Source organism: Copidosoma floridanum, unplaced genomic scaffold (assembly GCF_036245765.1).
Source record: "Copidosoma floridanum isolate Cflo_tuat_1 unplaced genomic scaffold, Cflo_Japanese_pri ptg000030l, whole genome shotgun sequence".
In the NCBI taxonomy this organism is placed as follows: Eukaryota; Metazoa; Arthropoda; class Insecta; order Hymenoptera; family Encyrtidae; genus Copidosoma; species Copidosoma floridanum.
In genome coordinates, this window is record NW_028321907.1 from 33,520,341 (window position 1) to 33,592,429 (window position 72,089).

Genomic DNA, 72,089 nt, shown 5'->3' on the forward strand with positions numbered 1-72,089 from the left:
ATACGTACTTATGAAGATCCTGAATGGTTAATATCTTTTTTGTAATAAATTTTTTACTCTGAAATCGAAAACAAAAGCAAAAAAAAGTTTTATATTATTTCTAAAAACTTTTATACATATTAACCTTGTAACTGTAATTTGAGGAAAAAAAATTATCTTTCTAAACTGTAAAATAAGAATTTTTATTCAAACAAACTATTATAAAAAATAAGTTTTAATTTTTAATTTTTATGATATTTAGTTTATATAAAACTAGATTGTAAATTATTACAATGTATAAGTTACGAGTGTCATTTACAGTAACGTAATAAGTGGCAAATAATAATACAGAATATGTTACTCCTCGAATAAATTGATCAACCTTTAAACATACCGTATTATTTTTAATATATTTTAAAGCGACACGATTCATAAACGTGCATACAAACAAACGCATTTAATAACATAAATATATACATCTACATACGTATGTACACATGCGCGTTACACACACATATGCGTGTCGAGTATGCATAATAATGTATTATACTCGACGCTCGGCACGCGAGCTAATGTGGGTACATCTAATGTTCTCGTCAATAGTACGTTAATAACACCATACTTGTGGCACATTGCTTGTACTGCAAGAGTGGAGCGCCTGGCGTCCCACTCTGAGTCGTCTCTCGTCCCAACGTACGTGGTAGCTCAGCCGCGTTACCTGAAGGACAGAGGGCGTTCCACTAATTTCTCAGTGCGGATAACCAACCGCTCATTACAACTCGTTAGTCAAGAAAATGTGGGTATGTAGTTGGGGACACGACCACTGAGAAGAAAGCAGTTGTGGCTGCCCGTGCCCTTCAGGGCTGTCTTTCCTGGCTTACATTTGTAGCCAAAAATTCTTTGACGGCACCAGGTGGGATGGTGGAATGGCCACTTAACTGTGAAGTGTTGGAGCAGGTTGTGCTCTAGCTAGATACGTCTCCTGGTATTCCAGCAGAGACGTTATCGGTTAGAATAAATTTTTGTTGGTGGCACTGGTCAATCCTGGAGATTCAGGCTGAATGTAGACCTAGGTCACTTGCCCATTAGAGAAAAGTGGCGTCGGTAACCGGGATACCCAGTGGCACGACTATCATCTACATTCTAGATGCAGCTTGATGAACTGCCGACAGACGACTACAAAAATTGTTGAGACGCTCCGGCCTATTATAAACACACTTATTTAATTCTGTTGCAGGTAGCCTCGATTTTATGTTGACGCCACCTAGCAGATTCTACTGAACTAAAGTGAAAAACTGGCGTATTTTTGCAAAACTGTGAGCTTATAAATTGCTATTGTTATTAAATTTTTCAAGATAAAAACTATACTAAAACCATCTCAGAAGTGTCAAGAATCGGTATGCAAAACTTCAGCAAAATCGGTTCAGTAGTTTTCGTGGTTAGCGATTACAACAGTTTTAGCGACTTTGCTTCATGTATTAGTAAGATAGCGATCTGGTGCTTTTACTATCCACTGTCAACAACGCTCCTTCGCTTCTTGTTTTTGATTTTGATTTTATTTTTGTTTAATTAATTCTACTATTAGTTTAACTATTTTTAGAAACATCTTTTTTTTATACACTTTACAATTCGTTGAACCTTAGTACAGTTCCTGTAACTGCGTCAATTTATTTTCTGGTATGTTTATGTGCTTGCACGCGCATGCCGTTGGTCCTTCTCACGGGCTATTATTGACATACAGGTGATATGGTGATGTGAATAAATACACAGTGGTGTAAATGTGATCTAGTGATTCGTTTAGCAAAAGAAGGTAAAGTGAAGTAAAATCGTTGTGCACACGTGCGTAGTGCACGAAAGCATGACGAGCTCTGAGCTGGCGCTTTAAGTTTGATGGACGAGCGAGAAAGCAAGGCAGCCGCAGGCTGCGGGCCGTGGGCGCTGCTGTCTCAGTCACACATACAGTCAGAGTGCTTCCTATTGACAACACGTAAAGTATACATTAAAAACAAATATATAGATGAACATAACTAAATTTTGTCGATTTCATAATACAACACTCCTTCTACTTGAGTGTCTTCGATATGCGCTCGGTTACATTTAACTATAATCGCAGTGTTTCAAAAACGTTGCGGCTAAGCACATTTATTAAAGTATCGGCATATTGATGACGCGTGATAACATATTTAGTATCTATTGTATTTTCTCGCAATTTTTCACATATATTGATACCGGACATTGATGTGTTTTGACCGATAGTTAAATTCTTGGTTTCTTGTTAATCTAATTGCGCTTTGATTATCGACATGCAAGGTAGTCAGATTTTTACATTTATGACCGATGTCCTACAATAGTTTTCTTAGCCATACCACCTCCTTAGTTACCTTGTACCGTTTTTGCTATTCATCCAAAACGAGATACCGAAATCGCGGGTACCTCTTTAGTATTTCAAAATACGCTTTGCCGCGTTTCAAAGAGTTTCATCAAAGCTACCAAGATACTTACTATCAACTGCGACGGAATACGCTATATCCGTTCGCGACACTACGGCCAAAAACAAGAGTGATCCAACTATTTCGTGGTACACAATATTCGGCTGGATTAGTTTGTCAGGCTTAACAAGACGAGCGTGTGGGTCAGCTGGTGTTTCAGCTGAATTGGTATCAGTCATTTTAAATTTTTGCAAAAGTCTTTCGATATGCAGCCCTTGGCTTATGAAAATCGAATCAATGTTTTAGGTTATTTCCATACCTACAAAGTAACGCAATTCGCTCGTGGTTGTATTAAATTTATTTTTAAAAGTATTAATAATTTTATTTAAAATATTCTGTCTTTCTGCAAATAGCAAGCCGTCATCTACATAGAAAGCAAGATAGATTTTATTTTTTTTCAAACATCCTAGTGTAAATGCATTTATCCGCATTGTTTTGTATAATAACTATGCTTTTTACAAATCCATCAAACTTTTCGTTCCAGCATCTACCCAATTGCTTTCAACCGTAAATGGCTTTATTGAATTTCAACACTGAGTTTTTGCTTTTGACTTGCAAGCCGTCTGGAACTTTCATATAAGTAGTTTCTCACAGTTTGCTGTTTAAGTACGCTGTGCTTACGTCAAACTGAATAGATCTTAAGTTGTCACGCGCGGTGATCATGAGAAGAGTTCTCACGGATACGAAACGCTCTACAGGTAAAAGATTTCTTTATAGTCTATGCCGGCTTTTTGCAAAAAACCATGTGCGCATATGCGCGAACCTTATATTTTGGGTAAGTTTTATTGTTGAGAGCTTTAATTTTAAATATCCATTTATAGCCTACGGCTTTGCGTCCTTCAAGAAACTGTTTCACCTACTAAGTTTTATTCTTTTCGTGAGCTCCAAACTCATCGCGGATAGTGCATTTCCATAGGTTGGCATCTTCGCAAGCTAAAGTTCCTTTATAACTTGTTGGCTTATTATACGTAATGACGCATGTTTGATATCTCGATGGATGCAGTTGCAAAGCAGCACGAGGACGTAAGTGGTACAATGCTTGATTATCATCCCGCCCTTGCACTTGGTCATCAATAGATTCGTCCGTTAGTGACTCGTCGATTTCGGATGACCACGCAGAATTACGGTCGTCGTTTTCGCTCGCAGTGGAGTCGTGACTCTTCTCCTCTGCCTCGTTGACTACTGGATGCTCGGCGGAGCTCTCGTCGTTGCAAATAACAAATTCGATTGTGTCACCGGATGGATTTGTGGGCTTATTTTTATCAAGCCTAACGTTCCTCAAGATTGTGACTCGCCTGGTGTCAGAATAAACGAGCCTGTAATTAGATGAGTCGTTCTCGTTACCGATGAGGATCATTTTCGGACTTACAGTCTCATTTTTTCGAGAAGCGCTGGGAACAAGCGCTTAAGCCTCACATCCAAATATGCGTAGGTGTGAATTGTTTGGCTTTTTGTCAGTCCACATCTCGTACGGAGTGACAGAATCGGAACGGATACCTACTGTTCTATTTAGAACGTATATGGCGGTATTCGTCGCTTCGTCTTTTCTTTTAACTATTAGGCCAAAGACCGCATTATTTTTAATCATTTTCTCGATATAATTTCGATTTACGTGATCAAGGCGCTCGTGCCACGTTTTTAATGAGGCGGAGGAGACGAGATTAACCTCGCAAATGGTGTATGTCTTTATAAAAAGACGAATGAAATTTTCATTTAATTTTATTCCATGTATCATCAAAACGTCGTGCACTTAATATCTGCAAAGTCCTAGCTAAACACAACAGAAAAATCGTTCGACGTCAAAACTCCTGTGGACAACAAATTTCTATGAAACAGAGAATAAACAACACCTCATTGATAGACCCGTCTAAACATTCACCGCTTACTAAGCGTTTTATGCGAATTTTCCCGAAGCCCAACACTTTTATCATTCGTCGCTGAGGTAAATAAACTCGCCACTCTACGACAACAAATATACCGCAACGCGCTGCTATCGAGCAGCCAGTGCTCTGTTTTATTTTTTTTTGACGAAACCAGTCGGAATCGCACGCGAGCATGCTTCTATCGGAACTTCGAGATTTTTCGCTCGCCACAAACACACTGTTTTGAGCGCTGTTGCTATTGGAAGCATTATTCAACTCTTTTTCGGCTTTCTTCTTACGTTTTTTTGCAAAGCTATATCACGCTATATGACCGGTTTTTTTTACAACAATTACAAACCGTATTGTTTTTATCCTCAATCGAGCTGCTCCCTGTTGAACGTTGGTTTTCGCTGCCTGGAATGGCATTACTTGACGAGATACTTGTCGTAGAAAAAGCGCTGGAGATGTCATCTGCAGTCCACATACGAGCTTCTTCTCGTAAAAGCTTTTCTTGCAAATTCGTCACCATTTGATTAGCCTCCTCTACGTTGTCCCACGCCAAAATAAAAGCGTTGAACTTGGACGGTAGGGTCTTCAAAATCTTTGCGATGATGATGATGCTCAAAATCTCGTGTCCAATATCTTTGAGTTAATTGGCCATATTTTCGACTTTTGTGATGTGCCATGCAGTTGAGTTGCTTGGAGCCATGCGATACTCGTAAAATCTTGTCATGAGTGCTAATTTGTTAGAAGCACTTTTTTGCTCATAAATGCTGGATAGCTTCTTCCACATTTCGTTAGAACTCAAACACGTCACTAAGTATTCTAGCTGCATATAATCGACTGACGATGACAAAATAAACGTAGCCTTGGCGTCGCGTTTCACCCAGTCCTTTATTTTATCTTGGTCCGTTTCAGGCTTGACTTCTGTGCCCTCGACGATATGCAACAAATCCTGTGCAATAAAAATTGCCTTCGTCTGAAACTTCCAAAGTTGAAAGTTCTGGCCGTTGAATTTCGAGATGTTTTTGATGTCGATTGTTTCAGTCATCTTGGGGTAGGCGTCGAGACTCGCACAGCACTATAGTTGCACACACACAAAAAAACGTTTTATCTCACGACAAAGAAAAAAAAATGTTATCAATCATAAGAGACGTTACGGCCCGTAAGCTATTAAAGTACAGGTCATATGGTGATGTGGATAAATACACAGTGGTGTAAATGTGATCTCACAACTCGTTTATTAAAAGAAGGTAAAGTGAAATAAGATCGTTGTGTACACGTGTGTAGTGCACGAAAGCGTGACAAAATCTGAGCTGGCAAATCGAGCTCGATAGACAAGCGAGAAAACCAGACAGCCGCAGTCATACATACAGTCAGAGCGCCACCTATCGACAATATGCAAAGCATATATCAAAAATAAATATGTAGATGAATTTAATTAAATATTCTCGCCTTAATAACACAACATCTATGCATAATGCCTGGCCTATAAAGGATCCTGAGTCTTTAGACTTAACAACAATTATTTATTTACTCATTTATATAACTTCGTTCCAATAAATTTCTGACTGTAACCATTAAAAACGACAATTAAAAGTATCTTCCACAGTATTTACTAAGGAAAATCAACATACATTTGAAATATATTTGTGTATCTAGCACTGTGGGGCTAGGATACTTTGTGCAACAACCACCCATCATCTATAACATGTCTGAATGTTTGAAGGACAGACATAGAGTCGAAGACAGGTAACATTATATCATATTCATCAGACTTAACATTTTTTCTCATTATTCCTTGGTCATCAAATAAACTCAGTGGGAAAGGAGATAGTTTTAAAGAAAATACAAGTCATGTCAATTCTTTGTTGTCATCATTAACTATTGCAGATATTTTCCGAAATAAAAGACTTGTGTTCACTGTAAATTTAAAATTAGACGAATGAGCAGTAGTTCTCACTGCACTTAGTGTTTCGACTGTGTATTTCCGCGATAATGATGCATCATTCAATTTCATATCAAGTATGGTACTCATGCTTTCTGATTCTTTCTCTACTGCCACGTAGAAATTTATAGCAACATCTCCGATTATAGGTGTACTTGAAGATGTTAAGTCTCTTGTAAACTCAAAAAGCTTATAATAATTGAACCACAAAAATATTTGATTAACATTCACGGAATCCCGCACTTTTCGACTTGTATTCAAATCTACGTGTTGTTCGCTAGTTGAGGATGAGATTTTATTTTCTAGACACTCTATGGATTCAAAAGCTAAAGCATGGCTGCTGAATAGTGAGCTACAATACCCCTGCCATATCTTAAATCAGTTCTAAAAAATCGATTCAGTGCACTCAATGGCTATATCCAACCAAATACCACACCAAGGCTTTCCTGATCTTCTAATGGTAAAATTACCATTTTTAGTGTATAATTAAAATCCAACGTCAGGTAATTTATACTCCAACTAATGTGAGTCCTACATTCAAATTTGAGCACACTTAGTGTAGGAAAAACGACCTGTTCCGTGAAAAAGAGGTAACATTTTTTGATACTTTGCAGATAAAGTTTCCAATTACCCAGACGTTCTATTTCTACAAATTGCAAGGCCGTTTTTATGCACTTAAAATATTGAATCTATAATTTGGAAGTGGGCCCATGTGCTTCTAATTCATTTACTGATTCTGTAAGTTAATCTGTAAGACGTACTATGGTAGAGTCTGCGTTGCAAGAAGCAAGCATTGGAATATTCTGGTCCTCTGTTGATGAGTTGAAGCCTCTGGGTGTTATTACGTCTTTGCAAGATTTAGCGTCCGTCAATGGACTGGAGAAAAATGCAAAAAACTTATGGATATTTTTTTTCAAATAGTCTGATGTCTGTACATCTCGGGAAATGTAAGCTTCAATCGCTGTGAATAATCGAATGAGGGCATGCAGTGCTATAGCGATAGCGTAACCGCTAAACATTTTTTGTATTGATTGTGCTGCGTAAATACTCGATTATCGATCCTCCAACCCTGACCCAGATATAGTATGATCTATTGCTCCGAAATACAATATTATACAGTGAAATCTGTCCAACTTGACTTACACGGTCTTAAAAGAATCGTTCTGCCCTTCAGCCATTATACAGCGCGCTTCGTAGTATAACGGTCGATCGCAGATAACAAAACATGTACTTTCATTTAATTTTTTGCATTCTTCTACAGGAAATACAAAGGCTGTGTTCATTATTATCAAATTAGAAGGCGGTTGATGTATAAAAGGTTAAAAAATTATCCTGTATATTTCATATTAAATGTCAGGTAATAAAATTTCCATAAAGTCTTCCCAACTTGGTATATAAGGAACTTGCAGTACCTTGCTTCATAAGTACGTACTGTATAATGGTGGAGTTTAAGGGGGATCACCAAGAATCAGTTGCCACAGAAATAAAAACACAAATTTATCTAGGACTTGTTTATTAAACTTTCTAAATGGTTTCATAGGTATGACATTTTGTGAAGATAAAACATTCGCTTTAGTAAGAACACTCAGTTTTTTGGATCCACCTTCGTACTTGACCGGCGATACTGGCGTGTAGATAGCGATACTCCTAATAAATTAGAAGTATAGTGCTCATCAAGTATCCGAACGTTGTAGTGTGTGATATCGCATACAAACTGTACAAAAGTATCCTGAACTATTTTAGTCCATGGATCCAGTGCTGTACTTGATTCATATAATTGGATTAAATTGTAAGAAGAGCATACACTGAATTTAGAAAGCAAATTGATTATTAGTTTTGATCCAGTTTTTCTCAGTATGAACGTACCGATAGCCAGCAGCAGTATTGATGTAAATAATTAAGGGCGAATTGTTGATAAAATAGTATGTGGAAGCATGTTTCTAATAAGTAACGATTAACTAAAGGCATCTTCCCCAAACAATACTTGTGACAAAAATAATTGAAATGACTCGGGAGTGTCAGAGTTAACATTATCTAATAATGTTTCTGCTGGTGGATAAGATCTATTGTGATTGCTAATTGACAAAGCATCCACATGCAAAAGTTGAGCAGCCATACATAAAATAACTGCTTTCTTCGATTTACTGATTTTTCCATTGTTACTTATAAAATGATTGCAAATAGTAGTAAAGTCACATAATTTGTAGTATATAGTGGGCTGTTTTCCAACACCCTGCTGGAAAAAAATTTTAGGACCGTATTTTTTACAAGCGTTTTAAAAATAGTTGATCTACTATCAGCTAATTTTAATATATTATTTATTTTGTTGATTCCAAACTTACATTTTCCACTTCTTTCAATGTAACAATCAACTTTGTCGAATTGCTACTTCATCTGCGCTACGTAAGAGCAAACCGATTTTCTCGGAGACTGTAATTCAGTAAAAAATTTTTTCGGCATTTATCGTGATAAAAATAGTAGATATTCCGAATACGAGAACGTTATTCAAATCTTTTTAAAATTTCTTTGTCATTACTGTTAAGTAAACAGCAGAGGCAAAAAGAAATAAGGAGATGATATATATAAGCTTTGATATATTTATTACAGACAAAGTAATAATGAGCTTACAGCTCTATATCTCGGGACGGATTAACTAGCAGAGCGTCACAGTAGCAGCCAGCCCTGCAGGGCTTGCAACGCCAAGGCGTTGTCAGCACACACACCGCACATTAGGTGCTAGATATACTCGAGACCAGAGAGACATACACTAACAATTGCGATTATCACTATTCTTACAAATATCTATAAAATAATGTAGAGAATGTTCTTCTTTAACCACGCCAACTTGACTTCTTTTGCACCTGATGATTTAGCAATCTCCATCTGATGTAACAATGATAAAAAAATACTAAATTAGCTTTGACAGTGAAACACCTTTAATACGATGCAAATGCCAAAAATACACATTCCAAACGACATTAAGAGTTTTGAAAAGATGCCAATTTGGTTTAGGAATCGAATGGAGTAAGCGGCTGCCATGGCCGGTACAACATTCAACAGCTGTACATGTGTAAAGGCACATACACATATTTGTATATGTTTCTAAATTTGAGCCCGGAAAACTATATCACGAGATAAAGCTCATCAAAAGCTCTCGAAAAGCTTTTTACAAAATTTGGATTCGATGGATAATTAACGAGATATTGGGATTATGCCTCTACCACGTGACCTCAGTATATATATGACTAATATGGAGAAGAAATAACACAGATCTTATATGGGAGGAATCTTGTTTTTATTTTTTTTTCGCACTTAAAAAGATATTGAGCTTAAAAAAATTGTTAATTCCATGTTACTGACATTGTAAGAGTTACGTAGTTATTTTTTTCTTTCAGTGAATTAGTTCATGAAGGTTGAAACAGCGTTTTGAACGTATACGAAGTGCCGTTTAACCCTACTTTGAGCTGTTTGTTTACCTCTGAGAACATCAGCAGCAGTAGCGCAGCAGCAGCAACAGATGAAGCAAACAGCTCAAAGTAGGGTTAAACGGCACTCCGTATACGTTCGAAACGCTGTTTCAACCTTCATGAACTAATTCACCAAAGGAAAAAAATAACTACGTAACTCTTATAATGTCAGTAACATGGAATTAACAACCTTTTTAAGCTCAATATCTTTTTAAGTGCGAAAAAAAATTAAAACAAGATTCCTCCCCTAAGACCTGTGTTAATTCTCCTCTATATTAGTCATATATATACTGAGGTCACGTGGTAGAGGCATAGTCCCAATTGGTGATTTAATAATCGATCAAATCCTCCAATCACAGAGCACTTAGCCTCAGGAGGCGGGGCCTAAGCATTGAGCATTGTAGAGGGGTGACTACGCATAGCTAAAATCTTGTACGGAGAAGGTGGTAATAGGTATGCCAGGAGACAAGGTTACCGACTGCAGAGATTTGATCAGTTACCGTACCAGCGCAAAATTCAAATAGCAAGGCCGAAGTATTTTAACCGAAGATCTGATTTTTGAGAAATGATTACGCACGTCCACTATGCTTTTTCAGTTCATATTTTTTTCTCAGTAAATTTCACAGAGAAACAATTCAATTCACATTTTTTTGAAGATGCATCGCCTGATTATTAGTTGGTCAAATTTAATGCATTTTGTCAAACTTTATCGTCTAAAAAAGGATTAATATTTAATTCATACAAAGCTCTATCGTCTGAAAAATTACAAGTCAATTTAGAAACGCAAGAAAATCTCACGCGTTAAGCGCGATTGCTCAGTGCGAATGATTATGCTTGTTTTTCAATCTGCGTGTCAATAGACTTTAAACCTCTTAGTCACTGGAGTACTACGTGACAAATAAATGAAAAAAAGTTTAAAAATACCGTGCATCGAGCTTGTTTATTCATCGCAAAGCTCTTACGTTAATCATATTATTATCTTAGATGACAACATAATTATTCCTAATTTCTCCAACGTCCTCAGCATTAAAAGTTAAAGTAGGTGGTAAGGTTTAGCATGGTAAGCGTGTTTGATAAGCAGAAGCCCCAATTTTTATTTTTGTTTACTTTTTTTTTTAATCTATGAAGCAACATCTACTAAATTTTGAAACTACTTTGAGATAAAAATAAAATTTTAAAAAAAGAGAAGCGCATCTCATGCATTTACTTGGTCTAAGTAATTCATTTCGTCAAACTTTATAGTTTCATTTACTTCAATTAAAAAAAATTAATAAACGAAATCACGATTAAAAGCGTCAAGTGCGTTTATGCAGCACACCTCTCTGACGTGTAAGATTTTACTAAAAAAGGATCAGTATTTAATCCATACGAAGCTTTATCGTCTGAAAAATTACAAGTAAATTTAGAAACGCAAGAAAATCTCACGCGTTAAGCGCGATTGCTCAGTGCGAATGATTATGCCTGCTTTTCAATCTGCGTGTCGATAGGTCTTGAACCTCTTGGTCACTGGAGTACCACATGACGAATAAATGAAAAAAAGTCTAATAATACCGTGAATCGAGCTTGTTTAATTATCGCAAAGCTCTTACATTAATCGCATTATTATCTAAGATATTATATTATTTTCTTTAACGTCCTCAGCATTAAAAGTTGAAGTATGTGGTGCGGTCTAGCATGGAAAGCATGTTTGATAAGCAGAAGCCCCAATTTTTACTTTTGTTTACTTTGAAAAAAAAAGATCTTTTATTTTCTATGGAAGAGCAGGTTTTCAATTAATTATTACATCAATATTCGTTGTCAAGAAGTTAGTTATGCTTGTATTTTGTGGAATCGAATGAAAACCATGGTTTAGCTACATTGGTAAGATGAAAAACTGGATTTTTATATCTTCTGGTCGAATCCGTCGGGTGTCAATTTTTTTTTATTTGGTATACGTAGTGCCTGTATTCGAGTTTCCCTTTAAGCGGGCGTTCATGTTGGTGCAGGTCAGACTGACTTGCTTACAAAAAATAACATTCTTAAGAATCCGCTAGGCTCATTAGGGCATTGTTTTCCGTGAAAAATCGTCCTCTTATTTATCATTTCGTGCAAGAAGGTTGCCTTGGTCTGTTGTGTCCATTTGTGAGTGTCGTGATGAATCGTGCTGTGCAAAACTACGCAATCGCGGACTACACGCAGATGGTTCATTTTTTTTATCTTGCTGGAGAAAATCTTGAAGAAGCTGCTCGCCAACACCGTGCTCGTTGGCCTCTCCGTCGTCATCCGAATCCAGAAACGATTGGTGCTTGTCACCGTCGTTTTATGGATACGAGCTACGTTTTACCATTTCGCGGGAATGCTGGTCACCCACGTGAGGTTTTAGTGCCAGAAATGGAAGAGTTGATTGAGGACATGTTTGAAAATGACCCTCGAACATCAGTTCGCGCTGTCGGACGCCAGCTAAATGTTACCCCTAGCAGATTCCACGCTGTAATAGCGGATACCAGGAAGCACCCGTACCACTATCGGCACGTGCAAGAGTTGCTGCTTCGTGATTACCAGGGCCGTGTAAATTTTTGTGGCAGTTTTTTGGCCCAAGCACGTACTGATGCTCATTTTGTTTGTTCGATCTTGTGGACTGATGAGTGTACATTCACTAGGAATGGCATGCTCAATCAACATAACTATCATTTCTGGGCTCATGAAAATCTTCACCTCACGCGGGCGACGAGTTTCCAGTACGATGGAGCATAAATGTTTGGGGTGGAATCATTGGAAATATCGTCGTAAGTACTTTAAAATTTTTTTTTCCGTCAAAAATTTGTTTGTAGAGTGTAAAAGAAATTTTACTTCTGCGGATTGGTGTTTTTTTAATTGCAACTTAAAATATTTTAAAGCTAATTTTTCATGATTTCGTGGTAATGTTATATTAACAAATAAAAAATACCATTAAAACTGTTTTACTTAATTATTTTTTTAGAAGTAAGAAATCTGATTAGAATTAATTTACGTTTTGATATTGACTCTCCGATTCATTTTATTTGTAGATTGGTCCCGTATTTTTGCCTCCTCGGCTGAACGGTGCAGCGTATCTCGATTTTTTACAAAATCAGTTGCCTGGGCTTTTAGAGGACGTCTCACTTGCGACACGACTGAGACTCATCTACCAGCATGATGGAGCCCCAGCCCATTTTACACGTAATATCATGGGTTACCTGAACGACACCTTCCCGGAGAGGTGGATAGGTCAAGGAGGTCCAATAGCGTAGCCAGCCCGTTCCCCCGACCTGAACCCGCTGGACTTTTTTCTGTGGGACTGCGTTGAGGAATCAGTGTACAAAACTGAACCTGTAGACGCTGAGGATTGCAGACAGAGAATAGTCCAGGCATTCGATGAGATGCGAGAGAGAGGAATGGCCCAAAGATCTGTCAACAATATTGTTCGAAGAGCTAATTAAGCTGTCGAAAACAACGGAGGACACATCGAAAAGTTGTTGCAAAGGTATAACAAAATTCGAAATGTTATTGTAACTATTTTGCAGTCCATTAATATGACTTTTTACAACCTGTTGCAGCTTTTAGAGTAGATAAAAAAAAAGGCTGTCAAAGAGTCCTGTAGAACCAGCAATGGAATTAATTTTTTTTTTTAAACACGCCAGATATATTTAATAATATACTGCCAGTCCAAAGCCTGGAAGAAGTGTGACGGGAGAACAATCTTATAAGAATAACAGTTACCAAGAGGTTCGAGAATTATCGACACGCAGATTAAAACACAAGCATAATCATTTGCGCTGAGCAATCACGCTTAACGCGTGAGATTTTCTTACGTTTCTAAATTTACTTGTAATTTTTCAGACGATAGAGCTTTGTATGGATTAAATACTAATCCTTTTTTAGACAATAAAGTTTGACAAAATGCATAAAATTTGACCAACTAATAGCGTGGAATGGGCTTCTTCTTTTTTTACACTTTTTTTTATCTTAAAGTAGTTTCAAAATTTTGTAAATTTTTTTCCATAGATAAAAAAAAAAAAAAGGAAACAAAAAAAACGTGGGGCTTCTGCTAGTCAATTACTCTCACCATGTTTGACCTTTCCGCCTACTTGAACTTTTAGTGCTTATGACGTTGGAGGGCACAAGAATAGTTATGTTTTAATATTAGATAATCAAAGCTCTAGATTAAGAAGATTTTTGATAATTAAACTAGCTCGATGCACGGTATTTTTTAGCTTTTTTTCATTTATTCGTAATGTGGTACTCCAGTGACCAAGAGGCTGAAGACTTATCGACACGCAGATTGAAAAACAAGCATAATCATTCATGCTAAGCAATCGCGCTTAACGCGTGAGACTTTCTCGCGTTTCTAAATTTACTTGTAATTTTTCAGACGATAGAGCTTTGTATGGATTAAATAATGATCCTTTTTTAGTAAAATCTTTCACGTTAGAGAGGTGTGCCGCATAAACGCACTTAACGTGTTCAATCGTGTTTTCATTTATTATTTTTTATTTTTTTAATTTTCGTTAATCAGACTTAAAAGTTTAATGAAATAAAAAAATTTGAGCAAGTAAATGCGTGAAATGAGCTTCTTCTACAGTATACAAAAAATTAAAATTTAATCTTCAAGTAGTTCAACGTTAAAAGATCAAGAGTTTTACTGAGTATTCGAGCTCAACGCATGAGACCCTCTCACATTCTGGTTTTTTTCATCAGGCGATGCATGTTCAAAAAAATTTGAATTGAATTGTTTCTCTGTGAAATTTACTGAGAAAAAAATATGCACTGAATAAGCGTAGTGGACGTGCATAATCATTTCTTAAAAATCAGATCCCTGGTTAAAATATTTCGGCCTTGCTATTTGAATTTTGCGCTGGTACGGTAACTGATTAAATCTCTGCAGTCGGTAACCTTGTCTCCTGGCATACCTATTACCACCTTCGCCGTAAAAGAGTTTAGCTATGCGTAGTCACCCCTTCACAATGCTTAGGCCCCGCCTCCTGAGGCTAAGTGCTCTGTGATTGGAGGAATTGATCGATTATTAAATTACCAATATCTCGTTAATTAGCCATTAAATCCAAATTTTGTAAAAAGCTTTTCGAGAGCTTTTGATGAGCTTCATCTCGTGGTATAGTTTTCCGGGCTCAAAATCAGAACGCCCTGTATATATAGACGAGCGCGCGGTGGCTCAGTCGGCTAGGTCGTTGATTGGCACGCGCTAGACCGTGGTTCAATTCTCAGCCAGTGCGACTTTTCGGGCAAGTACCTCTGTGATTTTTTACATGTGCTTTTCCACCCCGCAATGCTCCTCGAGGAGGGTTTAGGTAACCTTCTCGCAGAAAAATTGCCTAAGTTCCCCTCCTACCCCCCTCTCAGTAATGGGAGGCCTTCCATCCTTCTTCCCTTCCTTCTTCCAAGTGCTCAGTACCAATAGTAGTGCCCTTATCAAATGAGCTGGACGTAGAGCACTCTAATATTAAAAAAAAAATATACATGTATATATATTTATATTTATAGCTTCATATTCACCCTATTTACCACCTGGTGGTACCTACCATGGCTAGGGACACTGCTGATACTTGCCCGTGCTCTCTGTCTCACTCACTCTGGCACCAGGTGCCTAAAAATACTTTTTAAATTTTTATCTTGAAATTTTCAGTGCTATTAAGTACACATGAAACATATAATCGATATAAAATCTTTCACTCTACATGCTGGAATTTTTATTTTTCTAGTATCTTTTATATAACTGAAGAGATAAACGTAAAATGAACCTTACGATTTCTTTTATTTTATTGACGCTAATGGTTCACGGTTTAAAAATATGCATATTGTATTATTCGAGTATGATTTACAACATATCGAAAAAGCCTTCATGGAACGAAACTTTCTAATTCAGGAGTAGTTTGACTGGCCTAAAATAATTATTGAGATGTTTTCAAGCCCAAAATAATAAGAACAGTCCTCAAGCTATAGTGCTTTGAGGCATCAATCAAGCCCAAATTCAATGCAATCTGAAGCAAGTTAAGAGAGAAAAATTACATTTCGTTTTAGTGTTTCAGTATGCACAATTTGAAATATAATTTTTTTCAAAAAATAATGAATTAAATTACCTGAAATTTGGATAGGATTTCTAAAATTATGTACAATCACTGGTCCTCTCACGATTTAAAAAAATTCATAATAGAAAATGTAAGGTTACTTAACATGTGCAGGTGTCATTCAAATTTTTGAACTCAATAGCAAAACTATACGAAGAGCCACGTTTGCCTTTTCATTTTAGAGGCCATGCAAAAATATCAGGTGATTTGATGTATTTTGAATAATGGTGAAAGAGACGCCCCAGCAGGCACGGAAACACAATATGAATTGTAATTGAATTCTTTTTTTTTAATTCTTAAAGAATTCATTAGAATGAATTCAATATGTATTCAATATGTGATCATATGTCTTCAAAAAAATTTTTAATGAATTCTTTTTAAATATAATTTTACGTCGTTAAGTACACGTTAAGAATTCATAAATTCATCAACTTATGTCATGTGAGATGGGCCCAACAACAATTCTTTAAGAATTCATTAGTCTTCACGTAAAAAATCTTCTTTATCGACTGCCTGAAATTATCGCACATATATATATCAGCCTGATATCTTAATTCGTTCCCAGCGAAATTCAAATGATTTATTTATTTAATTACAAATAATAACCTGAACGTCAAAATAAATTGATGTCACTTTGTTACGAGGTTAATCCTGACACAACTTTCATTTATCTACAACTACGATATATGGTTATGATTATTACTCGTATTTTATTATAATTAATAAAAAGAGTTTAAATTTTGCGGGAAACGGGCTAATGTATGTATGTGTGTACATTGGGTGTGTTTTTTTAAGTAGTCGGTCGGTCGGTAAATTTGTTTATGAGTCCATTTAGATGTTTATAATTGAAAACTCTCGGTGCCGATCACCAGGACATCGTCATCAGCACCCTCGTATACCTGGACTCGTTTATAAGTCTATTTAAATATTTATAACTAAAAGCTCTCAGTGCCGATCACCAGGACATCTTCATCACCACCCTCGTGTACCTAGACTCGTTTCTGGCTGTATTTAAGAGTTTATAACTAATGAAAACATTGAATTTCAGCTGGAATCCTAAAATCATCAAAAGAGTATACTAAACAAAAATGTAGTCATCATGTCAAGACTTGGCTTCAACATACATCTGACAGGCTTAAACAAAAAAATAAGAAGACAACCGCCGCAGAGCTGGCTCTGAACCTGTTATTTTAAGTTCAGGACATTACTTTGTTTTGATGTTTAATGCTTTCAAAAAGTATTTTCATTGTAGTTACTTGGAAGTTTTACTATCGTTCTAAAACGAAACCCGTTTTTACACATATATTTCAAATTTTATTTACATATATTTCAAATCTGTTCTTTAAATTATCATACAGATTTTTGAAACCTCACATTTAACTGAGTATAATTATAAAAAACAACATAATATTTATTATTATTTTTTACTCAATCAAGAAGTCCTTAAAAAATGTTAATTGAAGTACATTAAAATAGTTTCAAAATTTAACATTTACATAATAAATTCATTACTTTTTGTCAGTCACTGCTTGTTTCAATACAAAAGATCGAAGCTAGTCTATTTTAAATAGTCAGTCGATGCTAAGAGTAATTTATATCAGTATGTAAAATACGATGTAACTTTTTTGTAGTAATTATTGTCAGAGCCTAGACCATCGTATTTTCTTGAGACGTACCTAAGCACCCTAAAAATTATTACTGGGTTAATTGATTTAAGAGATTGCATTGTTACTAACATGTGTTTCATAATCATTAAGGAAAATTTTTTTTTGTATCCCATTTTGATCCCACGGTACTTAAAAATTAAACTTGAATAAAAAATTATTTCGTTAACAAGTCTGTTTTCTTCTGTACACACTTACTCACTCCAGCTTTGGATATACATTAATATCTGAAAAATGTCTGCAGACAAGTGGAATCGAAGCCAGGTAGCTAGAGCCCGCGTGTGACACAAACACGCTTCACCACTCGGCTATCGAGGATTCGGAAATTCCCTAACATTAAACGCCTACTTTAACTATTTACAAAAGCTATAATCCTTTGTTATTTTAATTTCCTCTTATGATTAAAAAATTGTGTAAAAAATCTCTCTGCTCTTCTCGCTTATGGACAACGCTATCTTATAACTTTTTATTACACGCGCACTTATCTCCACATATTATAGCAACGTCGTACGATCTGGATTATAAATTATTGTAAGTACATGATCTTATAATGCAAATTATGAAATAAAGTCTTCGGACGTGTAATAAAAATTATTTTTAACACAAATAAATAACAAATTGAGATTGCAAAAAAAATCGTATAATCATAGCGAGCTTCCATATTTAGGACAAGCTTCGGAGCTTCACCATAAACATGATTAACTTTCAAACTTAAGACTCCCAGTGCTTTCGTAGCACAGGTGGCTCGCACGCGTGTCTATCGTTTCGTTTTTGCATTCTCGGGTTCGAATCTCAGTATGGAAGATGACTTTTTTTTTTTTGTTTCAGTGGTCTTACTGGTTATTCTGTATTTTTCACCCGACAAACTCTTTTATCATTATTACTTATGCAGATGCTTAAATTTAAATTAAATATTAAATACCTTAAAAATTTTTATTTTCATTGTCCAATAAACTCCAGATTGTATTTTCGTATCTTATACATACTTCTTCATTTAACTTTTATTCAATTCATATAAATAAGTTTTTTGCTACTTCGAGAAAAAAATAATAAATGGGATGTCGTATAAAAATTTTTCTTATAACTTAATAATAATTCTTCAGATTTATTTTGAATTTTAGCGATAGCTTATTCCGTGTCGTTTTAGTTGCTAAAAAGTAAAGCAGTGTTAAAAAACAATGAAAAATTCATGCACAAACGAAAAAAGTCTCAAAATGATATCTAATTTAAGTTTTATTTATTTTTTGTAGCAACAGGCGAAAATCAATTAAGTAGTGTACCATAATAAACTTTTACTACCTTATTAAATATTTAATTTTTACTTACGTGTCTACCTAATTAATAGTAATAGAAGACTTCAAGTAAAAAAAGTTAATAAATAAATAACAAGGCCTTCAAAGTGATTTTTAAAAAATCAGATCACATGGACAAAGAGTCGAGTCTAAGAATTCAAAAACGAAACGACGAAATTGCATGCGGGCCATCTGCGTTAAGGGGAAGCTGTGTAAGCTACAGTCAAAAGTCACTTATATTCATTACAAAGCTCCAAAGGTTGTCCTTAACATCGCTGGGGCTCGTTGGAATTATTATATTTATGTTGCAATCTCAACTTGGGATGTGTTCGTATTGATAATAATTTCGATTACACGTGCAAAAACTTTAAATAATAATTTTCATCGTCACAAGAAAACTCTGTGAAATTACATCACCGTAACTGCAACCTTTCTCCAGTACACTCCTTAAATTTTTTTGCGCCCTAACAAGAATTAAATAAAATTATATGAAATTACGTACTTCACGATGACAGATGAGTAGAAAGATTTATTAATTTTACTCATCATAAGCTGTAGGCCAAGCTCCAGAGGTGGTCGATGAACATATAAGACTTCCAAACTACCATGACACAATGTCTCGATAGCTCACACGGTTAAGGCTTATACCTATGGAGAGGTTATTTTGCAATGCTGGGTTCGATCCTTATTGTCACCATCATTTTTTTTTTTTTTTTTTTTTTTTTTAAGTAATGGATTATTCTGTTTCAATTTCTTAGTATAACTTTTATTTAAATTCATGTAAGTTATCAACTCTTTGTGTCAAATACATCAAAATAAGTAATTTTTCAATGCTGTGTTACGTGAGATTGAGAAGCTGGTAAGAAGGTGCGTCACAAAAAGAACTTAACTCGTTGGTCAATTATTTATTAGCTTCTTGAAGGCAAAGGCATGTGTGTGTCTCGCGTGGTGTTCCCTACTTATCGCCCGGCCTCTGGCCTGAAAGACGCTTGAGTAGCTTTACAGCAAGTAGCTTGACTTTTAGAATTTTTAAATATGGTGTAGTGATTTGAACAGGAGATAAGTAGGGAATACCGTGCGAGACACACACATGCCTTTGCCTTCAAGAAGCTAATAAATAATTGACCAACGAGTTAAGTTCTTTTTGTGACGCACCTCCTTACCAGCTTCTCAATCTCACGTCACACAGCATTGAAAAATTATTTATTTTGATGTATTCGACACAAAGACTTGACAACTTACATAAATTTAAATAAAAGTTATACTCAGAAATTGAAACAGAATAATCCACCCAATCAAAAGGATCCATATGGAAATCCATATGGATTTTCCATATGGAAATCCATATGGCATTTTGGAACGAAATCCATATGGATTTCCATATGGATTCATCCAAAAAAATTTCCATATGGATTAATCCATATGGATTTTCATATAGACGTGTGCGTTTGTTATCACTGCATTAAGCATAAGCGGAAAATGTATATAGCACTAATAATATTCCGCATTTATTGGAATGAAGATTTCCATATTGATGGATCCATATGGAACAATCCATATGGATTTTTATCTGGAATTTTTATTTTGTCATAATAGCAGTGTAAGAATAGAATACACAATAAGAGTAATTATACGAATAGATTTTTATATAGATTTATCTATTTGGATTTCCATATGGATTTTTATACAGACAGAACCATTTGCTATACCTGCATTCAGCATAAGTGTAAAATGCATGTGGCACTAATAATATTTAGAAAACATTTAAATAAAGATTTCTATATGGATAGATCAATATGGAACAATCCATATGGATTTTATAACTGAAATTTTTATATTGCCAGAATATCATTGTAACAATAAAATATACGATAAGAGTAATTATCCATATGGATTTTTATATAGACTGATCCATGTGGATTTCCATATGGATTTCTATATGGATAGATCCATTTGGAACAATCCATATGGATTTTGTATCTGGAATTTTTATTTTGTCATTATAGCAGTGTATTAATAGAATATACACTAATAGTAATTACCCGAATAGATTTTTATATAGATTTTTCTTTATGGATTTTCATATGGATTTCCATATAGATGGATCCATAAGGAACAATCCATATGGATTTTATATCTGGAATTTTTACCTTGTCATAACAGCAGTGTAAGAATAGAATATACAACAAGAGTAATTATCCGAATAGATTTTCATATAGATTTATCTATATGTATTTCCATATGGGTTTCCATATGGATGGATCCATATGGAACAATCCATATGAATTTTATATCTGGAATTTTTATTTTGTCAGAATAGCAGTGTAAGAATAGAATATACAATAAGAGTAATTATCGGTATGGAATTTTATATAGACTTAACCATATGGATTTCCATATGGATTAATCCATATGGATTTTCATATAGATGAATCCATTTGTCATATCTGCATTCAGCACAAATTTAAAATGCATGTAGTACTAATGATATTTCGCATTAATTTAAATGAGGATTTTTAAATGGATAACTTGGCGACTGTGGGCGACCCGCGGTGGCCCAAACTCGCCTGAAATCAACAAAATAGCGTTCTTCGGCCTAGCTGAGCGAGTTCGGGCCACCACGGATTGCCCGCTGTCGCCTAATTTCGGATCCTCCAACATACCTTACATTTGACAGTATGAGTTAAGATTGCTGATTTCCTTTTTTATGATGATCGTCAAGCGTCAATGTGGAATTTCCTACATTTATGTTTCACATATATGACACGTGTTAAAATAAGATTTTTTTCGTACAAGACTAGTCGTACGTCATATTTTAAGCTTAGACATAATGATTTGAAGAGACAATTTTTTTTTTAATATACTACAGGAATTTTTTAGGATTAAAATAGTTTTCTGAGATTCTGCTGTATGAGAAATAAAATCCGGTACTTACTACGACCCAAAAGATGTTGGGGTAATGTTATCGAAAAAGCTTATAAAAGGTGCAGATGTTCTACATTAGGGTCTATATAAATTAATATTTAACAAGACAAATCATGTTTAACAAAGTTTAATTTCAAGAATTATTATTTTTGTTGTACTTCCTCCATTACATCACAGTGTTAATTTTAAAGAAGCATACATAATTATACTTACACCTGAGGACGAAAGATTCATCATACATTTATTTTGAAATATTTCAAATTAAGTCATACGAACTTGTTTCTTGGGTTTCTTTTGTTGATTAAGAGTCAAGTTCACAACTGTGATTTTTAAACGTATGTTATCCAAATCATTTCAAACGGACAATGGAAAACACTCACAATATGATTGAAACAGTGATGTTTGTTGAATCACTATCCTGAAGTGACAGACTTCTTCTTAATTTTTTTCTGAAACCAAAAAAAATTTTTTTTTATCGGCAAAGTTTTTATTCTCATTGCATTTTATACAGAAAGTTCGAAATCAAGTGGCGCGGTAGATCTACATGTCAGTTTGTGTAGCAGACGAGCCTGTTTACCGCGCTATTTATGTACGTCTAAATTCGTCTTCCAAATTTCCTAAATCAATAAAAAAATACTTAACACTGCTACACACCTGATATTTCGTAATAATTCGACATTTTTAACGTTAAACTATGATTTACACAAAAAATCTGGACAAGAACTATCGTTAAACATCGTTTTTACAAGGTTTGTCAATGCAAAATGGTGATTTTATTATTTTCCAGTTTTCTTCCAGTCCGAAAAATTCAGACTCTTAATTTAGTCGCAAGTCAGTATGGATATCACATAGAGATATAAGAATATAGCAAGTCAATACAACGCAAGAATATTGCACAAATACATTATTTCAGTCATAATTTACTTTAAAAATGTAATAGTGTATGAAAATAAGGTAATAACTGTGAGTACCAGTAGGCAGGAGAAGCAAGAAAGCCACAAGAAATATACTACATAAATATGATCCTGAGTACACGGTGGTCTAGCGCACTAGTCACGACATTAGTAATCCGTTAGTCTGGGTTTAATCTTGATTAGAACGAAACTTTTTAATCGACCAAGTGATTTTAATAAGCAAAAGATTATGACGTTTTGTATTAAATTAAAGAAAACGAGTAAACTTAATTAAAAAATTGTAAATTTAAACATGACATCATCTACGTAAGCGCCAAAATTTGAAAATAACCGTTATTTTTCGTTCATGAGGAAAAATTTGAAATATGTTTTAATATGTACATTTACATTTTCAATATGTTCATTTACATTTAAATTTTACATTTTTACCCGTACTTTTTCACGAAAGATCCCAATTAAGTAATGGACATTGCTTGCTTACCTCCTTCTTGATCTGGTAATTTATTTCTTCGGTTATAAACTTATTCATATTTTTGATGGCCTCCGCTTTTTTAGCTTCTGTCAAAGACGGTTTATGCGTTGCAAACCAGGTTAAGCACTCTGAAACAATTTTTTACAACTGTTAAGTACTGTAGTATGTAATTTTTTTAAATTCATAGTTATTATTCGTGCGAAGCGTGCACTTTATCCACATAAAATTAATGCAAAAACCAACGAAAGTACAAATGCCTCAATCAGGGTTTATCACTATCAAAGTTAAAGACCGGCTTTCTTCGCATCGTATGTGAATAGACCATTATTAATAGGCCATTATTAATACTTACAATGAAAATTTTGAGAAATGTGAATACAACATTTCAAATGTTACGATAATGTCTAGCCAACGTACTTACGGGCAGTAATTTTTTTCCACACACTTGTAATCATAAAATTTTTATTTTGAAAAGAATTAACTGATTGTTGCATGATTGTTGGTCTTTGTCTTCCACACAGATATTACTTTCTCCTATCACGCATCTAGCACTCCACAGGTAAAATAATTGAATAATTGAAATGTTTTTATATACATATTACTATTATTTTCATAAGTTACACTAATACTTGAATTTTTGTTAATAACAGCGACTGACATTTTCTCTACTGCTTTAGTTACTATATTTTAATAATGATAAAATAATTTCTTACGATCGCTCCATACAGTTAATTGTAATTTAAGTCTTTGAATTATTGCTTTTTACTATTACAGAGAAATTAATAGAAACAATCTTGTATGCATTATATATGAATTACCTTTTAAACAATTCACAGTATCATCAGGAATAACTTCTCTTCGACTTCCACTACTAGTCCCGCACTCTCGTGTTTTTGTCAGACATAGGCAATTACTCTTGGTGTATATTCTATTAATACACTGCTATAATGACAAAATAAAAATTCCAGATACAAAATCCATGTGGATTGTTCCATATGGATCCATCCAAATAAAAATCTATATGGAAATCCACATGGATAAGTCTATATAAAAATCCATATGGATAATTACTCTTATCGTGTATTTTATTGTTACAATGATATTCTGGCAATATAAAAATTCCAGTTATAAAATCCATATGGATTGATTTATATGGATCTATCCATATAGAAATCTTCATTTAAATGTTTTCTAAATATTATTAGTGCCACATGCATTTTACACTTATGCTGAATGCAGGTATAGCAAATGGTTCTGTCTGTATAAAAATCCATATGGAAATCCATATAGATAAATCTATATGAAACTCTATTCGGATAATTACTCTTATTGTGTATTCTATTCTTACACTGCTATAATGACAAAATAAAAATTCCAGATAAAAATCCATATGGATTGTTCCATATGGATCCATCCATATGGAAATCTTCAATCCAATAAATGCGGAATATCATTAGTGCTATATGCATTTTACGCTTATGCTTAATGCAGTGATGACAAACGCATACGTCTATGTGAAAATCCATATGGATTACTCCACATGGAAATTTAATTGGATGAATCCATATGGAAATCCATATGGATTTTGTTCCAAAACGCCATATGGATTTCCTTATGGAAAATCCATATGGATTTCCATATGGATCCTTTTGATTGGGCATTACTTGAAAAAAAAAAAAAAAAAATGATGGTGACAATGAGGATCGAACCCAGCATTGCAAAATAACCTCTCCATAGGTATAAGCCTCAACTTTTTTTTTTTTTTTAAAGAACGTTTTATTCAAACACAGATACAATGGTAAGTAAAATAAAAAGCGTAGAATATGACGTACAAAGAAACGCTTTACAAGGTTGGTTCTTATATACTTATTGGCATAAGTTTATGCTCTACAAGTATTTCTTAGAGTGTTATTAGCTTAATATTTACACTATTACATAGTATGATTTTCTTTATTACATTTAGCTTTTTACTCAAAGGTCAAAAAATTCCAGTTGTAAGTGAAAAAATACCTTAACATTAAATTGCACTAGGCAGCTTTTTCGGATTGTGTGAGAAATAGTAACTAAAAATAAAAATAATGAAAGATTTTTTTTAAATTTTTTTTTTATTTTTTTTTTTTTTATTATGTACATATGTATTTACAGAGTTTCCTCCAAACAAGCAAGCACCACACTACGTGAGCTCTGATTATGGATTATGAATCCACCAGTATGCTTTGTTTTTAAAAGTCTTTTCCTTGCTATCTGCATCAGACAGTGCGGTGCTGTACTTGATTGGGGGAGTGTGATCGATATCCCTAGGGATTTTTTTGTTTCTTTGGTGTCTAGACCAATGATATATTATCGGTATATTGCTGTTGTTTTGTATCAATCTTTGCTTATCTAATAATAGGAACGTTTCTGGCGAGACTATTCCATTAGCTTTGCCTTTTTCTAATAGGTTTATGTCTAAGTTAATTAGTGATTCGGAAATAATAGTATTATTTGCAACTTTTTTTGCATTAACGAAATAATTTCTACATAACTTTAACATATGTATGTCTATCCGAGGTATCCTGGACAAGTTATAGATGACTTTATTACTAAAATATTTTTGATAATTATGTACTGGATTCCTGTATGTATTTAGACAGGCTCTCAAACATTTTCTTTCGAATGACCTAATTCTTTCCTTTGTGGAGGCACTTCGATTAAACCAAACTGGGATTGCATATGTGATTATTGGCCTGATTAATAGACAATAACATATGACCTTGGCTCTTTTATTTAGGTGTTTATTGTAAAATAGATTTCCTAAAGATTGGAACGCAAGGTTAGCTTTGTGTAATTGTGTGATGGGGTGTTCATGTAACCTTAACAAGTAGTCAATTTGAACCCCCAAGTATTTTACCGATTTATTGTGAGGTATGTCTGTTTTTTGACCATTATCCCCTCTTATTTGAATCTTAAAATCTTTCCAGTCCCGTCTTTCAGATCTACTGAGTCTACTGTGGTCGAGTCTGATTAAGATCGATTCACACTCAGGTGCACTTATTTTTAGGAACCATTTTTTGTAATAACTATTTACATTATTAACGAGGTTTTCTAGTTTATCTTTTGCCTCAGACGGCTTTTTTGCATTTGTATATAATATTAGATCGTCAGCAAAGAATACTGCATGTTTTTCCAGGTTTTGGTTTAACTCAAATAATTTGGCTAGTCCACTAATATATATGTTGAATAGTATTGGGGCGTTGACAGTGCCCTGCTGGAGACCCTCGAATAGGTCTAATGTATGGGATTTCTTACCGTTCATGTTAACAGTGAAGAGGCTTCTATTTTGGAAAGAACTGAAAAGAATTTTGACTATGTGATCAGGAAATTTTTTTTGTGACAGCTTAAATAATAGGCCTTTTACCCAGATGGTGTCAAAGGCTTTCTCTATATCTACAAGGCAAGCTGCTACCATGTTATGGTCGTTTAGGTGTTTGCAAGTGTCTTTTAAAACTTTGTGGAGAGCGTGTACAGTGGAGTGATTGTGTTTGAAGCCGAATTGTTCGTCTGGGATTATACGCTCTGTTCTACAATGTTCGTGTATTTGCTGATTAATTAACGCTTCAAATATTTTGCTGATACCGGTAAGAAGGTAAATGGGTCGGTAGCTTTTTGGCTCTTTTGGATTTTTATCTTTTTTAAGGATCGGGACTATCTTGGCTCTTTTCCATGAATTTGGGTAGTACGAATTGTTAACGATATTATTAAATATAATTGTGTAGTTTATTATTGTTTCTTTGTTTATATGTTTGAGTACAATATTGGGGATTCCGTCTATTCCAGATGACGTCTTGTTATTCAGATTTTTGAAATGAGCTTCGGTTATGTTAAAGAATATTTTTTGATCGTGGTTATTAGGATAGTTTGATAGGTTAGTATCATTAAATGTTGTTATTGATTCGTTATTTTCGTGTATCCTTTCGACTTTATTTTTGATTTCTCTGTATTTATTATTAACAATTTGAGTCAACCTGTCGTTTAAATCTTCCGGTTTTCTTTTACTTTCTTGTTGATAATTGCTAGCTAGCGCGTTCAGAATGTCTATTTCATTCTTTAGTATATATTTATTATCGTTTGTTTTTTCAAATTTGTTTATATCTGAGGGGGACCTAGCAATGTGCTGTATTTCTTCGTTATTTACATGTAATGTTTCGATTTTGTTAATATTATTATTCCTGAAAATTTTGTTTATTTGCGGGAAGAAAGAGCCCGAATCCTTATAGTTAATGAGTTTGGCCTTATCAGCCCAAAATTTGTTATAATTTATGGAGTATTGCTTTTTAATCTCATATTTTAGAAGGTTGATATATTTTTTTGTGATTCTTACTTCGTTAGTGATTAGATAATTATTTACGTTATGTTTTTTGTATAATTTTTTAAGGTGTGAAACTAGTAAGTTTTTTTTCCCTAATAATTTGTTTATCAGGTGGTTATTGTATTTTTGCATACTATTATTAGGTTCAAAATTAGGAACAATTTTATCAATCACGTTTGTAATTTCAAGGTTAATAGAGTGTAAGTAATTATCTATTTCATTGTTGGTGAGGTTTTTGTTATTTGATATTATTATTTTGTTTTTTTCTAGTTCTTTTGTGAATTTACTCCATTTTGTTTGTTTATAATTTTTAACATGCTCGGTAGTAGCCTGTGTAATAAAGTTTTTAATGCTATTTAAATCAAGAATTATTTCTAAAGCCTGATGGTCGCTCTCGTATTCTACTACTGGTAATTTATTGTATGCTGCCTGTATTGTAAGACGGGAGTCGGCTATGCAAAGGTCTGGCCTGGACTGGCCTCTGTCGAAAGTTGCTTCTATTGGGGGGTATATTGAACTTTTATTTTTGATAGAATTAAATGTGTTCCAATTATCAATGTAGGTGCCCCTAGGATTAGTAAAATGATCGCCCCAATTTTTATGTCTGGCATTTAGGTCACCTGCCAGGATATAGTAGTTGCTCTGATGGGACTGTATCGATCTCTTAATTAATATGGCAGTGCCTCCACCTTGGATGGAGTTAGGTCTATCTCTTCTTATTAGGTTATAATCTTTGAACATCATTTTGTGTCTATCATTCAATTTTGTCTCGCTTAGTAACACTATGTCTGGCTGATGCCTGTTTACAAAGTTAAGTAATATGTTTCTCTTTTCGTTAGAAATGAGAGAGTTAACATTGACTGAGATTATTTTTAGGGTATAAGCCTTAACCGTCTGAGCTATCGAGATATTGTGTCATGATAGTTTGGAAGTCACATATGTTCATCGACTACCTCCGGAGCTTGGCCTACAGCTTATGATGAGTGAAATTAATAAATCTTTCTACTCATCTGTGATCGTGAAGTACGTAATTTCATCTAATTTTATTTAATTCTTGTTAGGGCGCAAAAAAAATTAAGGAGCGTACTGGACAAAGGTTGCAGTTACCGTGATATAATTTCACAGAGTTTTCTTGTGACTATGAAAATTATTATTTAAAGTTTTTGCACGTGTAATCGAAATTGTTATCAATACGAACACATACCAAGTTGAGATTGCAAAATAAATATAATAATTCCAACGAGCCCCAGCGATGTTTAGGACAAGCTTTGGAGCTTTGTTATGATTATAAGTGACTTTTGACTGTAGCTTACACAGCTTCCCCTTAACGCAGATGGCTCGCATGCTAGTTCGTCGTTTCGTTTTTGCATTCTTGGACTCGACTCTTTGTCCATGTGATCTGATTTTTAAAAAATCACTTTGAAGGCCTTATTAACTATTTATTTACTTTTTTTACTTGAAGTCTTCTATTACTATTAATTAGGTAGACACGTAAGTAAAAATTAAATATTTAATAAGGTAGTAAAAGTTTATTATGGTGCACTACTTAATTGATTTTCGCCTGTTGCTACAAAAAATAAATGAAACTTAAATTAGATATCATTTTGAGACTTTCTTCGTTTGTGCATGAATTTTTTATTGTTTTTTAACACTGCTTTACTTTTTAACAACTAAAACGACACGGAATAAGCTATCGCTAAAATTCAAAATAAATCTAAAGAATTATTATTAAGTTATAAGAAAAATTTTTATACGACATCCTTTTTATTATTTTTTTTTCGAAGTAGCAAAAAACTTATTTATATGAATCGAATAAAAGTTAAATGAAGAAGTATGTAGAAGATACAAAAATACAATCTGGAGCTTATTGGACAATGAAAATAAAATTTTTTAATGTATTTAATATTCAATTTAAATTTTAATATCTGCATAAGTAATAATGATAAAAGAGTTTGTCGAGTAAAAAATACAGAATAACCAGTAAGACCATTGAAACAAAAAAAAAGTCATCTTCCATACTGAGATTTGAGCCCGAGAATGCAAAAACGAAACGATAGACACGCGTGCGAGCCACCTGTGCTACGAAAGCACTGGGAGTCTTAAGTTCGAAAGTTAATCATGTTTATGGTGAAGCTCCGAAGCTTGTCCTAAATATGGAAGCTCGCTATGATTATACGATTTTTTTTGCAATCTCAATTTGTTATTTATTTGTGTTAAAAATAATTTTTATTACACGTCCGAAGACTTTATTTCATAATTTGCATTATAAGATCATGTACTTACAATAATTTATAATCCAGATCGTACGACGTTGCTTTAATATGTGGAGATAAGTGCGCGTGTAATAAAAAGTTATAAGATAGCGTTGTCCATAAGCGAGAAGAGCAGAGAGATTTTTTACACAATTTTTTAATCATAAGAGGAAATTAAAATAACAAAGGATTATAGCTTTTGTAAATAGTTAAAGTAGGCGTTTAATGTTAGGGAATTTTCGAATCCTCGATAGCCGAGTGGTGAAGCGTGTTTGTGTCACACGCGGGCTCTAGCTACCTGGGTTCGATTCCACTTGTCTGCAGACTTTTTTCGGATATTAATGTATATCCAAAGCCGGAGTGAGTAAGTGTGTACAGAAGAAAACCGACTTGTTAACGAAATAATTTTTTATTCAAGTTTAATTTTTAAGTACCGTGGGATCAAAATGAATACTTTAGGAATACTCTAAGAACACTTCAGTAACACTTTGCGAATACAAAAACAAATTCCTTGGTGAATTCATAAAGAATTCTTTATGATTTGTGGTTGCCGTACTACATTATAAGAAAGTAGTAGTTATTTGTTTATTGATGAGTAGTTGGTAGTTTAAATATCTGTCAATGCTGTAACTAATTTATGTGATTTATGTTTACAACATATTAGATAAGTAAAACGATTAGTGCTATTTTACAAATTCATGATTTGTTTAAAGGTACACTATTATTCGTAGTCATGTAATTTAATTATATTCTAAACATAGAGATTCTAACATTTGTTACATGTTAAAAAAATATTAGAAAATAAATATGATGCAAAAATTATTTTTTTTTGTTGTTACTGTATAGCAAATTGATAAAAAGTATGTACCAAAAATTTTTAAATGAATTCCTTAGGGACAGTAAATGAATTCATTACATTTACTAAAGAATGATCAATGTATTCATAATGAACTTTAAATGAATTCTTTTTAATGGTCTTTCAGCAGCTCTCCCCACAAAAGTAATAAAAAGTTTCTTTAAAAGAATTCTTTAAGAATTCTTTGCGAATTCAAGACACATGACATAACCTGATGAGATTATGAATTTATTAAGAGTTTATTTAGCTCAAATCATGACAACCTGTAGAATTCATTAAAATATTCTGAATTCAAAATGAATTCATTGAGAATAAATAATGCCTGCTGGGGCTCATTAATTTGTATGAAAACGATTTTAGTCGATGAGGTTGCTGAACAGAAAGTTATAATTAACGTTTCCAACAGTTTATATTAAAGTTATATCTGTACATAGAAGATTCATAATCTAAAAGTCGAATCGTCGAATCGCTTTCTTGTACTTCCAAACTTATACGCCAGTAATACCCAATACCTTACAAAAAAGTTTACGTAAAAATTGGATAATGGGCTAATAATAAGAAGTCCTCTGCCTTATTTGTTTCTTCAACCCATAACAATACTTAACAAAATAATGTGCACTATGAACCTGTAATAAGCCTCTTTTTCCTCATGAGTTAAGAATGTTGATAAGATCTGTTGGTAACAATATGAAAAAAGTTATCAATATTTTAATTTTCTTACATTCTACACTGTGTCTTTTTTCTATTTAACTGAGAGGCAGTAAGTATGCAGAGTACAACGAATTCAGTTTTTTTTTTTTCAATAAAAAGACAATCATGATTGAAATAAAGGAAGAAGGATGTTTAACAATTTTTCAAATACTGATTTCGAGCTTGCAATCTCAAAAATAGACAAAGAAAAAAAGTTATCGATCGTTTTTCTTAGAAATTGTGCTGCTATTTGTATGCCCGATATTTACACTTAATAACGTCAAACGTAAGGTTAAAGTTATTTGAATGCAAGAAAACGGGAGCACGCTCAGATACGATTACAGAGTTGTTGTAGCTTAAGCATGACTATCGACTACTGTATTACTTTTGTTCATTGATCTATTGATTTCTTGTTTTTATTTTCTAGCTTGTCGTTAGATTTTGCTTCGTTTGTTTTTCTTATATTTCTTTTTTTTTTTAATGTATCATCAGTTTTCTTAATTGTATTCATTCATTTTCTTCAACTGTTTTCCCTTTTTTTTCTTTATTGTGTGTATGTAGCATAAATCCTTCAGTATAAATTAGACTGGACTCACAAGCAAGATGACTTATAAAAATGTGAGCAAAGCACAATATGTGCTCATAGTCCCAGAATTCCACTTTTTAATATGGCCGTCATTGGGACCAATAATCCTCTATGATACCAACTGCTTATATGAGAGAGGGTTAGTTTTACACGTATTATCTCAGTGCATACTGAATTCTGAATACTTGTAAAACTGACATGTGACACTTTTTCTTTAATTTCTGTGGACACATAATTTTTTTTATTCAAGTCGTCTATCTAAAAATTTGTTATCCCTTATCTATATTCAAACAAAGACTTGTAAACGTCATAATATTATTAATTTTAGTGCATGTGCTTTTCCGTTATTTTGTGAAAATTTTTAACAGTGCAGTATTAATACTTGTTGGCAATTTTTTTGCTTTTTTTTTTGTAAGATGGAAAATGTTGAAAACACAAAATCCATTCTAAGAGACAAGAATTTTCAGAGAATAATAGTAGAATATGCACAAAGTAAAAGTAATAAGGGCTAATTTTTGTGAAAAAGTGCAAAAAGTAACGTGTAAGTAAATATTAAACAAGTACATAACAGAAAAAAAAATTTCTAAGTATAGGGAAGGTGCCTCTAAAAGTAGTTTGCGACTGTGAAGGTATCAACGTGTAGAGTACAGAATAAGCTGACTTACTGATAGTATTTGTTATTCTATAGTTATTTTTGTCATGGTTCTCCCTTGCTCTTCTGTTAGAATATTATGTGGTTTGCGATTGCGGATTGTAACTTTAAAGCTCTATATCTCCAGTGGCTTAAAAACTCAAAGTATGTACAAAATTACTACGCTCATTAGAAATTATTAAACTCGTGCAATCCGAATGTTATTAACGACTACTCATTTTTATTTTGTTGATGGGAATTGAACCTATGCAAAGTTTCCATGTATTTCAAATTATTATTAACTCATTAGTACATTATGAGAGAGTATCGAAAAAAGGTATCTAGAAAACTATGCGATCTAAATCACACAACAGAGAAATTAACTACACACACATAGACACACGTACACGCGCACGCACGCTCGTGAAGACACACACACACACATACACACAGATGCATACATAGTTATACTCTGTGGAGGCCAACTGATTGCATTTATGCTCACTAGCGGTTCGATGTCTTACTTATTCGATGATAAATTTAAATTTAAAAGTATTTCATCTGTGATGGTAATTCATAATAGCCTAAATTTTTTTACGAATGTAATTTCTTGTAACAAAAATTTCAGAACCTTATAAGCAATAAGTTTACAAATCTAGTTAACGGAATATGAAAAGCTTTCTACAACTATTAAAACTTAAGACATAAATCATACAGATACATCATACATCTAAGGAGTGTGTTAATAAAATCTTAAATACTCTGTGCACGTAACACTCAGGCCTTTTTTCGACCTTCTCAAGCATTTTTGGGGCTGCAAATATTGTAGTTTCTGAAATGCATCTTTTTAAGTTAAGTGAGAAGTACAGAGTTTTCTTGTATCAGTGCACAAAGTTATTATTTTGTACACTGCATTTAAAATATAAGTGCGTAAAGTATTAACTTTTTCTAAGATCACAAAATACTTACTTGTTGAGAAAAATTGATTCATTATCATACACTACACTTACTAGTTTAGTGAACTACACTTTACTTAGAAACTACTCTTGATACCATAAAGAATATTTTCTAGATGCTAATTTATACACTTGTATACAAACTTTTAGAGAGGCTTATACGATGAGGTAATGAGAACAAGACATTCGAAAATCATTGTTGAGCACTAGTTTGGCATGGGCTTTTATTGACGTGCACAATTTCGTCACCGAAAATTATGCCACAATATTTTATAGAACTATGCCAGAATCTTAAAGACTAGAGAAATGAACTGAAAGGCATCCTCTTTGTAACGGTGCTTCAAAAATTGTATCTTACAGGACAAAATCAAAAAATATTTAATGATAGTTCATTTAAGTATATACACAAGCGATTACTTTAAAGTATATATGTTAAGGTAAAATGGGGTATAGTGGGACACTTTTTCAAGCAAAAAATATTTATTTCTTATTTTTAAAGTTCCACCAATGCTAATTCACCTAAATTTTTTTTTTAATTGAAAATATAGATCTTTACTTAAGGAAACAGTATTTATTGACTGTGCTTATCATTATCCGTTTAATGAAATAATTTTTCAAATAAGTTGTGAAATATGCAGTAGTGGAACACAGTCTTTGAGGATTATGGCAGTAGTAGGACACGGTGTGTGGTAGTAGGACAGTATAATATATGACAATGTTATTTGCATATGTGAGAACACAATTTTTTATTTATAAGAGGTGAATTATCACTTTTAAAATTATATAAATATTAAGAAAAATAGATTGATAAGGATTTCTCTTTTAAATATATTTTTTTCAACGATATCACAAAATCCCTACTTACTATGTCCGTTAATAATAAAGGAAATAATATTGTCTACTACAACATAAACTAAATAATATATTTATTAATAGTACAAACTACGAAAATAATAATAGCGAACACAAGTTTTAAATAAATATTAGTTTCTAAGGTCTTAAAATTTTTTTTCTTCTTTTTATTTTGCTCTGCAATAAATGAACTTCACACGTACTAAAAGCTTTTTCATTGTCTTCATGTTTAGATGAACATTTTTTTATTTCCTGTACTATTGAGTCATTATTTTTATTCCGGTTTTCTTACTTAAAATATTTTTTTTTAATTTTTAATTTTCAAGTTATTTTTTTTGGTCTTAACAGTTTTTTACTATCTTAAAACTTCTTATTTAAATTTTTTTCGTACTCTTCAGAGCTTTTATTTCTTCTTCTTCTTGTATATTAACTAAAGCCTACTGCTTTTTCAATGTTTTCTCTTTTTTTTTCTTTTTTTTTTAAGTAATGTATCAAATTATTAACAAACGCCACGGGTCGGTAATCCTTAGCTGCTTCCTTCTAGATCTTAAAATTAAGATTGGTTACTGAAAATATATTTTTTAAAGGAGAATTATTTGATTTTTCTGTGGAGATAAGAAGCAAGTTTTAAAGGCTGAAATACCAAATGAAAATATAATGTGAGTAAACTAATACCTGTATTTTTCTGTTAACAATTCTTAGAGGTATTGATTTTGTTCAGTTTCTTCTTCAATATTAGTATGATGAAAGTTAATTATTGAAATTATACATCATTTTCTGCAAAATTTATTTTTTTACATTGGGTAGGATGGATTAATACAGATCGCATTGAGGTTAGATTTCAGTTACCAAGTAACAATGTTCTCATTCACTTAACTACTAATCCTACAAACACATTAGAGTTTAATTTTACTATTAAAGATTAGAATGATGACACTCGCACGATTACTATAGTAAAAAGCATGAAATCACAGTCGTTAAAAATAAAATTTGGTCTTGTCAAGTACTTGTCCCACTACTACTTAGTTTTTAAAAAAAAGGATGCAGTATGGCTAAACGGGGTATTATTGCGGTTTTTTTTAGTGGTTAGCTTGAAACGGTTGTCTAAAAAATTAAGTGCATCAAATCGTTGTGATTTTTTATTATTATTAATGTTGGACTCAAAAACTATTGAATTCCCCTTTTATAAATGCATGAACTCATGAATATCGATTTAAAAAGAGGTTTTAAAGTTCATTTGCCAATGCTGGTATTATTGCGGGCCTGTATGTATTATTGTGCACGTATTATTGTGGTCAATTTCAATGCTAAATCAACCGGGTATCCGCAATAATACCATCATAGTGAAAGATGTTACGTGTGCACCAGTTATTGAGGACGTGATTTTTTGTTATACAAATGTAAAGTTTTTTAGGCTATTTTTGAACTGAAGTTCAATGAATTAGGTACTTTATAACTTGATTTTATAATTTCAAGTATTTACTATCCATAACTCATCAGTTCCATTAAAATACATGCATTATTCAAGAGTGCCGCAATAACTGGAGCAACCGCAATAATACCCTCGTTTACCCCTAGTGGGACAGCAATGATAAGCCTCATCCCACTTCTACATGGTCTTTTGCAGAAAATAAGGGTATACTAGGGCAGGCTATATTTTAAGACGAAGTAATTATTTTTAAGATCTTTTTAACAAAAGTTGTTCTTTAGTGTCATATTATTAGGTATAAATAGTTTGAACGTACGAAAAAGTTTTATTTTCGGTACCTATATCATCTTGATCGTCAACTTTAGCATCACATCTAGAATTGTCTAAATGCCTCATTTAAGACGTATGCATCAAACGAGTGCTTGGTCAGCTTGATAAAATATTTTTTTCATTCTCCCTTGAACGTTTACCACAATCAATTTTGGGAGTCTTATCTAGCTAAGAGATAAAGGAATATTAGGAAAATTTTTTAAGTATATTTTTTGACAAATGAATTTATCAGTTATGATTTTCTCCTCCTGTGTCCCACTATACCCTGCGATTTTTGCGTTGTCCCACTATACTCCATTTTACCTTATATACCCGCGTAGAAATTTTTACGTTTGGCCAAACTTTCGCCAAAGCTCATGATTGGCCAAACGTTGGCTAAACATGGGCAATGAGAAGATCCCAAACTTCGATTTTTGCTATAATTTTTTACTTAGGCTGAGCTAATGTTCATTCAAACTTCTAAAAAATTAATTTAACACTTTAATATATAAATAGACTGCATATAAGACACATAGAAAAAGCTGTCATACAGGACATGGTATTGAACCTCGGCCACTGAGATTCCGCGTCCGACACAAGCATGCTTATCCACACTCGGCTATGACGAGATAATATAAGGTGTAACACGAATTGTCTACATATCGTACCAATACTATAATTTTTTTCAAGTCATATCATTAAATTGACTTTACAATTTTTCTAAAAAAATTGTTATGTGAATTTATTTAGTTACAATATACTGTATGTGAAACAATAAAAGTGCACCTAAAACTGTGCAGATTTAACAACATGATCAAGATGTTCATTGTAGATCATATGCTTGAAATAATACACTAAGAAAATATTTTTTTATATAACATTAATTGTAACTGAATACATTCACATAAAAATTTTTTTAGAAAAATTGTAAAGTCAATTTAATAACATGGCTTAAAAAGAAATTATAGTATTGGTGCGATCTGTAGATGATTCGTGATATTGCTTGTATCATCTCGTCATACCTAGCTGAGTGGTAAAGCGTGCTTGTATTGCACGCGCAATCTCGGTGGCCGAGGTTCGAGACCATCGCCTGCACGACTTTTTCGATGTTTCTTGTATGCAGTCTGTTTATATATTAGAGTGTTAATTTAATTATTACATAATTCCAAAAAACAATTAGATTTCTTATCGCCGATGCTTGCCTAAGGAAATATTTTAATTATACATATCACCCTTGCTTGCATGCGTAAGAAGATAATCTATTAAATAATCATTAAAAAAAGTTTGATTTTTTGTTGCGCATGCTTGCTCAACTAAGAAAACAATTTATTTATAAATAAGTCTAATAAAAGAAATGTGAATCAAATTAAAAAAACCTTTTTAAAAATTTAAAGATATATTATAGTAATACAATTCTTAATAGAAACTTATACTTATTTTTAAGTTGCATTTACAATATATGTGAATTTTTTAGAACATTTTGAATTTTGAGATTGTTTGTTATTGTTACCATAAATGGGTATTAATTAGACATTTATGTATCAAATGAAAATGATAACATAAAAATTTTAAGTTAAATTCGAAATACGTTTGAGTTTTCAAAAACATACTAATTTTAAATAACATGTAAGAAATTCAAGCATGTTCATATTAACGAATAAATGTAGATATTTAAAAAAATTCATACAAATTATAAATGTGGATAAAAAATACATCTAAAACGTGCTTTTGAATTACAAACTTTTCCAACCATGTAGTCTTTCATATGAAAAAAATATTTATAGGAACCAATCGGCTTTATCTATCTACTCACTTTAATTAATTCTTCAATACGAACAATGACTTTTAAAAAACTTATCGGTTTGAGCCAATTGATTATTTCACTGTAGCCTTCGGTATAAAAAATTATTTTTAGGGGATCTTATCGGCTGTATCCAAATTATTACTTCACTTTATTATTCAATACGAACAATGAATTCTACATCAACTTATCGGTTTGAGCCAACGGATTATTTTACTTTAGCCTTTTATAAAAAATTAAAATTACAGGACCTTATTGGTTTCAGCAATAATTACTTTTATAGGAACTTATCAACTTGAGCTAACTGATTATTTCAGTGTAGCCTTTTAAATGAAAACTACATTCTATGGGAACTTGTCAGCTTTAGCCACCTAATTACTTCACTTTCTTCTTCAACATGAACAATGAATTCTATAGGAACTTATCCCTTATGTATAGATACCTTGACACCTAGTTGAGTATCTAAACGTAAAAGTACGTTTAACTTTTTGGATCACACCACCTTGATAGCGTCTCCAGAAAAAAGGATACCTGGACATCTAATTATTAAATAAATATCTTTACTTGTAAAAGCACTCTAAAAAAGAATAAACATAGCAGAACATATACTTTATCATTATTTATCTTAACATTACTTTATGCAAGAATAAGGTGTTTTATTCGTGCTCAAGTTTGTTTTAGCTCCATCGATACAGCATCAGTTTTGGGGTCCTACAGATCGAGTTAAAATCCCCAATACGACAAATTCTTTTTACAATTATAAAAATAAATAATTAGCTTCTGGCGTATTTTGAGTAATTCATTCAAACTTGAGGTACTCTAGTTGATATTCTTAAGTCAAGAAAAAAATTTAATTTTTAGTATTTTTTTTCATTAAATTTCTTATTTCGATAATAAATTTTATCATCGGATATACTTAACTTGCATTTTACCATACAACAAATCAAGTTAAAATCAGTACAGAGATTATAATACAGATACACAATAAAAACACGTAATAACCGATAAAATTCTAGGTTTGATTTTCAAATTTAGTTTGTCCGATAAAAACCGATGAATATGTATACTTTATCTGCTACCAAAATTTCGTTCCAACACAATGTTATAAATATCAATAATAACGTACTTGGCTCTCCTTATCTCTACCTACCCCTCTCTTTAATGTTGTAACGTCAACCAAGACCTTTTTTTTGGGCTCGTCCGGTATATCGTTTCACTTAGAAAAACAGTGGAAATTGTTAATTATTGCGTTTCCTGCTTTCTCTTTGAAATATCACATTTTATATTTTTTTTTCAGTTTATATTCTCCTAAAATAATTGGAAATAGCTTCTAGATGTATCACCCGATTACTTAGAATCTAGGGTGCTTACTGGCCACTCTAATAAATAGTTAAATCCTAAATAATAGCACAAGCGCTTATCACCCAATGACCCGGGGCGCTTTTACTGGCCATATTATAAAATAATAAATCTTAAATAATAACAAAAGTCTCCAATGCCCAATGACCCGGGACGCTTACTGGCCACTTTGTTAATAAATAGAAAATTAACTAATATTTCAAACGCCCACCACCAATTGACCCAGGGCACTTACTAGCTACTTTATTTATAAATAAAATTATTAATTAATAACACAAGCGCCTACCACCAAACGATCTGGGGTGCTTAGTGGCCACTCTAATAAATAGTAAAATCCTAAATAATAACAAAAGCTCCTATCACCAAATCACCCGGGGCGCTTACTGGCCATATTATAAAATAATAAATCTTAAATAATAACAAAAGCCTCTAATGCCCAATGACCCGGGACGCTTACTGGCCACTTTATTAATAAATAGAAAATTAACTAATATTTTAAACGCCCGCCACCAAGTGACCCAGGGCACTTACTAGCTACTTTATTTATAAATAAAGTTATTAATTAATAACACAAGCGCCTACCACCAAACGATCTGGGGTGCTTAGTGGCCACTCTATGAATTAATAAAAAGTGATTCGATTTAATAACACAAGCGCCTATCACCCAATGTCCCGGGGCGGTTACGAGTCGCACTATTAAATTGTGACGAGGATTTTTCGGCCGAAAGACAGCCGTCCCGTATCCTCTCACAAAATTCTCACTTACGTCACTTACCGTATCCCTACTCACTGGATACCTCTCCGCCGGGAGGTCGGCCACAGGTGTCCGGCTTGGGAACGCTGGACACTCCCTAAAGGAAATTAAAAGGGGGAAAACTGAGGACACGAATTATTAACACTAACACTGATATATCTTTCACAGCGCGCGCGCGCTATTTATTCCTCCTCAATGCTCTCACACTATGCCCGCTCTCTCTCTCTCTCTCTCTCTCTCTCTCTTCTTCTATATCGAATTATGCGGTAATCTTTATATACATGTATGTATATATATATTATTGTGCACTGCTCCCGTCGTGGATGCCTTGGTACGGACGCTTCCCGATCGTCCTCCGCTGGTCTTCACCTTGACCTTGGTACGGACGCCTCCCGATCGTCCTCCGCTGGCCTTCACCTTGACCTCGCTGACGGTGGCCCGTACTCCGACCTCTCACCCATGCGCATACATACACACACTCTCAAGCACGCCTTGCCTCTTATACACGATACCCACACGACCTCAGCCCTTGAGCCTCTACCCGCTCTTTTATCCGCGCCACTAACACAGGTTATTCTCCTACACTCACTCCCCCTCGAATCACCCTGATTTTCTGCCCAGTCTACCACCCGGTGCCCTAATACTATAACTTTACCTCCTGATTATCCTCGCTGTTGACTCAGCTGGTATCTCCCGGTCGACGGCTCCTCTGCTCTTCGTGGGTATTGTTCTCACCTTTCTCAGTCTCTTACTCGGCTAATCGCGGTGGAATTCCCTCGATAACGGTACCTCGATCGGCTCCCTCAGCTCCTCCGTGCAATCTACTTCCTGGACCTGTCACTTTCCTATCTCTTGAAAACCCTTGCTCTCCGCTATCCTCTCTCTATGCTCATCCGTGCCGTACTGACTCGTTATGGCGGTGCACTTCGACAGATGCGCGCGCCCCTCCCGTCTATGCGAAAAATCTCCAACACGCCTAAAAACCGGTAAATTTTTGGAGGTTTCCAAAACTAGGGAATTGACGCGGCCGCTCGGTGCTCACACCTCTCTAACGTGTCGCGAGCCCTCGCCTCTCTCTCCTTCTCTACCTTGCACACATGCTCACCCAATCATACCACACACACTTTCAATCCCTTCTCTGGTCTTCGGTCCTTCTCTCTCCTCTGGCTCGTAGTCCGAGGCACCGAGAACACACATTAAGAATGTGTTGTAAAACGATACATATTTAAAATATATACTGTATCATAGGACTCGGTAGCCGCCAATGACTCGCTCAAAAATATAGGTATATAGTGACGTGATAGCTTCAGCTACCACGTCACAAACCCCCCTCCTAGGCTAGACATTTCTCCGAATGTCTAAAGCCGTCTATTATTGGCGACTACCTATATGATTAATGAAAGATGCTTACCTGGGATCTCTCCCCGGATGACTCCTCGTTCCTCATCTCTGGGATCCCCTGGTTATCTGAAATAAGTAATTATTAGTCTGGCCTGGGGTTTTCCCCTATCCAAGGTCTCTCTCCTCTCTGCCTTCACTAGTCCTGGTCCTGAAAAATAAAATTATTCTCTCCTTCTCCGTTGGCCCTAATAGCTCTATTTCTTCGGATCTTTCCCTTCTTTCTTCATATCTCCCCTCTCTCTGGCCCTCTGCGCCCTCGTATTCTATTTTCTGGTCCTCCCTAATCCCCTTTATCTCTGTGTCCCTGGCGACCCACACCTCTAGGGTGATGAGGACGACTTCCGGAAAGTCCCGTCCAACACCCGCTGTCTAGTGGTGGACGGTAAATCGTCGAGGTGCTCGACCAACCGCAAGGCTGCTTCGGGACCGCTACGGGAATGGAGGTCACGCCTTCTCGAGCGGGATCGGTGACGTCGATGCCCCGAGCACGAGCCCCCCCTTGATTCCGAAGAGTGGGTCCCCTCCTCCTGTTCCGATTGTCTCCGAGACTTCCTAGCGTCGCGTCGATCCTGCCTCTCCCTTTTCCTCCTTTCCTCGTTCGCCTTTTCCTCCTTCTTACGACGAAGCTCTCGATCTTGGTCCTTCCTTCTTTTAATATCTTCCAATCGCTTTTCCTCGATCCTTCGCTTCAGTTCCTTGTGATACATTTCTATCTGTCTTAATTCTTCACGCTTCTTTCTCTCTTCCCTTTCCCTCTTCCTTATCTCTTCTTGAGCTCTCGTCTCGTCCTCTTTTTTTCGTGTTTTTTCGGCCATATACTTATTCCACTGCTCCGTCAACCCTCCTTGGCTTTCCCATTCTCTCTTTCTCTTCTTTTCTTCGGATTCACTTATCCTTTTGCTCTGTTTCGCTCTCCTCCTCTCTTGCTCCAATCTTTCTCCTTTCTTTTCCCTTTGCCCTTCCTCTCTCGTCTTCCTCTGGTATTCCATCTGTCTTCTTTCTTGATCTTCTCTTTCTTTCTTCTCTCTTCTTTCTTGATCTTCTCTTTCTTTCTTCTCTCTTCTCTGCTCCTCCGCTTTCTTGTCCCTCAACCTATTTGCTTGTCGTTTTTCCTGGCTCTTTCGCTCTTCTTCCCGGTTAAGTTCTTCCCTTCGATTTCGTTCCTCTTGAAGGCGCCGCTCATAGGCGTTCATCCTCCCCTTCTTTGCTCGTTGCTCCTCTAATTGTTCTCGTAGGTCCGGAAGTTGTGAAGTCTGCTCTCCTCTGATTTCTTGAGTTTTGGCGTCCTTCCATTCTTCCCTCCTTGCTTCGGCTTCCTTCGCGAGATTTTCCCGGCAGTGGTCTTGGAAGCGGTGGGGGTACTCGCCATGATGCAGAGGTGGACTTGGCTTTCCTTCCCTGGTTAGATCTAGGCGCGCGGCCAGATCAGCGACCTCGCCCGGGTTCATTGTGGCCTTTCCTGCCCTCCTCTTTCGCTCTTGCCGTCGACGCTTCTCCTCGATCCCACATCGAGGACAATCCACGATGTCCACCTCCCGACGCCCACAGTTTCGGCAATGCTTCACGGGTGGCCTGGGGCACTTGAGCGCGATGTGGCCAGGCTGCCAACAGTGGAAACATCGGAAGGGTGGGGGGTCTAGGGCGGGGTCAAACGGGATGGGCAGTAGGTTGCCAAAGATGGTGCCCACCGTCTTGACCTTCGTGGGTCCCCTCGACGGCTTTCCAACCGCTCGATTCGGAGGGGGGAATGCCTGGACCATCTTGATGACGGGTCCCTTCTTCAACGGGGCTTCCTCCGGGATGGCCTCCAGCTTTCCCGGTGCCCTTGGTTTCGGGGGGGGGGGTGGGGAAGATTACGTCCCAACTCTCCTCTTTCTCGACGAAAAATTGATCGTGGGATTGGATAGGGACATAGATCCGAGAGGCCTCCGCCTCCGTCTTGGTCCTAGTGACTTCCTCGGGGTCCCGGGAACTATCCCTTTGGTCTGTGATCTCCGGTGGAAGTTCCTCGGTGAGTGGGATTTGGGATACGTTCCTTCGATCCTCCTGACCCGAGCCCTTCTCCTGAGGTCCATTGAGGGCGACGCCCTTGCTCCTTCCAAAACCCTGAGAGTGTGGCCACCAATATCTGCCATGGGTTCCTGTGGAGACCAGCCACCCGCACGAAGGCTTCGTCACCGTGGTGGTCGAGGTAGTGTGGGTCTTCCACATTCCCATTTGGCTCACCAGATTATCGAGCTCTCTCTCCGGGACCGGGGGACGAGGGAGCCTCTGGTTGGGTCCTGGGGAAACTGGGAAGGGAGGGTCGATCTCGGGGTCGGAGTCCCCTTCACTTTCGCTCGAGTCAGGGAGGGGTTTGCCCCAAGCTTCCTTCAAGACGGACACTTCCTCGACACTCTCCAATGACCTGCCCAATTCCTCTTCTAGTCCCTCATCGAATAACTCTACCAGTCCATAGTCCTCCTCCTCCCAGACATCATTTCCCCTCTCTTCCTTCCTCCGTCCTCCTTTTTCCTCCTCTCCTACCTTTTCCTTCTCTGGCCCTCTTTCTTTTTCCTTCTTTGCTACTACTCCGATGCTTCCTCCTCCCTCTCCCTCCTGATCGGAGTTCAACAGTTCCTTCTCCCTCTCCTCACTTATCTCTTGGAGATCCTCTACTGGACCTGGAGACGAAAGCTCTCTACGCTCCATATTTTGAACTTCCTCGGACTTGCTGACTCTTGTCCACCTGTACAAAGAAAAATTAAAGAACCAGGTTATCCTATCTTTATCTCCCCTTCCGTTTGTTGGCCTCTCTTGGGCACGTATCTCTTGAGTTCTGACACATGAGCTTTGTTGAGACGGCGACTTTTTCCCTCCCCCTCTCCTAACACATAGACCGTCGGCGACTTAACCTCGATTATCTCATAGGGCCCTTCGAATTTAGGTGCGAGTTTCGCCGCGAACTTTTTTGACGCGTCAGACAAAGGGTGGGTTCTACGCAGTACTAAAGTCCCTACCGGAAATCTAACATCTTTCTTGTTCCTATTAAATCGTTTCGCTTGGGTCTCCCTTGCCGTATCTATGTGCTTCGCTACCAGATCCCGCAACGCATCTAACCTCCTTACCCTATCTACCCATACCTCCGGTCCTGTCTTCTCAATCGCCTCCATGGCTTCTACGTCTCTCCGCAAACTCTTCACTGGTCGAGGGTGTCGGCCATAGTTTAAATACGCGGGTGACACCTTTGTGGTAGCTTGGGTTGCCGTATTTATAGCATGCCTAATTTCATGAAGATGTTGATCCCAATTCCTATGATCCTGTCCCACGAAAATGGCAATAATAGTTTTTATCGTCCTATTACTGCGTTCCACCGGGTCCGCTTGTGGATGATATGGTGGCGTAAAAACGTGTTTGACCCCATACTCATCCAGCGTTTTCCGCATCAACTGATTATCGAATTCTTTCCCGTTGTCGGTGAGGAAGAAATCCGGAGTTTCCCACCTAAATAACACCAATTCTTCGAATGCTCTCGCTACCGACTTCCCGTCCGCCTTCCGTAGAGGTTTCACCTCAATCCATCTAGTAAAAAGATCTTGGAAAACCACCAAGTATTTATGTCCGCTCTTGCTGGGTGAAAATTCCATAAGATCGGCCGCCACCACGGCCCAAGGCCTCTCCACTATTCGCTTCCCCATTAGACCCTGAGTACCGGTCTGGGGCACCTTATACATCTGACACTCGGGACACGCTCTAATAAAACTCCTCACGTCGTAATACATCCCTCTCCAATAATACTCTCGGGCTATACGGTCGTACGTTTTCTCTATTCCCAAATGTCCACTGGAGGGGAGGCAATGTGCCTCGTAAATCACCTTCTCCCGGAGCTCGGCTGGCACCACTAGTCTCCAGTTTTCTTCTGGGAATGCGATAGGGTCCAATAAGGGATCGTAACGGTGCCTATAAAGCCTATCCTCTTCCACTCGCCACCCTTGGAACTTGTGGGGGGCCTCCCCTATTTCCTTAACCAACCTTAAATACTCTGGGTCCACTATCTCCTCAAACGTACCAATCGCCATCTCCTCCTCTTCATATAGTCTGGATAGAGCGTCTGGTACATAATTAAGCGCCCCCTTTCGATGTATAATTTCGAAACTCCACTGCTGCATTTCAATAGCCCACCTAGCTAGTCTTCCCGTCGGTTCTCGCAAATTCCTTAACCACTTGAGAGCCGCATGATCGGTGATAACGGTGAAGTCGTATCCTTCTAAGTAGGGACGTAACTTCTTAACGGCCCAGATCACTGCTAAACACTCTTTCTCCGTGGTACTATAGTTCCTCTCCGCAGGTGACAGGACTCGACTCACATATATAATGGGGTGTTCCCCGTCTTCCCCCATTTGAGTGAGTACGGCCCCCAGGGCATATCCGCTAGCGTCTGTTTGTAGAACGAATGGCTTCGAGAAATCGGGCCTCGCCAACACGGGAGCGGTAGTGAGGGCCCTTTTTAATCCCTCAAAGGCTTCCTGTTGGTCTTGTTCCCAAACCCACTGTTGTTTCTTTTGAAGTAGCTTGACCAAGGGTACTTTGAGCTCTGAATCCCCCTCTATAAACCTCGAGTACCATCCCACCATTCCCAAAAATCGCCGCAATTGTTTGACATTTGTTGGTTCTGGATAATTAAGGACCGGCTCCACCTTCTCCTGATTCGGTCTTAACCCTTCGCTATCCAAAATAAATCCTAGATATGTCAACTGAGGCATACAAAACTCACACTTCTCTCGATTTACTTTTAATTCCGCCTCTGCTAATCTCTCCAAAACTAACTTCACATAATACTTGTGTTTCTCGAACGTATCGGTAGCCACAATTATGTCATCCAGATATCCGAACACATGGGGTCGCAACTCCTCTCCAAATAATATATCTATCAGACGCTGGAAGGTCATAGGCGCATTACTTAGTCCGAAAGGCATTCGCTTGTATTGCCAAAGTCCAGACCCTTGCACTGCAAAAGCCGTAAACCTTCGACTAGTCCTTGCCATTGGTACCTGGTGATATGCCTGCTTTAAGTCCACTTTCGACAAATATCGAGCATCCCGTAACCTATCCAAAATAGTATCCATGCTGGGCATAGGGTATGCGTCCCGCTTGGTTACCTTATTCAGATCCCTAAAGTCGATACAGAACCGATATGTATCATCTGGCTTCTTGTGTAATACGGGAGCCTGGCAATAATCGCTTGCGGACCTCTCTATTATTCCTTCTCGGAACAACCGCTCCACCTCCTCGACGGCCACTTCGTGCATTTTTGGGGACATCCGTCGATACGCATGGCGTATGGGTTTGTCGACCGTAACTTCAATCACATGTTCTGTGAGAGGGGTCTTCCCCAGAGGTTTCTCGGTTGACCCTAAGATTTCCTCTACCATTCGTTCGATCTCTTCGCGCTCCTCTGTCGAGATTTCACTAATACCAGCGCATTCAGCATGAAGGGTGCCCTTGGGTGCGTCCCCCATATTTTTGAACGAGTGCCAGTCTCCTTCGAACACCCGAAATATCCCTCGACCCAATCGCAGATCCATATCAAACCTGTCCTGGAAATCCCGTCCCAAGATCATGTCTTGGTTGATATCGGTGACTGCCCGGGCCTGTATCTCTCGTACATGACCGTCAATCTCACAGCTAATTTTCAAAGTCCCCAAGACTCGTGACAATGTGGCGTTCACACTAACAATGGTCGCATTAGTAGGCTCCAACCTATTACGGAATCGTTCAGCTAGGTTGGATCCCACCAGCGACGTTTGAGCCCCAGTGTCAAGGAGGGCACTATACTCCTGGCCCCCTAACATTACCGACAGATAAGGTCTATTTTCGCTATTGATACCCGCCACATCCTCTCGCTGGATCTCTTGGTTGTTATTTTCTCCGTCCTGGTTCCTCTTGGAATGCTCGCCACTAACCTCGGGAAGGGTAGTCCGACTGCAGCCCGACGCTCCGTCCTTCTCCCGAAGAACTGCCTCTGAACTCGTTACCCGAAAATGTCGGTCCTCCAACTGGTCTCCAAAAGCCTTGTCGAAGAAGTCCTGGAGGTCTTCGACATCAATTTGTTGCGGTTCCCCTTCATCTCGGCCCGACACCAATCGCTCTCCCCTCTCTTGTCTCTTGATTTCCCAATCGGTTGTCGTCCGGACATTTTCAGTGTTCGGTTCGATGACTTCCTCGCTGTAACGAATTCTCTCGGTTTTCAAGTCTCGTTCCCTCTCGAAATTGTCCACAATAACGTCAAAGTCTTTGTCAGGACCTGACACTTCCTTGGTATACCAAATCGACTCACTTTTCTCATTCACTTTCCGCTTCCACTCTCTTTCCCGTGACTGCCATCTCGGATCATCATCTTTCCACGTTTGATTAACACTCTTTTCTCTCAGCCTTTCAAGGCTTTAACGAGAGAATTCGGCCGCGTCTTGAACGTTGGTAGCCACTTGCCCGCGCGCATCCTTTGACGGTGCCTTGGACCGTTTATCCTTACTCTTACTCGATGGTTCTTGGAGAGTCCTTCTAGGGACCAAGGCTAATTTGCCATCCCCTCCAATGATCCACGTTTTATCACTATCGATTCTCTTCCCTTCACTTTCCTTAAATGTCACGGAATCTCTTAACTCATTCTCAACCTCTCCTCTATGTCTCGTCTCAATTCTATTATTCTCTAACTCTATCCTCGGACGGAACGCGGGGGTTGCAGAAGTTAACTCGTTTAACTCTGGCCCCCGCACGCCCCGTTTCCCATCGTTTTCCGCCAAAACGCACATTTGGGGCAGGACGAAAAAGCTACCTCTGGAGTTCCACAAATCTGACACTCGACGGTCGGCTTATGCTTGGGATCCACTGGGGGCTTCCTTAGCAGGCAATTTCGGGCCAGATGTCCCTTGGTCCCACACGCGTAGCAGAGCACCTCTGGGCATTGTGCTGAGCGATGACCCACAGCCCGGCAGGTATAACACGTGGTATAAAACCCGTTTCCCCCTCCAGCTTCATCCTGACCAGCTGTCCGCTTAGGGATGATCCCTGGTTGAACCCCGGTCACCGTGGTGCTGATCGGCTGACCCCCCTCCTTGACGTTAGTCGGGGTTTGGAAGGCCACCTGATTGTTCCAAGGCATCGGTCTCCCGTACTGGGCCCATGGTGGACGGTTTTGAGCTTGGTTGAAGCTCGCAATCAATTCCGAGGGAAGGTCAAAGAACGGAGATCCGCCCCCTTCTTTACCCACCGTCCCCTTTCTAACCTCACTATCTCCGCCATCTAGCTTGTTTCCCCCTTTACCCTTCTTCTTTCCCTTGTTTTCTTCTTTATGGATAGAGGAATTCTCCTCCTTGGATTCCTCTTTATCACTCACTTCCGTTACGCTCGCAATCTTTGCCTTGACCGCTGAAGTTCCGGAAAATCCTGCCCCCGGCACATGCATCTTGTCCGCGGGTGGTGGCGGGACATAGCGGCTATCCAGCTCCCTCTGCCTTTCCCACCACAAACCATAGGTCTCGATATCATCCAGACTCATGACCAATTTATCGGACATCGCCCGGCAATACTCTGGCAGCAAGTTCCGTCGTGCCAGTTCTACTATCGATCTCATAGAGGGCGGCACCGTGAATCTTGAAACGATGTACTTGAATTTCGATAAATACACCACGATTTTCTCGGTTTTGGCTTGCGTGCGCCGGCGCAAGTCATCCTAGAGATCCTCCTCATCATATTCTCCGATATACTGTCTCTTGAAGGACACCTTAAATCCCTCCCAATCTCCTAATTCTCTCTTAATTGTACGGAACCAGCGGCTAGCCCCCTTTGACAAAACGCAAGGTAGCGCGCTGAGGAGCTCGCGGTCGCTGAATTCCGCACTTCCTCGACAATCCTCCAGTTGTTCTAAAAACTCTTCCGCATCCTCGCCTCTATCTTCGCCCGAAAACTTCACTCCCCAACCTTTCAGAAGTTTGACGGCCTGGGACTGGGGACCGCTCGTCCTATAACCTTCCCTGAGACTATTTTGCTCGCTCAGAATCCCCTCGTCCCCGGAGTTCGGTCTCTGCTGTCCCTGCCCTTCGTTACGCCACTCATTTCCTCTGGGTTCGTGCCGATCCTCACGTTTCCCCTCGGGGGAGTTTACTCGTCTCCTCTGGTGAGTCTGTTGTTCGGGCCAAGATCTGGCGTTTCGGTGATCTGGGTGCCCCTTTCCCCCGAGAGAAATTGTGTCACCGGAGGCCCTCTCTGAACGCCTGTTCCTTCCCTTCTTGGGTTTTCTCGGCGCCAGTTTCTTTTGGGCGAGTGGTAATCCTCTGAACAGAGTTTCCTCCGTGCCTGACTCTTCGCTCGTAGATTTCCCACTCGGATTCTCACTGGGCCTAAAATACTCGCGCTTATTGGGGAAACCCTTCTTCAACTCTTCTTTACATCTCTTCTCTAAATCTCTTCTAATCTTCGCACACACCAACCTGTACTCTTCCTCTGCTTGTTGGCTCAGACCGTTAGCTTTCCCCTCACTATCGTAGCCGTCCTCCTCTGAATTTAAATCATCCGCGTCTACTATCGGTTCCGGGGTGAAATATTCACTTCGGTTTGTTTGATTCCGTAAGGAAAAATCCCGCGCGGGTTTCTTCATAACCGACCGTTGAGCTATTAATTTAATTTTCGGGGTCCTCCCATTTCCCTTAAGGGGTACCTGAGTATCAGTTAAGGCTGCCGGATTTGATTCTTCGATTCCCCTATTGCCCCCTATTTGACCCTGATTATGTCCTAACTCGGCCTGATGGGCCCTCTGGTGTCCCTGTGCCTCCAAGAGAGACCTATCCTCTGGCATCGACCTTGAAGAATTTGTCGCGAGATATTCTAACACCTCCTGGGATAACCCCTGCGGAGCGGAGAGGCATCCGCCAAGGGTGTAGGTAGTCGCACTAAAAGTCTGTTCTCTTTGAAGGCCTGCCATCAGAAACCTCTGCAGGCTAGGATCAATAGTGATGGTTCGCGTCTGTCCCTTCCCTGCTTTGGGTCTATTCTCTCCCCCTACTACTGACGTGGTGACCGGCGTCGTATACGTCGTAGTGTATGTTGTTGTCGTCACCGTTGGTACCCGAGAGTCCGTTAATGGCCTATACCCGTTAGCATCGCTTTCACTCAATCGCCGTGGTCCCGTCTCTATTCTGGACTCGCTCACTTCCACATTTCCGCTCTCCAATCTCCATGACCCTGGCACGGGTGTCTCTCTCGTAGAACCCGTAGTAGTTGGCTCAGGCGGAGGTGCCAGACTCTCCCCCCTCTCGGAATTCGACCTATCCCCCCGTGATAACTCCTTATGTATTAACTCGCCAGCAGTACTGAGTTGGATCGTCAGTGGAGTACTGTGCTCTAATTGCCCCTCCTCCGCTCTCGCCAGCACGTCTTCCTCGTACCACGGTACCCTTTCATTGTCCGGCTCCATCTCTAGCATCAAAACTCGAAGAAACCTATCCCTTACGGTAGTTTCTGTTCCCTCTACGCTAAATCCTCTCAGAACTAATTCTCTCCGTAACACCTCTAGCGGCATTCGCATGGTACTATGCCTGAGGGCACGCAGCTCTCGCGTATTTACCAGCGCCTGCATGGTATCCTCATGTGACGCCATTTTGCTGTCCCACGCTACAATACAAGAAAGCACTAGAAACACTAAACGACTCTACCTAACGAGGATACACTGTTTGTGTATCGTCGCCTACCCGCACTTGTCGCCGACGGTCTCACCCCCAATTCGCCAAAAAAAAATATAATTAAACTTATTTCTATAACCATATATATATATGTACATATAAACAATGAAAACTTTTATCAATAAGAAATAATTTCTTAACTCTATTAACATTCCCTCAGATCCGGCAATCGCTCTCAATCCACACGTACTTTCACTCAAACACTGAAAATTTTATGTCCCGGTGGTCCCTTTCTAATTCTGTGACGTGCTCCCCACAAGGGATGCCATTTGTGACGAGGATTTTTCGGCCGAAAGACAGCCGTCCCGTATCCCCTCACAAAATTCTCACTTACGTCACTTACCGTATCCCTACTCACTGGATACCTCTCCGCCGGGAGGTTGGCCACAGGTGTCCGGCTCGGGAACGCTGGACACTCCCTAAAGGAAATTAAAAGGGGGAAAACTGAGGACACGAATTATTGACACTAACACTGATATATCTTTCACAGCGCGCGCGCGCTATTTATTCCTCCTCAATGCTCTCACACTATGCCCGCTCTCTCTCTCTCTCTCTCTCTCTCTCTTCTTCTATATCGAATTATGCGGTAATCTTTATATACATGTATGTATATATATATTATTGTGCACTGCTCCCGTCGTGGATGCCTTGGTACGGACGCTTCCCGATCGTCCTCCGCTGGTCTTCACCTTGACCTTGGTACGGACGCCTCCCGATCGTCCTCCGCTGGCCTTCACCTTGACCTCGCTGACGGTGGCCCGTACTCCGACCTCTCACCCATGCGCATACACACACACACTCTCAAGCACGCCTTGCCTCTTATACACGATACCCACACGACCTCAGCCCTTGAGCCTCTACCCGCTCTTTTATCCGCGCCACTAACACAGGTTATTCTCCTACACTCACTTCCCCTCGAATCACCCTGATTTTCTGCCCAGTCTACCACCCGGTGCCCTAATACTATAACTTTACCTCCTGATTATCCTCGCTGTTGACTCAGCTGGTATCTCCCGGTCGACGGCTCCTCTGCTCTTCGCGGGTATTGTTCTCACCTTTCTCAGTCTCTTACTCGGCTAATCGCGGTGGAATTCCCTCGATAACGGTACCTCGATCGGCTCCCTCAGCTCCTCCGTGCAATCTACTTCCTGGACCTGTCACTTTCCTATCTCTTGAAAACCCTTGCTCTCCGCTATCCTCTCTCTATGCTCATCCGTGCCGTACTGACTCGTTATGGCGGTGCACTTCGACAGATGCGCGCGCCCCTCCCGTCTATGCGAAAAATCTCCAACACGCCTAAAAACCGGTAAATTTTTGGAGGTTTCCAAAACTAGGGAATTGACGCGGCCGCTCGGTGCTCACACCTCTCTAACGTGTCGCGAGCCCTCGCCTCTCTCTCCTTCTCTACCTTGCACACATGCTCACCCAATCATACCACACACACTTTCAATCCCTTCTCTGGTCTGCGGTCCTTCTCTCTCCTCTGGCTCGTAGTCCGCGGCACCGAGAACACACATTAAGAATGTGTTGTAAAACGATACATATGTAAAATATATACTGTATCATAGGACTCGGTAGCCGCCAATGACTCGCTCAAAAATATAGGTATATAGTGACGTGATAGCTTCAGCTACCACGTCACAAAATAATGAATAATAATAAATAAACAATATTAAATGACTAATAATACCAGCGCCTATTACCAAAGATCATTGTCAAATTTCACAATTAAGTGGATTATTAAATTCATGACATTGCAACTCTATAAAATAGTACATTTTCATATAACAGTACAAAGAAAAAGAGTTTTACTGTATGTACTATACAATTATCCTAGTGTTATTGAAGCCTATTAATTAATGAATAATTAATTTCAGAACTTTGTAACATTTCTTTATCGTTATTACACGTTGCATCATGAGTCGTTGAGTTTCTAATAATTAATATTATTAATAAATAATTGACTACCTCCTTTACTGACATCTCTCTATATGATAAACCAATAAGAGCTTTCGTGCTTATTCATAGTTTATTATTTATTTCGTTCAGTAAGCGCCCCAGGTCACTAGGTGATAGAGGCATTTGTTATAATTTAGCATTGTATTAATCAATAGAGTAGCCAGTATGCGCCCCGGATCATTGGGTGGTAGGAGCTTGTGTTATGAGTTTAACATTTTATTATTTTATAATGTGGCCAGTAAGCGCCCCGGCTCATTAGGTGATAGGGGCTTTCGTTATTATTTAACATTGTTTTAATCAGTCGAGTAGCCAGTAAACGCCCCGGATCATTGGGTGATAGGAGCTTGTGTTATGAGTTAACATTTTATTATTTTATAATGTGGCCAGTAAGCGCCCCGGCTCATTAGGCGATAGGGGCTTTCGTTATTATTTAACATTGTTTTAATCAATAGAGTAGCCAGTAAACGCCCCGGATCATTGGGTGATAGGAGCTTGTGTTATGAGTTAACATTTTATTATTTTATAATGCGGTCAGTAAGCGCCCCGGGTCCCGAGTCATCGAGATCGGGTGATAAGCGCTGGTATATATACATCATATGTATACATCAACGATATAGTTAACAGCTCAGCCGATGGTGGCGCTGATAAAGAAGCGCTCTGAAGGTGGCGGTTGACAGCAAACTTTTGACCATCACGGCCAACGCTGAGTTTCGTAGATACGATAGACAGATGTCATGTCATACGGCAGGCATGGATATATGTCATACGGCTGGCGCTGGGGGCCCTATTTTTCGCAGATGGCACGTGACCAATGCGACGGAAAAGTTCAAACCAATAACCCCTGTAAATAATGGCGCTGGACTTCGCGCGTTATTTTAAATATAATTACCGATATTGGCTGGTAACAATAATTTTTTTCGCAGATGTCACGTGACCTGGTCTCAGGAAAAAGCGCGAGTTGCCCCGCATAATTTAAATATGATCACCAACGTTGCTTGGGCGATAACAATTTTTTTTTTTTTTTTTTTTTTTCTATCAGAGGGAAAATTATAGGGCTCTCCAATTCCGCCGATCGGTAAGTGTGAAAAATTAATGAATTCCAAAGGGCAAAAAATTTAATTGCTTAGGAAAGGGGAGGGTTATTAAAATTAAAAAAAAATGTAAAAATATATTTAATGCATATATTGTATAAAAAACACACATCTTAGAATTAAGCTTACGCATAAGCGCGCAAACAAAACTTGATACACATATATTTAAACGCAGTTCAAAATTAAGGACGTTCGGTAGTGTTAGCGGGGGGAAACATTTGCGCGGTGAGGGGAAACCAGCGATGAATGAAGATTTGGCAACGTCGTACGGGTCTTAAATGTGTGAGTGTTCATGTACACGCATCAGGTGTCTCTGCACACTCTACACTGTCTGCTCGTCTGCTGCGTGCTGCGTCGGTTACGACAGCGTTCGTGTATCAATGTTTTTGTGATAGAGCTGTAAGTATTTGTTACTGATTTATTATAAAAGTGTAGTGAAAATGAATAAATGAGTAATTAGAAAGACTTGTTCCCCCATGTCGTCTATCATTCCCAAAACAGTGATTAAAAATCTAAGTCAAAATTAAAGTAGATTTTAATATTATTGTTGATAAATTTATGGAAGGTAATGATGGTTTAAGATCGTTTCTAATAAATGGGCAAAGCTCTTTAATCAAAAGAGCTACCAGTGTAAATAAAATACTTGAATTTTTAAATGACTTGACAAGTCTCATACAGCATGGGATGTCAGATAAGTAGGATGATTTCTAAGATGAGTGATTCAAACTATGAGCATGTGATTTTGTAATGTGCAAAAAAATTGTATCTTAAGAAGAAATAATAAATTTGAAATTAAAAAAAAAAATAAATAGCGTGTTATTAACATTTATTGTTTTTTATGGGAAGGGGTCGGCGTTCTGTACATACACTCACGCACACACGTAAGCTTGTATTTTATGCGTGAATGCATAAATATCTACAATAATATTGAGATATTTACTGATCAACATCCTGGAACATTTTGAATTTCCCGCCACTTGCGAGGTTGCCGTTGCGTTTCGGTCGAGCTTTTATTTAATTTTTTATTTATAAACGAATCAGACGATCGTCGCAAAACTTGGTATACATCAAATTAATAACATTATCTGTAACATATAAAAAAATTGGCCAAATTCACTGGCCCAATTTGCTTAAAACTGTGATTTAGTCAGTTCTCCCATAAGCGACAGTGTTAAAATGACTTAACTTTGAAATTCAATATCTCGAAAACGAAACAGAGGAACCTCTTTAAATTTTGACTGGTTTATTGTAACAACAATAAAAACGTCTGGTCAAAATTTCAGAAAAATTCGTTGGAAAATTCAATCACTACCGAACGTCCTTAAGGATACGTATTACTTACACTACAATAGTCATAAACTTTGGTGATGCTAAAATTTTGGAAATAGTTTGCAAAATATTTTTACTTAACTCCACTATAAAGCAAACAATATTTTGAAATAAAACGTTAAACACAATGTTTTAATATTCTACAACATTCTTAGTTCTATTTAATTCAAAATTTATGTGATTTAAAAGTATTTCTAAAGAGTACGTCGTTAATTCTAAAAATACCATATCAAAATTTTGTTCTAACAAGAAATTATCAATTGCAGAATAAATATTTTCTTTAACATTTTTCCGTAGGGTTAAGTAATGTTCTTAAATCAGGTTTCCCGAATTTGATAAACTGATTTTATTCACTAGAGTGATACTTTCTAATAAAACAGTTTACTCTTTCACTAAAAAATCCTTGAACTTATTAACTAACGTTGCTGCACACTCGATATAACGTAGTCTTTCATCCACACATTTGACAGTTTGAAGGAGTCCCAAGAAGGTACAGTGTTGCACGACAATGGTTGAACCATACGATTTCTTATTTTTTTTATTTCCATCTTGTTCGTCACTAATTTTATTTTTATCAAAAACTACTCGATTTCATCACGTAAGATGATGTGAATATCAACTTGATATTACCCACGTTTATGCGATCCATTTAATTGATGTTTTTATCGGTAAGGTGATCATTTAAAGAAGCAAAATAATCTCTTAACTCGCTCCATTCATGCACATTTTGACGCCTCCCACGAAAACCAGCCCAGTTAAGATTTTTTCATGTTATTTTGAATAGGAAAATCTGAACTGGGCTGGTTTTCGTCCAAGGCGTCTATTTATGATTACATCTCCTGTAAACTGACATTTGGAAAGCTGCAACAAAGGCTCGAAACATTGACGATTTACATTATAATGAAGTCCCACGACGATTTTTTTCGTAGCCGTCTTGTTGAGCGGATACGAATGCAGTAATACCTTAGCAGTGGATATTATAGCACTTTCATTGTCTTTTTGATTTTCGGTAAGGTTAATATAATCTGCTGGATGTTGAGAGATATCACGTGATAAAAAACGTGTTTGTCTTGATTCAACACGAGCCATTTTTTACAGATTCGTACAACACAGTTAATGTAAATTAAAAATTACTTTACCGACAAAATTTTGCACGCACTACGAAAATGACCTATGTCAGTCGTTATCTAAGCTGTAAGGAAGACTAACGTATCTATAGAAATTGAGATCCACGCGTTTGAAAACTAAGCTGCTGCACTCTCCCTCTCAAAATTTTCATATTCGGTGCAATCTCCCACTCAAATTTTTTGGTAATATGTGATTCATAAGGAGATATAGGATGCCTTTCATTTTATCAGTTAAAATACTGCAGAAAAACTCGTCAAACATTCTCAAACCCGAAAGACGTCTCTCGTTTAGTCACACGAAAAATATCTGCGAACGGAGAAAAGTAAGTGACGACACTGGATATGAGCAATCGTCCCTCAGCTGCAATAATTAATAATCTTGTTAAAAATATGAAGAAGAGTAAGTGACCACAGTGGAAGTGATCGGAGTAATTGTCCCTTAGGTGCAGTATTTTACTACCTTACCATAACTGTGAAATTTTCCAGACTATGACCAAAGTGTACCGGTTTGTCTGTGTATACTTTTACATTTATTATATATAGGCCAAAATTTTGGCAAAAAAGGGGGGAAGTATAGAAGTAGGTAGGGAAAATAAGAAAACGTAAAAGAAAATCAGTCCTCGTCCGACACTCTCAGCCGACACATTTTCTTACTAGTACGCTGCAATATCTGTACGTGTGACATCCTGCTGAAACAGCTCTCGCTTTACGTTGCAAAATCAAATTTTGTGCATTTCCTTCACTAGTTTGATACAACCGTAATTTACAAGTTTTGTTAGTTGATTTTGCTATTTACTATTTTTTTTCCTTCACCGAGTTACTGCTTCCATGACTTACAAGTTTTAATATTTGCTTTATCTATTTATTATTTTTAATTTTTGAAAAAATACAAGCATCTACGAATCGCGCTATCTTCGAGGTGGTTCGCTCGTACGCGAGGTATGCTACTCTTTTGTCTGAAAAAGCGTGGGTGATATATACGGAAAAGTGGTGTAGTGATACGTTGCTTGGATGTTTAATAAGAGAAATTATTAATGTGTTACGAGTAATTCTTATTAACTACTTGGATTATACGCATGCGGATACGTTGTATACTCTGTATCTAAAACGCGCCCCTGTAACTGTACAAGGGGTTGTAGAGTGTTTACCGAATGAAGCAAGAAATCATGAAGTCCTCAAAGACATGTACGTGGAATATGATGCTATGAGTAAGTTGAAAAATTTTGTTAATTAATAAATTTTTATGGAAAAAATATTTGTAAGCGTATGAAATTTATAATTTTTTCTAGTTGCTAAGAATGTATTTTTTAACGAGTTTGAAAATGATCGCGCTGAATCAACGGCCAACCACTCTGTCAAAAGAAAAATAGATAATTATCAGGATGAGTCAACGTCTGGACCGTCTGGGGAGAGAAACTTTGTTTGGGAGGGTTTGAAGAGTGAAACAAGGGTGAAGAGTCAGCTACAGGAGCAGCAACAGCAACAGCAAGGAGAACAACAGCAAGGTGATAATATTGAGGCTCGTATAGATAGCGGAACACTGACAACTACTGAAGCGGCTTTGACACCAGGTATGAAATATATCACTTTAGAGAGTGACCGCAAAAAGTTTGGAAAGTCTTTTAAAGTGACATGTTGTGCTATAAAATTAAAAATTTCTAAGCCTTCTGAAAACGCTGATACGGTAGAGTGGGTTAAGAATACTTTTGGAGAACTTGTAACTGTAATGAAAAAAAATTATACTTCTGGTAGTTATCTAGTAGGAATATACTTGTACTCAAACGCGTTAACCAAAGGATCGGCGGGTATTTATTACAAACTTATCAATCAATTGAGTTTCAACGATGTCTGGGGCTTATGTGAAAAAATCGAATAGAGTAAACGAATAATTCACATCGCGAAAGCCTTAGTAGTTGAGGTTACTTACGTTAAATTACTTCAAGGGTAGGGCGCGCCGGAAGATGTTATAAATAGTTTTAGTAAAAAAGGGATCCTGTGTATTAATTATCAAGATAATCTGTGTTTAGCTAGAGCACTTTTATGCAGTAATGTTTAGATGGGAAATGATTCCTCAACTGCTTGGCATGAGAAATGGTGTAAAATAAAAACTGAAAAGAAACAAAAGAGTGAGACGGTTGAAATAATGCTAGCGTGTAAAATAGATTTAAATAACGTAGATGAGTTAGGTCCTTCTGAATTTTCAAAATTCCAGAGATATTACGAGCGGTATGGTATTTGTATTCGTATATTTGGATATGAGTCTTTTGGGGATAATGCGGCTATCATAAATGACGGTGCTATCGATGGAGCAGAATATTGCACATTATCTAAAAACAATATGTATTATGATGACGTGCATCATTATAACTTGATTAAAAATTTATTAGCTGTTAGATTAATGTATTTTTGTGTGATGCGTGATAAAAACTATAAACGTGTGGGTGAGCATATATGTGAATTGGTTTGCCCAGCATGCCATGGATCTCCTAATTGTAATGACAGTAGGGCTATGGTAAAAAAATCGTGTACGGATTGTAGGAGAAAATTTCATGGGAAATACTGTTATAATAACCATAAGAGAATAGGGTTATTTGCACGAACAAAAAATCATAAAAGAGCTAGAAAAAGTATATGTGATGTAATTAAAGTTTGTAAATTATGTGATAAAGTTATGAACTTAGCTGAAGGTTAACACGAATGCGGGAGAAAATACTGCAAAGAATGTAAAAGTGTACACGAGTATAACAATTTTTGTAGTATGCAACCAATTCTAGAGAAAAAAAAAGAAACAAAAATTAAAAAAAAAATTGTTTTATTTTTTATGATTTTGAAACGAGGCAATGTGAAACCCTGCAGGGTTCTGATAATATTTACATATACCGGTTCTCTGCGTAACTCAAATATGTTGCGATGTATGCATCAATGAGATGTAGGATGAAGAGGAAAATGAGAATTTATTTTGCCCATTTTGCGGAGTTAAACAACTCATTTTTGAGGGAGAGGAGTGTTTAAAAAAATTTGTTGATTTCGTAGTAAGGTTTGAAAGTAAAACTTTTTTTTTCCTTCATTTGCATAGCGCATAATGCAAAATCGTTTAATGCACAATTTGTATTAAAATATTAGATGAAAATAATAATAAAATAACTCCTGAAGTTATTCTTACCGGTTGAAATATCATACGTATGTCTGTAAGGAAAACAATATTTATAGATAGCTTAAACTATTTACCGATGCGATCAGCAGACTTTTTCAAAACACTCAATTTACCCGGAAACGGAATTTCTGGCCGCTTTGTTAATTAATATGATGAATAAAATAACGCAAGCGCCAATCCCCACACAACCCGGGGCGCTTACTGATCGCTTTGTTCATTAATATGATGAATAAAATAACGCAAGCGCCAATCCCCACACAACCCAGGGCGCTTACTGGTCGCTTTGTTTATTAATATAATAAATAAAATAACACAAGCGCCCATAAACACAAAATCCGGAGCACTTACTGGTATCTTTGTTAATTAATACAATAAATAAAATAACACAAGCACCGATCACCACACAACCCGGGGCGCTTACTGGCCGCTTTGTAAATTAATATAATAAATAAAATAACGCAAGCGCCAATCCCCACACAACCCGCGGTGCTCACTGGCCGCTTTGTTAATTAAGGACCAGTAAGCACCCCGGGTTGTGTGGTGATTGGTGCTTTCGTTATTTTATTTATTATACTGATTTACAAAGCGACCAGTAAGCGTCCCGGACTGCGTGGGGATTGGTGCTTGCGTTATTTTATTTATCAAATTAATTAACGAAGTGGCCATATTTTCCGCACCTATTTACAACGAAAAAAAATTTAAACTACACATGGGTGCACATTCTCCCATCGAATTTTACGCACCAAATTCAATGAGTATTAAGGAACTTAAAGAATTTTTACAATGGTACTTAGAAGTTACAAGGGAAGAGAATGTAGAATTCGACTTGAATAAAGAACTGATGGATTATTGTGTGCAAAACGTAAAAAAAATTACGTCAAGCTTGTACGGATCTTAGAAAAATCTGTATTCAAGTTGGAAAAGTGGATCCTTTTGCCAAAAGCATCACTATAGCTAGCACATGTTCGGTATTATATAGGAAAAATTTTTTACAAAAAGAAACAATTAGCATTATACCTGCAACAAGGTATACTCGCATGGGTCAATTTTCCAAAAAATGTATCAATTGGCTTTTATGGGAGGAAAAAATTAGAAAATCAGAGATTATCCATGCAGAAAGATCGTGAGAATATCGTTTAAAAAAAGGATTTCTTGTTGACGGTTATTTAAAGGGAGAGGATATAAACGTTAATGAAACAGCTTTTCAATTTCACGGTTGTTATTTCCATGGATGCCCCCACTGCTATCCTGACGACCGATTTAAAAAATTCAATTGCGATGAAACATTTATTAAACGTTATGAAAATACTTTAAAAATAAGTTTAAAAATAAAAGAATGTGGGTATAATATACTTGAAATGTGGGAACATGACTATGATTAAAATTTATCAAAAAATTCGGATTTCCAATATTATGTAAGAGATCACCTTATTGCTCAAGATATTTTTTTGAACCCTCGAGAAGCTTTTTACTAAGGTCGTACAGGTAATACAGTCACACGATACGACGCTAAAGATTCTGAAAAAATAAGTTATTTGGATGTATGCTCTTTGCACCCCTTTATATGTAAGACTGGAAAATTCTCTTTAAGACATCCTACAATTTACACAAGGGATGATTATTTCAATTTAACACGGAAAAATTATGAAAATTTCTCTAACAACGTTGAAGGTTTAGTAAAGTGCGTAGTTTTACCACCTAAAAATTTATTCCACACTCCGTGCTCCCCACACAAATGCATGGTATATTACTTTTCGGTTTATGTAGGAAATGTATGGAAGGAGTGAATGATGATGAATGCCCTCACGATACTGTAAATGCGCGAGCTTTGGTGGGTACATAGGTATCGGATGAAATAAAAAAATCTATAAAGTTTGGTTACAGAATCATTAAAATAGATGTTATTTGGCAGTATGAAATTTCTCAATACGACGCTGTATCAAACAGTGGTTGATTATTTTTACAATACATCGACACTTTCTAGTGAATGAATCTTCACAAGAATCTAGTGGAGGAGGATAAAAAAAATGTATTCAACAGAATGAGAAAAAAGAAGAAGTTAGATTAGATGTTAACAAAATTGCAAAAAATCTGGGGCTAAGGTCTGTAGCCAGGTTATGTTTGAATTTGTTTTTGGGTAAATTTGGTCAGAAAGCAAATTTACCTAAGACTAGTGTAGTTAACGATTATAATAGTTTACTTAAGCTACTATGTAATCAAGAACTTTTCATTGAGTATTGTCTCCCTGATAACGATAATACAATGTACGTTACATGGCGTTATAAGGAAGAGGCACCACTATCTTTACCTTGTACAAATGTAGTGAATGCTGCATATACAACAGCTCAAGCATGGTTAAAATTGTACACTTACTTAGAAAAACTCGGTAGGAGAGTATTATACTACAATACAGACTCTATAATATTTGTTACCACGGGGGATCCTCATGAGTATTTACCCTCCACAGGATCGTTTTTAGGAGAACTTACGGATGAGTTGAAGGAGTAGGGGGAAGGGTCTTTTATTGAAAAGGTTGTTTCAGGGGGGCCAAAATTGTACTGTTACCGTGTCAGGTCTTGAACCGGTAAATCATACGAGACTTGTAAAGTTAAAGGTATTCGAATCAATTATGAAAACTCTCTTAAAATTAACTTTGATTCAATATCTTCCATGGTTAGTAAAAAATTTAATAACGATGCTTACAACACAAAAAAAGTTGTCATAAATACGCGAAATACCATGATAAGAAAAATGGATGTTCACAACGTTTTGACACGTGTTGAAGATAAAACCGGCAAAATAGTTTTAAAAAAGCGACGGTTTATCTCGGAAAGCTTATCGTATTCTTTTGGTTACAAGAAAAAATAAAAAGTTTTTTTTTTTTTGTGTTTTTATTAGAAGGTTTAGCGTGTCAGACCTTGTTACATACACTAGTTAAGCTTAAAAGTAAGGACGAAGAAAATGCTTATAACCAATTGTTTGATCAGCTTTTTAACTTAAAAAAAGTTTTATTCATAACATATTATAATGTAGCATTATATGGTTATTTTATAATGTTAAGCTGTATAAAATATGTGCGTAATCTAGAGAACCCTAAAAAATATGAATATTACGGAAGTTCTCCTAAAAAAATATCGTTTTACACTCTTACATTGAAGAAGATTTTATTTTTAACAGATACAAATCATATATCGAGAGTAGAATTTTATGATACGTACCATACTCGAACTGTACACGGCAACGATAATGTAGTAATTACTAAATGTTGAGCCGGGCATATTATAAAAGTACTTGACTGTAATAGATGGTTTAGTAAAGACTGCGATAATCGTCGAATATGTCCTTGAATTACAATGACACTATATTATTTCTAACTAGTAGTATTAAAAAAAATAGTATTTATCTGTTATATATCTTATGAAGATAGTTCGAGAACATAGACTCAAAGTGTGATTGCACTGAAAAAACCTGTAAACCTCCCGATAGTATTTATTTTACAGATTATTGTAAAAATTGGCAAGGCTTATCATGGCATTCATTATTTCACTCTCTGATAAAATTAAAACAAAACAAAAAAATTTTTAGCATACCGAGTGTTGTACGGTATCTGATACAAAATTGGAAAAATCACAAATACTTTGTTTCATGTTGATTTTACACTATACTTTAATTATTAAAACAATATTAGCTTCAAATGTTACTGTGTGTCAAATCGATATCAGAGAGTAAAACACATCATCTCTATTTTTGAAATTTTGTACTTCATTGAGGAAAATAAGATAAGTGCTATAACGATTTTTGGTACATTAAATAACTTATGTAATTGTTAACATTTTTAAATCATTTAAAAAATTGTAGTACTAAGGTTATATGTTTATGAAGAAGAATGTAAGAAGAAAAATTTTGTAGTAGAATTACTTAGTTACGCAATGAATTTATAAGATGTATTAAATTTTATAAAAGAATTTTTTCAATAATAAACGTAATAAATATAATATCTGATGTGACCACATCTATTATTTACCCTTATACTTTTTCATACATAAATTCTCTACAGTTTTTCTCTAGTTGTCGAAAGGAAATTTGAGTGTGGTGAAAATTTTAAATCATTACAAAGGTTAAAAGAGTGGTTGCTGAGCGAGGATTTTTGAATAAAAACAATTTTAAATATATTTAATTCATATATTGTATAAAAACATACACTATAAGTTTACATAAGTTTACATATGAGCGCGTATAAATTTTAAAAATGTCATATTCTACGATTACACTTATACTTGCTAGTTTGAGTACATACATTGCTTACAATACGCTTACTTATAGAATTCTTCCGTCTAGTGATACGATTAAAAAAGGTTACAGCTATTTTATCGTTGGTAAGAGTATTTGATGAAAAAAATGAGCAAAACATGCCCAAAGAATAGTTGTTACACATGAAAAATAGAAAATCAATACATTAATTTTCACAAACGCTAGAATTAATATTTTGAAGCTGTTGTAGATTCCAATGATAAGTAATAAAATTTCTTTTGAGTCTTTCGATGTGATATGATATCATGGGAGGCATACCATATAGCTGTCAAAGTACACTCCATGACTTTCAATATCAACATATATAGCTACCCAATGCGTGCCTGGTTTAGAACTTTCATCGGTGATAACAATGAGAGCGCACGATCTCGCCCAAACAAATAGTAACTGATCCGCAAGGAATACTCTGGTCGTCACTGCATGAATACTGCAAGGAGCTCTACGTAGTTGCAACGAGTCCATAATGAAAGATGTGTGAATTTTATGAGTTGAAATCCACAACTACTTAACGATTTGAGTCTATTTCCAATATGTTGTCGAATTCAGCATATAAAACGAAATTTATAGTTTTTGTAAGAGCTGTCTCGAAGCGTACTTCTATTCGTACTGAACCATTCTTTACTAAATTCCAATGGCCTGCAAAATGTGACGAGAGATCGGGCGTAAGATCAAATGCAAATAAACAATACCCATTGGCATAGTCTTTCCTGTGAATACTATTCGGTTATAGCAGCTTACTAGGAACTTGTACACCGTCAATATACAACGATAAAAAATTAATAGAATAATTTTGTAAGTTGAAAGGATTCATTCTTCGATCCCCATTGAAGGCTTTGTTGTCAACAAAACCTAAAATGATTCATTTTGGAAGTTGTCCAAGGATAACATTATCTAAAGAGTCGCCATTTATACCGTTATGTAGTGTAAAAGATGTGCCTTCGACGCGCGTAATTGGATATTTTGCTGTAGTGTTTGCCAGAGTCTTTGCGTGCACGATCAAAACTGTAGGGCTAACTTTCACTCGTCAAACGAGAAGCGTAGTCTTGGTAATACTGACAGAATAATTCTTCGCTAAAGCATCCATGAGACAAAGCATCTTTTGAGCGTACTAGACGCAAACGAACTTCGATGCCATCTAATAATAATTTATCCTGATTGAATCACAGTGTAAATGCCCCATTAAGTCTATGGTCTTTCTGTCTTTTAAAGATTCTTGACGCTTACTAAGAGCAAAATTTTTTTTCGAGCTGGGTAATTCGTCCATTTCACCAACGACATCTGTTTCCCACAGATTTGTTAACAAATACGATGATTCAGCAGTGAGACCATAATTTAAAAGAGTTTTAATGTATGCTCTGTATGAGAAGGCATTATTTGGAGGAGTCACGAGTTTTTAATTAAAATAAACGTCAACCTGGTTAAATATCTAGTGTAAAAAATTGTTCACTGGAGCTACAAGCGAATCTCCATCCTTGCCGTAACGTGTCAATTTGACATTTACTCTGAGCATCGTATGGGCCAAGTAGATGTAATCCTCGTTTTGAGAACTTATAACGAATTTTATGGAACTCTCGTCACTTAACAACGAAACAGGTTTGTAATGCACCTATTGATTAGCTTCTAATGCTGTCTGCGTGAGAGGAATGGAAAATAAATCCAACTCGCTCTTCAGGCAGGGATCTGTATGACTACGCAAGAAAGATATGATTATCCAAAAATATCTGTAGGTCTTGATTTTTTACTTTTAACCACCTTTTTCTTTGTTTTGTGACCAACTTATTTTACTTTTCTATTTGGTTTTCTCTTCTTACTATTTTTCTTACGTGCAACTATTTTTCGTTTAGCTACTTTCGATCGAGTTTTTTTTTCTTTTTTTTCGCGATTTTTAACGAAATGTTTACACCACCTCTTCTACGCTGAGACTGAGCTCTTTTTTTATATGGTAAAGCATTATTTCGTGATCCTTCCATCAGCTTCACAATTTTTTCTGTAGCTTCACGTTTTAGATTTTTACCAGATTCGTTTAACTAATTCTTGAACGCGGGCTTTAACAATATATTGTTCTCTCCAACATCGTCAATTTTATTCACTCCTGCTCATAAAGCTTCTTTTCCAACGGCACGAGCACCTCTGACTATGTACGGCGTAGCACTCCAAAATAGTCCAGTAAAAAAAGAGCCTTATCCATGCCCTCTCTATCTTTACGACCCTGCAAACACATGCTTGACTCCTCTCCCTTCCCGTGCTGTGTATGACACCCGTTGTAAAAAAAACCATTTTATAACGACTCGCTTATTTCTTTACTCTAGGTTTTTACTGCACCTTTTTCAAACACATTTTTAGTGCAGCTTAAACAACTTTAAATAATTTTCAAGGATCCTTGGGTACCAATATCGTAGCGGATATTGGTGCACGTGTAGACAACTTTAAATAATTTTCAAGGATCCTTGGGTACCAATATCGTAGCGGATATTGGTGCACGTGTAGACAACTTTAAATAATTTTCAAGGATACTTGGGTACCAATATCGTAGCGGATTTTGGTGCACGCGTAAATAACTTTAAATAATTTTCAAGATTCCGGCCGAAAAGGGGTTAAGACGAAAAGGAAGAATACTAGGAAATTATAACTTTCACATTTACTTTTAATTGAATACAACTGGAGTACATGGCGAACCAGTACCAGCCAAGGTAAGTAAAGAGGTTTTTGCTACGTGCTCGTGGAGGACTGAGTGATAAAGGTGGACTCTAACTATTCAGTCAACCAATTGAGGGTGAAAAACAAAAATTAACTGGCTTTTCCGGGGCCTCCAGGCCTTTTTATAAGGAGTAGTGGACCTCGGTGACGCGCTGGTTCGATAACAACGCAGGAGAGCTTGCTCGGGGAAAATCTTGCAAAAATGATAATAGACAAAAATTCCATTGGCTAGGACTGCTCTAGTTTAGCCACTCAGAAATTGGCACTTTCCACATCCGGTTCACTCTCCTCTTTGCGCTAAGAGAAGGGAAGGAGATTCACTTGCTTAAACCCTTCCTTTCCCTTTTACAACGAAGTTGATAGAATTTTAATATATTTTAACCTTAACATTATGACAGAATATTATTAATATTTACTAATGCTAAACATCGGTCGTTGTTCAGCTAAGCTCATTGTAATAAAAGCGGTGGAAATCGCTAAACAATTCGATTGATGCTAGGGTGAACAAACGATCGGTGATTTATTAATTAATACTACTACTTAAGCGCCAAAACTTAGGCTGTGGCCGTACTAACTTATAATTAGTGGTGGTATTTATAATAATAGCAATAATAAAAATAATAGTTTTAATAGTAATAATAATAATCGTAATAATAATAATAAGAATAGCAGTTGTTAGAATACTAGTGCTTTGCCTGTTGTGAGTTAACATAATTTGTTTTATCGGTAGTTTGAATGCTTATAATGTTACAAAAATAATACGGAATTTTGGTATAATTTTAGTAAACATGTTTTTCTGCTGCTAGTTGTTGGAAAGGGAGTCGTCTCGTGGTACCCTAGGGAATCAGAACCTTGTTACCCCTATGGGAGGCAGGCATACGGACTCTCTCTCCGAGTCAAGAAAAAGGGAAGGGTTATTTTCCGTTTTTCCTTTACATTCGGGAAAAAGTGTTAGCAATCATCTAGATTACAAATTAGACTATTGCAGTATGTTTATGAAATTATTAATGCGATGCAAAAAGGGTTACTCTGTAAATCATGAGTTTGCGAACTTGAATGGTAAAAATCGGATAGTTCCTTGAAGGTTACTAATGTTGTGTACCAAATTTGTTATAGTTAATATGTAATGTAGTTGTTTGCTAGTGGTATAGTACGTACTGGTTGTTTGTGATGATTCTGGCTTGTAATAATATTTTCGCTTATTTCTATGTGTTAATTCTAAGCTATCCTAATGTTTAACTATAAGTTAATCTAAAATGTTAACTTTTTCCAGTTTAACTTTTGTATCTACGGTTGTAGAAAAATATTTTATTTAGCATTTCTGGTCAGCACAGGCCAGCGTGCATGTACATAACTCATCATTGTACTGCAGGTCTCAGTAACTTGCAGGTGATTCACCTTTTTTCGGATGCACGTTGGTCTTTGCATGAGTGCCTTCAAAACAACACTCGTAGGGAATGTGCAGGGGGAAAAAATTTGCTTGTAATTTTAGTCTATCGACATAACAATCGTACTACATGCTTATCATCATTATATTTATTATGGTGTACAGTTTTTTTCCAAAGGTGATGAGAAACTCTCGTTTTCAAATGTCTCTTCGTCTTCATCGATCGACTTTATATTACTGGTGCCATCCAACAGCAATCTTGAACCGTCGCGGTCCACGATTTTCAATAGGTCGGTGTTTTCCACAAGCTCTTGAGGAGTGTATCTCTCGAAGTACTCTAGCAAAAATTTTTGTACCCACTGACTTAACATTTTTTCTTCGTCTTGCAGCGTCATCAATTAAGTCGATAATATTCGAGCCTTCAATTTTTTTTTTTTTTATAAATTACGGTAACTGTACCATCCCACTTGAAACTGTTTTTGTATCCTTTTAAGTATTTTAAAAGCAGCGTAGATTTTTGTTGGTATACTTTAGGTACAATACTGACAATTGTTTCATCATTTATCCCGTAATCATCTGTAGTAGTTATACTTATTGTCAACCTCGTTTTCTGTAATATGTATTAGCTCATGCTTTTCATCAATAAAGTATGAATATTTGTGTAATACTCTCAAGTGTTCTTTTAGTTTATCGTATTCATTACTACATGAATTTGAATCTAGAATTTTTTTCATCGAGTCGCCTAACCGACTCAACTTATCTCCGACTGTCTGAGTGGTTTGAAAAACAGGCAGCGTAAAAGAAAATTATTAGCGGATGTTGAGGTAGATGTATCAGAGTTAGCGCCTTCTCTTTTTATTCTTTTAAGCTGGTCTTTAGAGAGTATAATCATTTTTTCCCTCTATCCATTTTATTATTTCTACAATATTTTGGATAATATTTTACCTAGAATAGGTTGCAATATTAACGGTATAAAACCGTTGCCTTTTTGAACTATAATTTTTCTCTTTTTTTTCTACGAATTTTTACCTCTACTTTTGATAATTAATTGTCTTAAAATACTTTTAAACTTTTTTAAACTTTTTTTTTACTGTTTTTCAGAGAAACAACACCTTTCAAAAAATTTAGAACACACTTGCACAAACAGTTGATTAATTTTTTGTCTCTTTTTTTTATCAATGCAGCTCTCTGTTCTCTGTTCAGGTAAGTGAGAGCTTCTAAAACTGCCACGTACCTTCTCTCGAACGGGGCTTCGCGAGACTCGTCTGCACGACGAGGGGCTTGTTTAAAACGCCCATTTTTTGATGTTCGTTGTTTCATAGTAAAAAAAAAACTGAGAGCTGAGCGTTACTGCTAACTATTTTATCTGTTAATTCACCCTAGATGCATGAATACACTCGTAGCACATTTTGGCAGGTAAAGGTCTAATACTCGTCGTCGGGAAATATACTTACACGGAATCTTAACTCATCTACAGTGTCTTGCTTGCAATTAATCATAAAATAACCATGACCCTCAACCATTGCGTCTTGATATGCCTCTTGCACAAATTTCGGATCCTTAAGATATATCTGTCTCGCCAAATGTTGTATTTGCGCACGATAGCGTGGATTTTTAAATACTACAATATAGGACGCGTTCAGACTCATGTCTCGTGAATGAATTGACTTGTGAAAGTATTTTGCGTTAAAAACATTACGCTAATATTTTTATGGTGACTCCCTTTTGTAAAAAGATCTACCACAACATGATTCGACGAATTACGCATTAGATCGTCGATGATTAAAAGTTTTTTAAGACGTGGATCGTTTGAATAATCCGAAGATTTTGGTAACCCCTCATAAAATTCAATTTGCTATCCATTTTTCAAAAAATTTTCACTTTTATAACCATCCTTCCACTCTGCATACTAAAATAAATTATGGTCAAACGTAACATTTGCCATTATTTCTTAATTATTTAAAAATCATTTAATAAAAACTGCTTTTCCGCAGCCCGTTGGGCCGCAAATCATGCTTGTCCATAGGTGTTGCCAGCTGGTATTTACTATGGAAATATTTTTCATGCTAATTATATTTTGAAAAGCTTGTAAGCTAAATACTTTTTTAAAAGCATATCTACTAGGTGGTGTTGGTGGCTGCGATGCTATGGTATTGTAGCTAATACTTATGCGTATATATATACTTCTATACATAGGTATAAATCTACGCATGGGTTGGGTCAATGTGTGATCGTCAGCTGATTTGCCTTGTCGTACTCGTCAAACACCACTCTCTTCTTTTCTCAACTACTCCCTATAGATTAATAGAATTAGACTTTTCAAAAAATTAATTCCTATAAGCGAATAAAAAATTGTATTAGCGAGATAAAAGTGGTAAGAATTGCTGCAACCAAAAAAGAACCTCTGAATTTGTCAGCAAAGTGCCAAAAAAAAATGGTAAAAGGGCCAAAATCACCTAAATCGCGAATAAATCGAAAACAGTAATAGATGGAAAAAAAGTTAAATACAAAAAAGATGCGCCTTTCTAAGCCACACAAAAAAAGCCTTGTTAAAATCAATTTCATTAAATAGTTTTTTTGCAAATTGCAAAAAACCGCAAATTTGGCCGTTTTTTAAAAAATTCATTACTCAGACCCATTTAGATATGAAGAGCTAAAATTTGATACAATGCTGCTTTTGTAGTTCTTAACATATGCTCGAAATTTCAAGATGATACAATTAACAGTTCTTGCTAACCACCGTGTTGAAGAAAAAATGGCCCTTCGAAAAATGGCTCTAAAAATGTTTTGAGACCACTTACGGCCATTTTTCAAACGCGCTGCTCTTCGTTAAGAGTTAGTGTTCAACAGGCTAAAATTTCATAATCCCATCTTGTTTAGAAGTACTGTTAAAATTGCATCGAAAAACAGGGATTTTCGCAGGAGGCCGTCGGCGGCGCGTGGTGGGGCAAGCCACCGAATTAGGCCACGCCCACTTACTCGCTGAGTGCTCAGTGCACTTTCAAGCTTGTTGTTTTTAAATGACTACGCGTTGTAAAACCAACGATATCTCCGGAACTAATCATCAGAAATTGATGTTTTTTTTCTAATCTGGGGTAGATTTTAATAATATTGGGATTGCGCGTATCGACACATTAATAAAAATAAAAGTAGTCATGAAAAAACGGTACTTCTGAAAATTATTTTACTAGTTGTTATAAATTTTAGTACTTTTGTAATCGATATTACATATTTTTATTTCCTGAATGTATGTATGTCATAGGTAATTATTGTCAGCATTGCAATAAATAACAATAATAATAATAATTATTATTAATATCATTATTAAAATACTTATGAAAATATTAATTTGTACATACAGGAAATAAGTTTCATAATGCGTTTTTAGACACGTACGTTAACAGCTTCCCACTTATAATGACTTATGTTTCGTTAAATGTTGAAAAGACATGTGATAAAATCGATATATTTCCCCGAAGGGTTTATGATTTAATTACATAACATCTCACATAAATACTTTATATCTCAAATCACATTTTACTAAAAAAATAAACATCATAAATATTAATTTACATACTAGTTCACAAAACATTTTTTTATTTGTCGTTTACGTAATTTTGCGTTTTTTACATTCTACTGAACTATCTCTACTGTCATCACCTGTTGTTCCTGTATGTACAAATTAATATTTTTATAAGTATTATAATAATGATAAAAATAATAATAATTATTGTTATTATTATTATTATTGTTATCTATTGCAATGTCGACAATAACTATGACATCCATACAGTCAAGGAATGAAAATATGTAATATCTATTACAAAAGTACTAAAATTTATAACAACTAGTAAAATAATTTTCAGAAGTACCGTTTTTTCATGACTACTTTTATTTTTATTAATATGTCGATACGCGCAATCTCAATATTATTAAAAGCTACCCCAGATTAGAAAAAAAACATCAATTTCTGATGATTAGTTCCGGAGATATTGTTGATTT

General features: G+C 36.4%; 1 protein-coding gene across 1 annotated transcript; it reads right to left on the reverse strand.

Annotated features, from left to right (window-relative positions):
• Nucleotides 1–22,108: 22,108 nt before the first annotated feature.
• Nucleotides 22,109–41,362, reverse strand: LOC149373600 (uncharacterized). Its single transcript, XM_089596924.1, has 4 exons — nucleotides 41,327–41,362; nucleotides 23,911–24,034; nucleotides 23,102–23,220; nucleotides 22,109–22,155 (listed from the first exon to the last, which is right to left on the reverse strand). Exons 1-4 carry the CDS (start codon nucleotides 41,360–41,362, stop codon nucleotides 22,120–22,122), a joined length of 315 nt encoding a protein of 104 aa, XP_089453050.1. The 3' UTR covers nucleotides 22,109–22,119.
• Nucleotides 41,363–72,089: the final 30,727 nt, after the last annotated feature.

What these genes read in the sequence shown, in the direction of transcription:
- LOC149373600 (XM_089596924.1), bottom strand. Translation starts at nt 41,362, where the DNA reads ATGAGGAACGAGGAGTCATCCGGGGAGAGATCCCAG. An exon ending in TACTGTGAATTGTTTAAAAG is followed by an intron (nt 23,221 to 23,910) that starts GTAATTCATATA and finishes AAATTGTTTCAG; the next exon opens with AGTGCTTAACCTGGTTTGCA. An exon ending in ATTACCAGATCAAGAAGGAG is followed by an intron (nt 22,156 to 23,101) that starts GTAAGCAAGCAA and finishes TTTTGGTTTCAG; the next exon opens with AAAAAAATTAAGAAGAAGTC.